The 71,533-nt window shown below is 42.6% G+C and overlaps 3 protein-coding genes across 3 annotated transcripts; 2 read left to right on the top strand and 1 right to left on the bottom strand.

The window, feature by feature from the left end:
- Positions 1-4,044: 4,044 nt before the first annotated feature.
- Positions 4,045-6,858, top strand: LOC148117248 (retinal homeobox protein Rx2-like). The gene is made up of 3 exons (XM_087903006.1): positions 4,045-4,658; positions 5,628-5,673; positions 6,623-6,858. Exons 1-3 carry the CDS (start codon positions 4,246-4,248, stop codon positions 6,677-6,679), a joined length of 516 nt encoding a protein of 171 aa, XP_087759132.1. The 5' UTR covers positions 4,045-4,245; the 3' UTR covers positions 6,680-6,858.
- A 12,664-nt stretch (positions 6,859-19,522) lies between these two features.
- Positions 19,523-22,159, bottom strand: LOC148117247 (pituitary homeobox 1-like). Its single transcript, XM_087902999.1, has 3 exons — positions 21,708-22,159; positions 20,703-20,748; positions 19,523-19,753 (listed from the first exon to the last, which is right to left on the bottom strand). Exons 1-3 carry the CDS (start codon positions 22,118-22,120, stop codon positions 19,697-19,699), a joined length of 516 nt encoding a protein of 171 aa, XP_087759125.1. The 5' UTR covers positions 22,121-22,159; the 3' UTR covers positions 19,523-19,696.
- Positions 22,160-37,878: 15,719 nt separating this feature from the next.
- Positions 37,879-40,729, top strand: LOC148117246 (retinal homeobox protein Rx2-like). The gene is made up of 3 exons (XM_087903002.1): positions 37,879-38,492; positions 39,504-39,549; positions 40,499-40,729. Exons 1-3 carry the CDS (start codon positions 38,080-38,082, stop codon positions 40,553-40,555), a joined length of 516 nt encoding a protein of 171 aa, XP_087759128.1. The 5' UTR covers positions 37,879-38,079; the 3' UTR covers positions 40,556-40,729.
- Positions 40,730-71,533: the final 30,804 nt, after the last annotated feature.

The following is a 71,533-nucleotide window of genomic DNA, read 5'->3' as shown; positions in this document are numbered from 1 at the left end:
ATGTGTTCTCACACTCAGGAGTCCCATAAAAACACTAAACTGAAAGCTATAGTTCATATGTAGAGGATTAGGGGAGACCCGTGCAGGCCCTGTGCTTGCTGTCACAGTCTCTGAGAATTCCTATGAGCTTTGCTCAGTCCACTTAGAGGGACTTGTTATCCTGGTGTCCTCCATCCCCTCTGGTTCTTACACTCCTCCTACCTCCTCTTCCACGGGGTTCCCTGAACTCTGATGTGAGGGATTTGGGGGAGACATCCCATTTAGTGCTGAGTACGAGGCACAATGAATTGTTAAAGTCACTTTAATTGGGCTATTTACAGTAATACAGAAGTCAGCAGCTTCCAGGCTGACAAAAGCTCTGAAAGTATTATCTTAGTGCTGAGACTGTCATTCAGCTAAGGTACTCTGATTCAGAGCAATGACTGCAACTCTGAAGTGCATGTGTGGACCCCAGCATGGTGTTTCATACATCCAGCAATACCCACACTGCATGAGCTCTGTGTCCAACACCATACGACCTGAGCTGTGTTCCATTAGGGCACTTCCGGTTGCAGGCTGACTCCCAAAACTCGGGTGTTACCTGAGCAGGGGTCCTGCAATGGAATTGACTGAGTTTCAATGCTTCCTCTGCCCCGTCCCTCGACCTGGCTGCACTAGGTATGAGCACTGCCAGGAACTATGCCAGGATGTCATCTCTTTGACACACTTGGTACAGTTGCTTTTGTGGCCTACTACATGTTTTATTATATATTGAAAATGAGGATGCCAAACTCAGTTGAAACTATTAAGTGCCTCTCCAGAGCACAACCCAAGGACAAACATCATAAGATGTAATAAGGTGCACCAACAGGGCTGAATCCGTAGGCCCACCCTCCACCACTTCTGAATGAAAGGAGGTTCAAGGAAGAAAAGGTCCAAGCCAGAAGACAGAAGCTAATATAAAATCTACCCCAGGTGGTGAGTTACTAGGCTCTGTGGAAGAAATCAAGAGGTTTGAGGATGTGCTTTCCAGGGGAAGGAAACCGTAGTTGCTGGTACACTGGTTTGTGAAGCCGAAGTAAAAGGATGCCAAAATTCTGCAAGTAATTAATGAACCTGGACAGTCTCCCTGTCCTGTGCCATTGATGTTATCCCCGTTCATGGTTATGGAAGCTGTGAATGAAGCATTTCATCCAGGGTCCCAAGATATGCACAGCTCAGGCTTTGGGATTTAGCTTCCTACTAGACAGAGCTGGCACTGCCCATCCCATTTTCTTTTTCTTATGCTGCATCTTTCTTAGCAGTCTACACTCTTCTTCCTCTGAAGTTATAATCCAGAGGTCTCCTAGAAAGTGCTTGGTAGTCAGTGAGAGGGGAAACTGTTCTGAAGCCCAAGTACAAATGTCAAGTATCATCCTTGACTCCTTGTCATCAGAAAGACCCCAACTTCTTGCACTGGCATTCTGCAGACTCGGAGTCTCTGTCTCTTCATCTATACTGCCAGACCAACAAACAGTCAAGCCATCAACTAATATAAACATCAAAATAAGGCATATGACACGTTTTCAGAAAAATAATCGGTGCCTGAATTAACCAGCATGGGAAATGGGGAAGGTTCAGTAGCCCTCTTCCTAACAAATTATCTAGGGTTTTCTCTGTCCTTGAAAGTTTTGCACCTCAGAATTAAAGATTAAGTTCATTTTGTAGATTTATTTTAGTTTTTATGTGTGTGTGTGTGTGTGTGTGTGTGTGTTTGAGTATTCATGTGTATGTATTTGTACATGTGTGTGGGTGTCTTCAGAGTCCAGGCAAGGACACTGGATTCCCGGAGCTAGAGCTAAAGGTGGTAGTGAGCTAGCATATATGGGCTCTGGGAACCGAAGTCTGGTCCTCTGCTAGAGCAGCAAGGGCTCTTGATCACGGAAGCACCTATCTATCCAGTCCCCCATTGTGTGTTTTTAGCAAAAGTTTTGTGTAAGCGATTTAAAGACTTCCATCTTTGCACTTACTCTAAAGAAAGCTTTTTCAAGAATCTAATGATTCACAGAGAATCACAAGATAAAATAAGATCAAATCATTCAAAGACATCGGCAGCTAAGCACTGGGCTGAGTTCTGGGAGTCCTCATGAAGAAGGGCGAGGGATTGTATGAGCCAGAGGGGTCAAGGTCATGACAGAAGAACCACAGGCACAGCTGATCTAAGCTCGTGGGACCACATGGGCTCTGGACCAACAGTTAGGGAGCTGGCATGGACCCGACCTAGGCCCTCTGCATGTGTGTGACAATTGTGTAGCTTTCTCTGTTTGTAAAGTCCTGGCTGTGAGATCAGGACCTGTCCCTGGTGCTTAGTTTACATTTTGGACCCTAGTCCCCATGCTGGATTACCTTAACCAGCCTTTATACAAGGGAAAGAGCTTGGTCCTCCCTCAACTTGATGTGTCCTGCTATGTTCAAGTCCATGGGAGGCCCGCCCCTTTCTGGATGGAGACCAAGGAGCAGTGGGTAGAAGGGAAGGGGGATAGATGGGAGTCGGGGAAAGGGAGAGGATGAGAGGAGGAGAAGGAAGGGTAACTGTGGGCTAGAGAAATGGCTCAGACGTTGAGATCACTGGCTGCTCTTCCAGAGGTCCTGAGTTCAATTCCCAGCAACCACATGGTGGCTCACAACCATCTATGATGAAATCTGGTGCCCTCTTCTGGTGTGCAGGCAGAATGCTATATAAATAATAAATCCTTTATAAAAAGAGGTTTTAGCCTCTTCCCCTGTATAAAGTACTGCATTATTCTACAATAAAGATATTAATGCTTAAAAAATAAAAAGAGAAAGAAAAATTAAATGATTCCTTATTCAATAACTGTAAACAGATTTAGCCATTCATTTTATTTCTATATTGTGTGTATTGTGTTAATGTATATAAGTACTGATTCCAAAAATTCCAAGAGCAAGGAAAATCCTAGAGAATCTGCCAGGACGAGGGTTACTTAACCTCCCCAACATCCAACCTTGGATAACTCAGACACCTATTCTTTTGCTGAAAATGTGTCACATGCTGTATGTTCTAGGCCAAATCTTATTCTAAATGTTGCCTGAATATTTATATATTTACCTTCAGTCCAACAGGAGTAAGGAACCACATCAACACCCTCAGAGATAAGATCTGATGCAAATGTTACACGTAAAATTTAACAGAAATTATTAAAAATCTGACATAATTATTATCAGTATTACTATTATTTTGGCTTTTTGAGACATGGTTTCTCTGTGTTACTGTCCTACAAGTCCTGGAACTAGCTCTTTTTTTCTTTGTTTGGTTTGTTCCAGACAGGTTTTCTCTGTGGCTTTGGAGCCTGTCCTGGAACTAGCTCTTTTAGACCAGGCTTGCCTAGAGCTCACAGAGATCTGCCTGCCTCAGGCTTCCGAGTGCTGGGATTAAAGGTGTGCCACTATTGCCCGTCAATGTAATTACTTCCTAAGCAGATCATTTTTCTTTGGGAGGAGCGTACCAATTGTTTGCTTTTTGAAAGTGTCATTAGCTAGCATTCTATTCAAACCCAGTCCTAAAATCTTGATGTTGTACTTGAAAAGCAATGGCAGGCTAGCATTCAGTATGCTAACAGGCGTTCCTGAACTAGTGGCCTCTAAAGCTGACCATGTCCACTTGGTTCTAAACCCATTCTCTGAGCTGCTAGTCCTGGGTGGTGGGTGGGGGTCACAGAAATTCTTACATGTTCACTCGAGGATCCTGGAGTCAAGTGTGTGCCTTTCTCCCATACTCCATTCCAAATTATCTAGCACTTCCACACAATCCACCTGTTAACTCCTCCTTACAAGCTAGAAGGAACGGGCACCATGCAGACAAGCATTAAAGCTCATTCTGGAAGAATGGCCTAGGAGAAAGATTTAACTCCATGCTACGTTTCCACATCCCCGTTCAGTCTCCCTCAGGTCCTCCTCGTTTGGGCCACACCCATCCTTTGTGCACTGAAACAGACAGCACCGACCTCAGCAAGTGGGCAGAAGGGCCAGCGCAACCAGTCAGGCAGCAGTGAGTGGAGGGTGCACAATTCAACAGCTCCTGCATGCAAGCAAGCGCCTGGACGTCGAGCATGAAGAACTGGGCAGCATGCTCGGACCTGAGCATTGACACATTGACGTCACCCTTTCCTCAGTCCTCTCATTGTTTTGTCTGTAGCAGTGCCGAGATTCTAGAACTCGAGGTCACTCATTTTCGGGACCCCAGTCTGCCTGTGGCTCACAGTTGGAGTCATGGCCAAGAAGCTTTATTATGAGTTTCAACTCAATACTATGCAAGATTATGGGGATGAAATAGTGTATGAGGACGGGGTTGTGGCCTCCTCCTCAGCCGCAGCCAAGGAAGCAGTTGGTGGCCATTGTGGATGCTGCATAGGTCTCCCATATATCAGACTCTATGACAGCATCCAGGGCCAGGATAGCGAGAGGGACTCTGAGGAAAGTGATGCCAACGTGGGAGAAAGCAGTGGCCACCCGGAATGTTCTTTGGAGCTTGACCCAGAAGATCTGAACACCTCAGCGGCTGGTGTGGCAAGGATTCCTCAGAGGCACCAGGGTCCTCAAAACCATTTCCGTTTCACAAGGCGCCAGATCCAGAAAATGGAACAAGTCTTTAAAAAATCCCAGTGCCCAGATTTGGCTGCCAGGTATGTGGCTTGGACCAAGAGCTCCCCACCCTCCCTGGCCTCTGGCTCATGTTGAGGTGTCCTTTTGCGCTTCAAGGCCCTGTATTCCCTATCGCCCATCTCCAAGTCACAGGGGTCTTCTCCTTTGGTGGTGGGTAGGGGAGGGTGCCCTGTGTGGGGGCTGAGCTCAGTGACAACATGTAGTGCTGGCGTGAAGCAAGGGTCCCTAGTTCAAACCTCTCATTACGAGTCATATTTTAATTTCTGTGAAATATAGAGACCAGAGTTTAGTGGACCCATACAACTTACTAGCATCAAGTTCACGAGTGCTAGGGGTTTATACTGTGTTTGGTGACCTCCCCACCAGTAGTCTCCTCATCTTTTCAGGGACTGTGTACATAACCATCAACTCCTTTTGGGTTCTCTTTCCCCTCCCCAGTGCTCTTTTCTTTTCTTTTCTTTTCTTTTCTTTTCTTTTCTTTTCTCTTCTCTTCTCTTCTCTTCTCTTCTTTTCGTTTGTTTTGTTTCTTTCTTTCTTTTTCCTTTCTTTCTTTCTTTCCTTTCTTGGTTTTTTCGAGACAGGGCTTCTCTTTAGCTTTTGGAGCCTATCCTGGAACTAGTTCTTGTAGACCAGCTGGCCTGGAACTCACAGACATCTGCCAGCCTCTGCCTCCTGAGTGCTGGGATTAAAGGCCTGTGCCACCACTGCCTGGCCCCAAGTGCTGTTTTTAAATTAGCATTCTTTGCTCAGCATAGACTTTGACATTTATTTTTAATTTTTGAAAGTTTGTTAAAATTATTTGTCTCTATCATTTAGAAACTTTTGCAGGAAATTAAGACATATCAAAAGTAAGACTGCCTCTGAGAATGAAAGTTAATACCGAGTGTGAGGGTAGAGGACGGTGATATTGTAAAAGGCATAGAATTCATATATTAAATTGTATTGCATGTAAAGCAGAATGATAAACATCCATGGTTGTCTTTACACAGGGAAGAACTTGCGAGAGCTCTGAACGTGCCTGAAGACAAACTGAAGGTCAGTGAATCCAAACACAGCAATTGGACAGACAATCTATGGCCTTCTTTAGGGTTAGCTAGCCTTAACCTAGGCACTTTTAAATGAATGGATTTCATTTTTCCCTCTTTGAATGTTTGATTTTTGGCATAGGGTTTGTCTATGTAACCCTTGCTGTCCTAGAACTCGGGGTTCTTTTGCCTCCAGTCCCCCAAGTGCTGAGATTACAGCACCTGACAAACTGAGCTGTATTAACTCTATTTTGGCATAAATTGAAACAACACTACATAAAAGGGCCATCCTCTCTAGGTGGACAACCTTCATAACATATGTTGTTCACTGTGATGCAATTCTTGGCCCTCAGCTGGCCAGACACTTGGCCTCCTACTGAAATACTCCTTGCCCCTCTAACTCTTTGATTCTTCCCGTCTTTCTGTTTTGTGTCTGGAATATCAGGATAAAGTACTACACTGCATAAAGATAAAAATGATCATATCTTAGGACGATGGTAATACATAGTGGCATCCCTTAATGTTAATTTTTCTGGCATTCTGTGTTGTGTCTAGTCAAACACATTATCAAAAGTTGTATTAGGATTGAGTGGAGGTAAGGACTGATAGGTATGGAAGAACAACACTTAAAACACAAAGATTAATATTGTGCAGGACAAGATTCTGGAAGTCTCACTGAAGCAGAGATAGTATTCTTCATCCTGATGCTGGAGAACTTTGTATAACATGAAAGAATATGCTGGTCAGGTTTACCACGGGTGGAAGTCCCTACTGAAGTGTTTATAGTGCAGGAAAAAGACAAAATTATGGCCCTATTTGCAGAGGTTGACACACAGCCAGCGCTTGTTTTTGTGAGCTGAGTAGGAAGTTCCATATTTGATGCCTTAAAGTGACTTTTTTCTTTTGGCTCTGAGGGTGGAAGCCAATGCTAAAACAATCTTGTCTCCCTCTGATTTTAGGTGTGGTTTGCCAACCGAAGAGCCAAAGAAAGGAAGAAGAAAACACTCGTCCGGTAGAAAACACACCTCCAGTTGAAGACATCATTATACTTAGAGACATAGAAGAAGATTCTTCCTAGAATGGCATCATCCTTCGTTCAGGAGCCAAATGGCTATTTGGTGACCCATGTGCCCATTGTTATGCTTAACTAATATTGAACACTCTTGTTAACAATAAATTTGTTTTTATCCTGGAATATTTTGTTTTCTCCGTTGATAGTGAACGATAGCTTGGCTTTGTGTAGTAGTCTGGGGTTGCATCATGGTCTCTTAGTGTCTGCAGTACCTCTATCCAGGACCTTCTGCCTTTCATGGTTTCCATAGAGAAGTCTGTTGCAAGTCTGAAAGGTTTACCTTTATAAGTTACTTGACCTTTTTCCTTTGCAGCTCTTAATATTCTTTCCTTAATCTGAATGTTTTGTGTTTTGATTATTTTATGGCGAGGGGATTTTTTTTAAACCAGTCTATTCGATATTCTGTATGCTTCTTGAACCTTGATAGGATTTTCGTTATTTTGGTTGGGAAAGTCTTCTTCTATAATTTTGTTGAATATATTTTCTGGGCCTTTGATCTGCAATTCTCCTTTTTCTACCCCTATTATTCTTAGATTTGTTCTTTTTAATGTGTTTCAGAATTCTTGAATGTTTTGTGATTAGAATTTGTTGGACTTGTTGTTTTCTTTGATCAGAGCATTTATTTTCTCTATGGTGTCTTCAGAATCTGAGATTCGTTCTTCTATCTCTTGTATTCAATTGGTTTTGCTTGTTTCTGTAGTCTCTGTTCATTTACCTAGATTTTCCAGCCTGTCCTAGGTTTATGTCTTCTTCATTGCCTCCATTTCAGTTTTCAATTCTTGAACTGTTTTCATTACCTGTTTGATTGTTTTTCTTGGTTTCCCATAGTGTCATTTACGTATTTACTGATTTCTTCAAACTTTTTGTTATACTTCTCTTCCATTTCTTTAAGGGATTTATTCATATCCTGTTTAAGGGACTCTATTGCTTTCATAATGACACTCTTTTCCACTTCTTCCAGAATATGGTGTTCAAGTCCTTCTGTTGTAAGATAACTGGGATCTGGTGGTTTCATGTTGTTTTTCAGATTGTTGGAGGAATTCTTGCCTTCTGGCCTGTCCATCTCTTCCTTCAAATGCTCTCCAATAGAACTTCTGGTACAGGGTCAGGTTTCCTTGTTGGCCAGGGAATTTGTCCTCTGATGGAACTTCTGCTACAGGATCAGTGCCCCTTGCTGGTCAGGAATCTCGCTGACTAAAGGTCTACCTTGCTGCAGGCAGGCCATTGAAACAAAGGAACTTCCTCCTGCCCGGTTGCACTCACCACCCCTTCCCAGCACCCAAACAGGCTGAGCTGGGGGACTTTATGGCCGCGAAGTAGGGAGAAAAGAAGGGAAGGGGTTCCTGGATGAGAGCTGGGATGGGATAGGAGGAGAGAGGGCTTAGCAGGGTGAAGCAGCCCCTTCATAATAACCAGGGAGATAAGGGTGTTGGGGAATGTCTGTGTTCCCTTTCCGGGCTTCTGCTGCATGTCAGGAGTACACTCACCCCTCCGATGGATCTTCTGCTACAGGATCAGTGCCCCTTGCTGGCCAGGAATCTCGCTGACTAAAGCCGCTTCCAATCTCTTAACCTGTGCTTTTTTATGGGTGAATTGAGTCCATTGATATAAAGTGATTTTATTGACCAATGGTTGTTAACTCTGGTTATTTTTTTTTAGTGGTAGAGTTTGTGTGTTTCCCTTCTTTCAGTTGTGCTGGTGAAGGGTTGTTAGATGTCTGAGTTATTGTGGGCATTGTTGAGATCCTTGGGTTGTGATTTTCCTTTTATTACTTTCTGTAAGGCTGGATTTGTGGCTATGTATTATTAAACTTGTTTTTTTCCTGGAATACCTTGATTTCTCTGTTGATGGTGAACAAAAGCTTGGTTGGGTATAGTAGTCTGGGCTTGCATCCATGGTCTCTCAATTTCTGCAGCACATGTATCCAAGACCTTCTGGCTTCCACGGTTTCCATAGAGAAGTCAGGTATAATTCTGATAGGTTTACCTTTATAAGTTACTTGACCGTTTTTCCTTTGCAGCTCTTAATATTCTTTCTTTATTCTGTATGTTTTGTGTTTTGATAATTATATGGGATGCTTTTGTTTTGTTTTGATTCAGTCTATTTGGTGTTCTGTATGCTTCTTGTACCTTCATAGGAATATCGTTCTGTAACATGAGGGCCTGGCTTGTTTGAATTTCTGTCCCACCCGGTACCCCACAGCTGGCAATTCCCAAAGAAAATAACACAGAGTCTACATTAGGTTATAAACTGATTGGCCCATTAGGTCAGGCTTCTTATTAGTCCTTGTTACTTATATTAATCCATTATCATTATCTATGTTAGCCACACGGCTCAGTACCTTTGTCAGCGTGGCAGCTCACATGTTGCCTCTTCAGTGATCTGGGCAGGAATGGCAAAGGGAGCTTCCTGCTTTCCAGAATATTCCTGTTCTCATCGCCCCGCCTCTACTTCCTTTCTGGTTGACCCACCTATACTTCCTGACTGGCCAATTATCATTTTATTAAAATATGATTGACAGAATACAGACAATTCTCCCGCATCATTTCCCTCTTTTTCTTTTTAAACAAAGGAAAATACCCATAGTCCATTTGTTGGGAATGTGGGCGTAGTATTTCAGGCTAATTCCTGCTGGTTGGGGGCGCTGATAATCTTATGGGGACCTAAAGAATATTTAGAGTTATAATCAAGTCCTGACTGTAGTATCCTGTGAGTCTCAATCATTTCAGGCAGCAGTCTTGAATCAGTTCTGGATGTAGAACTCTGACATCTGGGCCATCTGTTCCTACCAGAGATTTCTCAGGAGGTCTTCCTTGGTCAAACTGGATTTTTCTTAACTCCAAATGAATCCACAGTCTCTCATTTTCTGTAGAAATAAAAGCAAAATCTCTTCTCCAAAGTAACATCCCTTTTGACTTCAGTTTTGAAGTCAATGTATTTTCAAAATATCTATCTTGTGTTAGTTCAGCAGCATTTATAAGCAAAAGTCTTTTAGCAGCTGTTGCTCCTTCCTCAGCATTCAAACAATTCAAAGAGAGCATAAAAGCGTATAGTATCAAGATTCTCTGTGTATTTTCCACCTTTATGTGGCTTTACTTTAACCTCTATTTCTTATATTTTTACTTTTACTTTTAGAGACAGGTTCTCTGTATATCTTTGTCCTGGAATGATTCTGTAGACCAGGCTGCCTTGAACTCACAGAGATCCACTTGTCTCTGCCTCCCAAGGGCTGGGATTAAAGGTGTTTGCTACAGCACCTTGAACTCACAGAGATCTGTCTGTCTCTGCCTCCCAGGCATTGAGTTTAAAGGTGTGGACCACCACACCCAACTACTCTCTTTCTCTCTCTTTTTTTTACTTTAAGAACTTTAACTTTTAGCCTGCATATATTCTTAACACACTGTAAACCATTTAGAGGTTTTCTTCATCTTTGAATCTCTCTTTACTGTATATCTCTCTTTTTCTGACTACATGAGTCATTAAAGAGAATATTAGAGTCATGGCTTTGATAACTGAACCCAGCCCATTCCTTAGCTTTCCAGCCTCATGGCAGAGGTACCGGCTGCAGCCATTTTTCTTGCCACAACTCTACGGCGTTTCAAGGTCCTTGCCAGCAAGCAAGCTGTGGCATTCTGCTCACAGACCACACTCAGTTGGACTTCCTGCCTGAAAAAGTCAGAGTTTGCCCTGGCAGGACGGCCCAGAAAGCCAGCATTTTAAAACAGTGCAGCTTTTCATCAACACCATTTAAATTTTTCGTGGCAGGACCTCTTAATGAGCTGTAGGGTTTTGCAGCTAAAGCTGAGTCAGGAAGCCTCTCTTAGATGAGAGCCTTGCTTGCCTCTAGCAAGCAAAGCAGACCTGAGAAATTGCTGCTACCAAGAAAACGTGCTTTACTCTATTCTTTCCCAAACTTTCTCAGGCTTTCTGTGGATGCAGTTATCCATGTGGGCGCCATATGTAAAATGAGGGACTGGCTGGTTCGGGTTTCTTGTCCTGCCCGGTACCCCACAGCCGGCAAGTCCCAAAGAAAATCACACAGAAGACTCCATAAGATTATGAACTGATTGGCCCATTAGGTCAGGCTTCTTATTAGTCCTTGTAACTTATATTAATCCATTATTGTTATCTATGTTAGCCACACGGCTCAGTACCTTTGTCAGCGTGGCAGCTCACATGTTGCCTCTTCAGTGATCTGGGCAGGAATGGCAGAGGGAGCTTCCTGCTTTCCAGAATATTTCTGTTCTCATCGCCCCGCCTCTACTTCCTGTCTGGTTGACCCACCTATACTTCCTGCCTGGCCAATCAGCGTTCTATTAAAATATGATTGACAGAATATAGACAATTCTTCTGTATCATCCTACTTATGGTTGGGAAAGTTTTCTTCTATAGTTTTATTGAATATATTTTTTGGGCCTTTGAGCTGTAATTCCTCTCATTTTTCTACCCCTATTATTCTTAGGTTTGGTCGTTTTATGGTGTCCCAGATTTCCTGGATGTTTTGTGATGTTATTTTGTTGGATTTTTGTTTTCTTTGATCAGTGCGTTTATTGTCTCTATAGTGTCTTCAACATCTGAAATTCTTTCTACTGTCTCTTGAATACTGTTGATTATGCTTGTCTCTGTAGTCCCCGTTCGTTTACCCAGATTTTCCATATCCAGCCGGCCCTCGGTTTGTGTTTCCTTCATTGTCTCCATTTCAGTTTTTAATCTTGAACTGTTTCCATTACCTGTTTGATTGTTATTTCTTGGTTTCGTAGGGTATCTTTTAGGGACTTATTTATTTCTTCGAACTTTTTGTTATTCTTATCATCCATTTCTTTAAGGGAATTTTTCACGTCTTGTTTAAGGGACTCTATCACTTTCATAATGTCTATTTCAGATTGTTGGAGGAATTCTTGCATTGGTGCCTGCCCATTTCTTCCTTCAAATGCTCTCTGATGGATGTTCTGGTACAGGATCAGGACCAGTTGATGGCCAGGATCCTCTCTGATGGATCTTCTGGTACAGGATCAGGGCCACTTGCTGGCCAGGAACCTTGCAGATAAAAGAGCGGGCTCATAGAGTGCAGGCTCAGTGAAACAAAGGAACTCCTGCACCCTTGCACTCCCTACATTTTCCCCAGATCCTCAACTCCAAAGCAGGCTGAGTTGGGGGATCTTATGTCCCTGAAGAAGGGAAGGCATGCCTGGGAGTAAGCTGGGCTGGGATAGGAAGTGGGAGGCATTAGCTGGGGAGAGCAGCCCCTGCTGAATACCCAGATAGTTTAGGAGGTTGCAGGGTGTCTGTGCTTTATGTCCGGAGCATTTGTCAGCGGTTGGGAACACACTCACCTCTCCAATGGGTCTTCTGATACAGAATCAGGGTCACGTGCTGACCAGGAACCTCACAGACAAAAGGGCAGGCTTGCAGCGTGCAGGATCAGTGAAATCTGGTGAAGAATTCTTAACAGAAACATTTTTTGTTCTTTTTGTTTTTTTGAGATGGGTTTCTCTATGCAGCTGATCCTGCTCTGTAGACCAGGCTGGCCTCGAATTCACAGTGATCCTCCTGCCTCTGCCTCCTTAGTGCTGAGAGAGATTAAAGGCATACACTGCCAATCCTGGATAGCATAATCAGTTTTTATATGTACAAAATTTTTGCTCCCATGGTTCTAACAGGTCGAATCACTGTCATCTTCAGCCTTGAGTTTTATTAGAAACCGTGCCCCTTTACCTAAATGTTACTGTGTGTAACTGAGAATTTCCTAATCAAGTTTATTAGTTTATCCTTCGTAGCAGAGGTTCTCAATCTTCCTAATGCTGTGAACCTTTAATACAGTTCCTCATGTTGACATGATCCCCAATCATAAAATTACTTTATTGCTATTTCATAAGTATAATTCTCCTACTGTTATGATTTGTAATATAAATAACTGATATGTAGGATATCCGGGATGTGATCCCAAAGGAATTGTGACCCACAGATTCAGAACAATTACTTTATAATATCAATTTGTTCATGTTCTCTCTCCTTCTGCTCCTCATTTGGACCTTGGGAGCTCAGGCCAGTGCTCCAGGGTGGGTCTCTGTCTCTATCTCCATCCATCGTCAGATGAAGGTTCTATGGTGATATGGAAGATATTCATCAGTGTGGCTATGGGACAAGGCCAGTTCAGGCACCCTTTCCTCTGCTGCCCAAGGAACAATCTGGAGACCTCTCCTTGGACCTGGGAACCCCTCTATATTCAAGTCTCTTGCAAACCCTAAAATGGCTCCCTTAATTAAGATATTTACTTCCCTGCTTCTATATCTACCCATCCTCCATCCCACCCATCACATTCCCCTAAGCTCTCCCGAATCCCCCCTTCTCCCTTCCCTCTATCCATCTCCCCTTACATCCACCCCCCACCCTCATGCACCCAACTTTTGTCTGGCAATCTTCTCTACTTCCAATATCCAGGAGGATAGCTATGTGATTTTCTTTGGGTTCACCTTCTTATTTAGCTTCTCAAGGATCACGAATTATAGGCTCAATGTCCTTTAATTATGGCTAGGAATTCAGGGCCACGAGTGATGGGTCCACCCACTGAGATGGTGGGACTGATCTAATGGGAGCTTACCAAGGCCAGCTGGACTGGGAGTGATGGAGCATGTGATCAAACTGAACACTCTGAATGTGGCTGACAATGAAGGCTGACTGGGAAGCCAAGGACAATGACACTGGGTTTTGATTCTACTGCATGGACTGACTCTGTGGGAGCCTGGTTTGTTTGGATGCTCAAATATATAGACCTGGATAGACGGGGGAGGACCTTGGACTTCCCACAGGGCAGGGAACCCTGACTGCTCTTAGGACTAGAGAGGGAGGGGGAGGTGGGGAGGGGACGGATAAGGGAGGCGGGGAGGAGGTGGAAATTTTTAATAAATAAATAAATAAATAAGTGAAAAATGATGAAGATAGGACATAAAAAATAAAAAATAATATCGATTTGTCATTCCTGACTTCTATATTAGGGTAGCAATCATAAATGTATTGCAATGAACAGCACCATGCCAAGTCACATGTAACAATCTTACAAAATTGAAAAGAATGTAATTTTAGAATAGAAGTTTGGAATTTCAATTCTTACTTCAATAATACAATATCTATTAAGAAGATTGCAAAGAAGCAGACAAACCAAACAACATTATTAACCAAGCTGACCTAAGAGGTAGGTGTATACAAGAGTTCACTCACTGACAAAATGAGATATAGATATAGATATATGGTGTTTGAATGAGAATGGCCCCATAGGCTCATTTATTTGGATGCTTGATTGCCAGTTGGTGGAACTGTTTGGTAAGGAATAGAAGGTGTGGCCTTGTTGGAAGTGTATCCCAGGGGTCAACTACTGAGGTTTAAAAACCCACACCATTTTAGTTAGCTCTATTTTGCTTCATGCTTATGGATCAAGGTATAAGCTCTCAGAGACTGCTACAGTACCATGTCTGCCTGCCTGCAGCCATAGTCCCTGCCATGATGGTCATGAACTCTGACACTGTAAACACACAAATAAACCCCTTTTAAAGAAATTGCCTTTGTAGTAATATCTATGCCTTTCTGACTGAGGTAAGATGAGGTAAGTTGTTTTGATTTGCAATTGCTTAATTGTTAGGGATGATGAACATTTTAAAGACATTCCTTAGCTATTTCCTCTTCTTTTGAGATCTATCCGTTCATGTTTCAGACATGATCTGATTTTTTCATTGTTTTGGAGGGGTGTTTATTTCAACTTGCAGGTTACAGTCCATCTTGGAAAGTAGTCAGAGCACAAAACTAAGCAAAAATGTAAAACAAAAACCATGAAAGAATACTGCATGCTGACTCACTTACTCAGGCCCATGCTTAACTAAGAGAGACATACATGGATCTAATCTACATGGGAAGTAGAAAGAGACAAGATCTCCTGTGTAGACTGGGAGCATGGGAATCATGGGAGAGGTTAAAAAGGGAGGGGAGAGGAAGCAAGAGGAGTGGAGAAAAATATATAGCTCAACAAAAGCAATAAATATCTAGATTCTATATACATTCCATGATTGCCTGCCCAGGAAATGGTTCCATGAGTGTCCCACGGATTTAACAGCTATTTTCAGGGTTAACAGCAAACATATTTACACATCTTGTCATTTTGTTAGCCCTAAGCATTGGAGTATTTTGTGAAGCTTTACATGCATGAAATAAATACATCACCATTTTGAAACTAGATTAAACACAGTTCCCTTTCTTCCTCTTCCACTTACATTTTCCTGGTAACAGTGTATTGAGTGCTTCTTGTACATTACAATAGACCACACTGTCCTCTCCCTGACTGACAGCCGCCAAAACACAAAGAGGTATCTTTCTGATGTAATACAACTGTACCCTACTCAATGTACCCTATTTTTTTATGTATATCAGACATTTTACCTGGAGCCCCTAGTGGCCACACAGATCAGGAATGCAGAAAAATTTCCTACAAGAAAACAGAGATCCACCTCATTCTCCTAAGAACCAGAGAGGGCAACAGAAATCAAGGAATAAAATACCCACTCAAGAAAAATAAGACCACATACCAGGACCTAGCATTACAGTCTCAGGAGCCTAGACATCAGTGTTAAAATGCAGTAACAACAAGAACGAAATATATCTCCTCTAGAACTGAAAAATCTTAACTGAGCAGGCCCTGAGTATTCAGCAACATAGCTGAAGCACACGGACTGAGATTGATATGTCAAATGAAAGAGATTGTTTTTAATAATATGAAAATGCACTTAAAATATGAAAAGCATATTTAAAAAATTCTGGCACAAAAGAAAACCCTGGAAATCTGGAATAGTATGAAAAGACCAAATCTAAGAATAATAGGAATAGAGGAAGGAAAAGAAACCCATGTCAAAGGCTCAGAAAATATTCTCAATAAAATCATAGAAGAAAAATTTCCCAACCTAAAGAAGGAGATGCCTATAAAGGTACAAGAAGCATACAGAACACCAAATAGACTGGACCAGAAAAGACCACAAAAGAGAAACCCCTCAGCACACATAACAATCAACTGAAAGAGCTTACAAACCAAAAGTACAATATAAAATGCTACAAAGGGAAAAGACTAAGTAACATTTAAGAGCAAACCTATGAGAATTATACCCGACTTCTCAATGGAGATTCTAGAACCCGAAAGGGCATGGACAGATGTGCTACAAACTCTGAGAGACCACACATGCCAGACTACCATACTCAGTAAAATTTTAAATTACAAAAGATAGAAAGATATTGAATGTAGAAAACAAAATTAAGTTTTCTTATACATAATCTATGCCCACAGAAGGACCTAGAAGGAAAAGTCCAACCACAAGGAGTTAAGCCACACACAAGAAAACACAGGGAATCTCAGGAAAGCAAATCAATACAGTGTAAACACACATACTCCACCACCACCAACATTGCCGCCATCACCATCACCACCACCAAAAAAATAAGAGGACTGCTCACATGTATTTCTCAATATCGATGGTCTCAAGTCCTCAATAAAAAGACACGGACTAACAAAACAAATGTGAAAACAGGATTTGTCCTCATGACACATCTGAGAAACATATCTCAACATCAAGGATGACAATCAAAACTAATCAGAGGACACAAAGAAGAACACTAAATACTCATTAAAAGATAAATTCATCTATAGGACATTGAATTCTCAACAACCAAGTACCAAACACAAAGACATCCACGTTGGTCAAAGAAACACTACTACAGCTTAAATCACTTATTTATCCTCACACCCTGACAGTGGGAGACTTTGATATCTCAGTCTCATCAATAGACAGATCATACAGACAAAAACTAAATGGAGAAATGCTGGTGCTAACTGACACCATAATCCAAATGGACTTTATAGATATTTACAGAACATTTCACCCAAACACCAAAGGATGTACTTTATTTTGTGAGGATATACCTTCTTTGGGGAGAACCTAGTGGAACTGTCTCAGATACTAATCACATATTTGAACACAGAGTATCAACAGATACAAGGAACTTGAAATTACTCCCTGGATTTTATCTGAACTCCCGGATTAAATATGGATACCAACAACAGAAACAACAGAAAGCTTACAAACTCATGAAAACTGAAAAGCTCACTACTGATAGAAGAATGGATGAAGACAGAAATAATAAAGCATTTTTCTGTGTATATGTGTTCACCGATGTGTATGGGTTTTATACATTCATGCGAAAGCAGAGGTCAGCCTCTGGGGTAAAATCTCACAAGCCAGCTGCCATTTATTTATCTATTTAGTCATTAAATTACTCTTTATTTATGTAAGACCTAATTCCTGGTGTGTCTCTAGAGTTTTGACTAAATTTCCTGTCTCTAAATCCACACACCTATTGTTTTTGATAAAGAGGCCAGAAATACAGTCTGGATAAATGATAGCCTCTTCAACAAACGGTGTTGGTCAAATTGGATGTCTGCACGTAGGGAAATCAAAATAGGAAATCACTGGTCCACTGCAGTTGTAGATTGACTCCTGGGTGCCTGCAGAAGTGAGGCCCTTTGGGGGAACCCATACCCTCGTGGTGATGGGAGAGATGAAGGGAAGATCCAGCAAGGAAGGACTATCCCTGAGGTTACTGCCACAGGAGATGATGCCCTACCTGTCTGCCCTGGCTACCTTGATAACCAGGTCTCCCTCTGGCTACTGGATTCCATTTACAGGGATCTGAATATTGTTAAGATATTAATAATACTGGAATATTATTTTATGCTGGTCTACTTTTCTAAAAAGCCCCCTCTGGATTTGACTTATGACTCTAGACCTAATCATGCTTTAAAAAATGAACAAAAATTCCTCTCCATCTAGTGTTTGGTGATCTGCCTGACTTTATGACAGGGAAAGGAAGGCAAAGCAGAACAGTCAAGAAACTGAGCGATTGGCTTCATTCAACTCCCTAAGATTTTGCAACTGCAAGACATACATGTTACAATTAGACCCTGTCTACTTGCAGTACAATATATTGTAATCTTGTATTTTTGTCTCTATAAGCCTTGGATCACTCGGTCCAGGGACCAAATCTAGGGAGAGCTCTCAGTTTAAGTCCTGGAGTCATGAGCATACAGCACTGTTATTTATTTGATCAAGCCTCTTCTTATTAAAATTGATTCATGGTCAGGGTGAATCTCTGAGTGATCCCAGACCCACAACATTGTGTTCAATTTTAATGTGTTAGCTTCTATTTTCCTTATTATATTTTCTTTTATTATTACTCCTTAGAAGACTATACGGTTGTATACATTCTACATATAATATATGATATATGCAATTGCTTTATTGATTCTTTGGGAACTTCACAACATGCATCCCATTTCTCCTCATTTCCCAGTCCCTCTATATCCTCACTTTTCCCCTGTGGTGTCCCTCCCGGAAAAGAAAATTTAAAAAAACACCAAACCAAGCAACAAAACAAACAAACAAACAAAAATCCCCACTTCACTCCTCTGTCTTTCGTGCTGCTCCAATTATTTTAGTGGCCTTGGGACCCGTGGTCTGACATGCAGTATACCGTTTTGTCCAATCAGATCCGCCTGAAAACGTTCACTTTGATGAGTCGTCGGTCTGGTTAAAGGTCTCTGGTATCTGGATCCTGACAGAAACTCCTCTCCACTATCCCGCAGCTGCCCCAAGTCGGGGAGATCCTGCAGAACCAGTCCCTTCACATGTGCCAGCAGGTCCTAGATGGGTAGATGCTATAGTGGGCCAACTCAAAGCCCTGATATTGCCCTGGGAGGTAGGTAACCTGGTCAGTATTGGTCCTCAAGCCGCCCCCTCAGGTGATCAGTGGGCCAGCTCTCCTACACCAATTCCATCAGGGCCAGCGGTTGCATGTCTGTGTTGAGGGGTGGGGCCATCTCTCCTGAGTGCAGGGACCAGTCCTCTATGTCTGGGCCACTGGGACCAGCTCGGCCGTGAGTGTCAGGGTCAGTTCTCTTGCCACAGTGTCTAGCATGATTCAGGGCCAACTTTGCCAAGGCTAGTGAAGGGCAGGACTGGCTCAGCACGACCCTTGGCTTTCATCATGCATGACCTTCTATGGTAACATAGACCAGAGACATCAGCACAAATCTCAGCTGCACCAGGACCATAGATCCAGACATGGCCTTGTGCATCGTCTCTGGCTCAGATGTCACCATGACAGCTGTGGCAGCCTAGGTCATCCAGATCTGTATGGCCCCAGCAGCAGCATGGCTCTCCACCACACATTTGCTCATCACAGTGACCCTCTCTGCCCATTAATGTCTTCAGCCGGTCCAGGCTGGCCTGTGGGCGTTGTCCACCCACCTGTGCTTTTTCTTTTTCGAAGAGGGACAGAAAGGGGAATGTATCCAGATGGGAGGGTAAGTGGGGAGGAACTGGGAGGAGTAGTGGGAAGGGAAACCATAATCAGGATATGACAAAAAAAAATCTATTTTCATTATGAGGAAAAAAAAGGTACAATCTCCCAAGTAAAATGCATTCAAACCATCAATATCATCTGTGCCAGCTTCTCCTTAGATTTCTTGTTTACAGGATTACTTCTGAATCTCTTGCTCAAAGGATGAAGTGAGCCTGAATCAAGAAGGCTTATGTGACCCATTGTCTCCCAATCACCACATATTGGGAATAATCATCTATGCAAGCAACACTCATGACTTAGAAATGATACCCCATGAAACTAGACTTTGTCATTCTGTTTAAATGGAATTTCCTGAAAAGTGTACCTCATAGCCTACAAAATACCAGAAAGCATGTGGAGGTTATGTTTTTATTGTTAACAAGAGTGTTCAATATTAGTTAAGCTTAACAATGGGCACATGTGTCACCAATTAGCCATTTGGCTCCTGAACGAAGGATGATGCCTTTCTAGGAAGAATCTTCTTCTATGTCTCTAAGTATAATGATGTCTTCAACTGGAGGTGTGTTTTCTACCGGACGAGTGTTTTCTTCTTCCTTTCTTTGGCTCTTTGGTTGGTAAACCACACCTAAAATCAGAGGGAGACAAGATTGTTTTAGCATTGGCTTCCACCCTCAGAGCCAAGAGAAAAAAGTCACTTTAAGGCATCTAACATGGAACTTCCTACTCAGCTCACAAAAGCAAGCCCCGGCTGTGTGTCAACCTCTGCAAATAGGGCCATGATTTTGTCTTTTTCCTGCACTATAAACACTTCAGTAGGGACTTCCACCCATGGTAAATCTGACCAGCTTATTCTTTCATGTTATACAAAGTTCTTTAGCATCAGGATGAAGAGTACTATCCATGCTTCAGCGAGACTTCCAGAATCCTGCCATGCACAATATTAATCTTTGTGTTTTAAGTGTTGTTCTTCCATACCTTTCAGTCCTTACCTCCACTCAATCCTTATATAACTGTTGGTAATGTGTTTGACTAGACACAACACAGAATGCCAGAAAAATTAACATTAAGGGATGCCACTATGTATTACCATCGTCCCAAGATATGATCATTTCTTTCTTTATGCAGTGTAGTACTTTAACCTGATATTCCAGACACCAAACAGAAAGACATGAACAATCAAAGAGTTAGAGGGGCAAGGAGTATTTCAGTAGGAGGCCAAGTGTCTGGCCAGCTGAGGGTCAAGAATTGCATCACAGTGAACAACATATGTTATGAAGGTTGTCCACCTAGAGAGGATGGCCCTTTTATGTAGTGTTGTTTCAATTTATGCCAAAATAGAGTTAATACAGCTCAGTTTGTCAGGTGCTGTAATCTCAGCACTTGGGGGACTGGAGGCAAAAGAACCCCGAGTTCTAGGACAGCAAGGGTTACATAGAGAAAGCCTGTGCCAAAAATCAATCATTCAAAGAGGGAAAAATGAAATCCATTCATTTAAATGTGCCTAGGTTAAGGCTAGCTAACCCTAAAGAAGGCCATAAATTGTCTGTCCAATTGCTGTTTTTGGATTCACTGACCTTCAGTTTGTCTTCAGGCACGTTCAGAGCTCTCGCAAGTTCTTCCCTGTGTAAAGACAACCACGGATGTTTATCATTCTGCTTTACATGCAATACAATGTCATATATGAATTTTATGCCTTTTACAATATCACCATCCTTTACCCTCACACTCGGTATTAACTTTCATTCTCAGAGGCAGTCTTACTTTTGATATGTCTTAATTTCCTGCAAAAGTTTCTAAATGATAGAGACAAATAATTTTAACAAGCTTTCAAAAATTAAAAATAAATGTCAAACTCTTGCAGAGCAAAGAATGCTAATTTAAAAACAGCACTTGGGGCCGGGCAGTGGTGGCACAGGCCTTTAATCCCAGCACTCAGGAGGCAGAGGCAGGCAGATGTCTGTGAGTTCCAGGCCAGCTGGTCTTCAAGAACTAGTTCCAGGATAGGCTCCAAAAGGTAAAGAGAAACCCTGTCTCGAAAAAACCAAAAAAGGAAAGAAAGAAAGAAAGGAAAAAGAAAGAAAGAAACAAAACAAACGAAATGAAGAGAAAAGAAAAGAAAAGAAAAAAAGAAAAGAAAAGAAAAGAAAAGAAAAGAAAAGATCACTGGCGAGGGGAAAGAGAACCCAAAAGGAATTGATGGTTAGGTACACAGTCCCTGAAGATGAGGAGACTACTGGTGGGGAGGTCACCAAACACAGTATAAACCCCTAGCACTCATGAACTTGATGCTAATAGATTGTTTGGGCCCATTAAACTCTGGTCTCTATATTTCACAGAAATTAAAATATGACTCGGAATGAGAGGTGTGGACTAGGGACACTTGCTTCACGCCAACACTACATGTTGTTACTGAGCTCAGCCCCCACACAGGGCGCCCTCCGGTACCCACCACCAAAGGAGAAGACCCCTGTGACTTGGAGATGGGCGATAGGGAATATAGGGCCTTGAAGCGAAAAAGGACACCTCAACATGAGCCAGAGGCCAGGGATGGTGAGGAGCTCTTGGTCCAAGCCACGTACCTGGCAGCCAAATCTGGGCACTGGGATTTTTTAAAGACTTGTTCCATTTTCTGGATCTGGCGCCCTGTGAAATGGAAATGGTTTTGAGGACCCTGGTGCCTCTGAGGAATCCTTGCCACACCAGCCACTGAGGTGTTCAGATCTTCTGGGTCAAGCTCCAAAGAACATTCCGGGTGGCCACTGCTTTCTCCCACGTTGGCATCACTTTCCTCAGAGTCCCTCTCGCTATCCTGGCCCTGGATGCTGTCATAGAGTCTGATATATGGGAGACCTATGCGACATCCAAAATGGCCACCAACTGCTTCCTTGGCTGCGGCTGAGGAGGAGGCCACAACCCCGTCCTCATACACTATTTCATCCCCATAATCTTGCGTAGTATTAAGTTGAAACTCATAATAAAGCTTCTTGGCCATGACTCCAACTGTGAGCCACAGACAGACTGGGGTCCCGAAAATGAGTGACCTCGAGTTCTAGAATCTCGGCACTGCTACAGACAAAACAATGAGAGGACTGAGGAAAGGGTGACGTCAATGTGTCAATGCTCAGGTCCGAGCATGCTGCCCAGTTCTTCATGCTCGACGTCCAGGCGCTTGCTTGCATGCAGGAGCTGTTGAATTGTGCACCCTCCACTCACTGCTGCCTGACTGGTTGCGCTGGCCCTTCTGCCCACTTGCTGAGGTCGGTGCTGTCTGTTTCGGTGCACAAAGGATGGGTGTGGCCCAAACGAGGAGGACCTGAGGGAGACTGAACGGGGATGTGGAAACGTAGCATGGAGTTAAATCTTTCTCCTAGGCCATTCTTCCAGAATGAGCTTTAATGCTTGTCTGCATGGTGCCCGTTCCTTCTAGCTTGTAAGGAGGAGTTAACAGGTGGATTGTGTGGAAGTGCTAGATAATTTGGAATGGAGTATGGGAGAAAGGCACACACTTGACTCCAGGATCCTCGAGTGAACATGTAAGAATTTCTGTGACCCCCACCCTCCACCCAGGACTAGCAGCTCAGAGAATGGGTTTAGAACCAAGTGGACATGGTCAGCTTTAGAGGCCACTAGTTCAGGAACGCCTGTTAGCATACTGAATGCTAGCCTGCCATTGCTTTTCAAGTACAACATCAAGATTTTAGGACTGGGTTTGAATAGAATGCTAGCTAATGACACTTTCGAAAAGCAAACAAATGGTATGCTCCTCCTAAAGAAAAATGATCTGCTTAGGAAGTAATTACATTGACGGGCAATAGTGGCACACCTTTAATCCCAGCACTCGGAAGCCTGAGGCAGGCAGATCTCTGTGAGCTCTAGGCAAGCCTGGTCTAAAAGAGCTAGTTCCAGGACAGGCTCCAAAGCCACAGAGAAAACCTGTCTGGAACAAACCAAACAAAGAAAAAAAGAGCTAGTTCCAGGACTTGTAGGACAGTAACACAGAGAAACCATGTCTCAAAAAGCCAAAATAATAGTAATACTGATAATAATTATGTCAGATTTTTAATAATTTCTGTTAAATTTTACGTGTAACATTTGCATCAGATCTTATCTCTGAGGGTGTTGATGTGGTTCCTTACTCCTGTTGGACTGAAGGTAAATATATAAATATTCAGGCAACATTTAGAATAAGATTTGGCCTAGATCATACAGCATGTGACACATTATCAGCAAAAGAGTAGGTGTCTGAGTTATCCAAGGTTGGATGTTGGGGAGGTTAAGTAACCCTCGTCCTGACAGATTCTTTAGGGTTTTCCTTGCTCTTGGAATTTTTGGAATCAGCACTTATATACATTAACACCATACACACAATATAGAAATAAAATGAATGACTAAATCTGTTTACAGTTATTGAATAAGGAATCATTTAATTTTTTTCTCTTTTTATTTTTTAAGCAATAATATCTTTATTGTAGAATAATGCAGTACTTTATACAGGGGAAGAGGCTAAAACCTCTTTTTATAAAGGATTTATTATTTATATAGCATTCTGCCTGCACACCAGAAGAGGGCACCAGATTTCATCATAGATGGTTGTGAGCCACCATGTGGTTGCTGGGAATTGAACTCAGGACCTCTGGAAGAGCAGCCAGTGATCTCAACGTCTGAGCCATTTCTCTAGCCCACAGTTACCCTTCCTTCTCCTCCTCTCATCCTCTCCCTTTCCCCGACTCCCATCTATCCCCCTTCCCTTCTACCCACTGCTCCTTGGTCTCCATCCAGAAAGGGGCAGGCCTACCATGGACTTGAACATAGCAGGACACATCAAGTTGAGGGAGGACCAAGCTCGTTCCCTTGTATAAAGGCTGGTTAAGGTAATCCAGCATGGGGACTAGGGTCCAAAATGTAAACTAAGCACCAGGGACAGGTCCTGATCTCACAGCCAGGACTTTACAAACAGAGAAAGCTACACAATTGTCACACACATGCAGAGGGCCTAGGTCGGGTCCATGCCAGCTCCCTAACTGTTGGTCCAGAGCCCATGTGGTCCCACGAGCTTAGATCAGCTGTGCCTGTGGTTCTTCTGTCATGACCTTGACCCCTCTGGCTCATACAATCCCTCGCCCTTCTTCATGAGGACTCCCAGAACTCAGCCCAGTGCTTAGCTGCCGATGTCTTTGAATGATTTGATCTTATTTTATCTTGTGATTCTCTGTGAATCATTAGAGTCTTGAAAAAGCTTGCTTTAGAGTAAGTGCAAAGATGGAAGTCTTTAAATCGCTTACACAAAACTTTTGCTAAAAACACACAATGGGGGACTGGATAGATAGGTGCTTCCGTGATCAAGAGCCCTTGCTGCTCTAGCAGAGGACCAGACTTCGGTTCCCAGAGCCCATATATGCTAGCTCACTACCACCTTTAGCTCTAGCTCCGGGAATCCAGTGTCCTTGCCTGGACTCTGAAGACACCCACACACATGTACAAATACATACACATGAATACTCAAACACACACACACACACACACACACACACACACACATAAAAACTAAAATAAATCTACAAAATGAACTTAATCTTTAATTCTGAGGTGCAAAACTTTCAAGGACAGAGAAAACCCTAGATAATTTGTTAGGAAGAGGGCTACTGAACCTTCCCCATTTCCCATGCTGGTTAATTCAGGCACCGATTATTTTTCTGAAAACGTGTCATATGCCTTATTTTGATGTTTATATTAGTTGATGGCTTGACTGTTTGTTGGTCTGGCAGTATAGATGAAGAGACAGAGACTCCGAGTCTGCAGAATGCCAGTGCAAGAAGTTGGGGTCTTTCTGATGACAAGGAGTCAAGGATGATACTTGACATTTGTACTTGGGCTTCAGAACAGTTTCCCCTCTCACTGACTACCAAGCACTTTCTAGGAGACCTCTGGATTATAACTTCAGAGGAAGAAGAGTGTAGACTGCTAAGAAAGAAGCAGCATAAGAAAAAGAAAATGGGATGGGCAGTGCCAGCTCTGTCTAGTAGGAAGCTAAATCCCAAAGCCTGAGCTGTGCATATCTTGGGACCCTGGATGAAATGCTTCATTCACAGCTTCCATAACCATGAACGGGGATAACATCAATGGCACAGGACAGGGAGACTGTCCAGGTTCATTAATTACTTGCAGAATTTTGGCATCCTTTTACTTCGGCTTCACAAACCAGTGTACCAGCAACTACGGTTTCCTTCCCCTGGAAAGCACATCCTCAAACCTCTTGATTTCTTCCACAGAGCCTAGTAACTCACCACCTGGGGTAGATTTTATATTAGCTTCTGTCTTCTGGCTTGGACCTTTTCTTCCTTGAACCTCCTTTCATTCAGAAGTGGTGGAGGGTGGGCCTACGGATTCAGCCCTGTTGGTGCACCTTATTACACCTTATGATGTTTGTCCTTGGGTTGTGCTCTGGAGAGGCACTTAATAGTTTCAACTGAGTTTGGCATCCTCATTTTCAATATATAATAAAACATGTAGTAGGCCACAAAAGCAACTGTACCAAGTGTGTCAAAGAGATGACATCCTGGCATAGTTCCTGGCAGTGCTCATACCTAGTGCAGCCAGGTAGAGGGACGGGGCAGAGGAAGCATTGAAACTCAGTCAATTCCATTGCAGGACCCCTGCTCAGGTAACACCCGAGTTTTCGGAGTCAGCCTGCAACCGGAAGTGCCCTAATGGAACACAGCTCAGGTCGTATGGTGTTGGACACAGAGCTCATGCAGTGTGGGTATTGCTGGATGTATGAAACACCATGCTGGGGTCCACACATGCACTTCAGAGTTGCAGTCATTGCTCTGAATCAGAGTACCTTACCTGAATGACAGTCTCAGCACTAAGATAATACTTTCAGAGCTTTTGTCAGCCTGGAAGCTGCTGACTTCTGTATTACTGTAAATAGCCCAATTAAAGTGACTTTAACAATTCATTGTGCCTCGTACTCAGCACTAAATGGGATGTCTCCCCCAAATCCCTCACATCAGAGTTCAGGGAACCCCGTGGAAGAGGAGGTAGGAGGAGTGTAAGAACCAGAGGGGATGGAGGACACCAGGATAACAAGTCCCTCTAAGTGGACTGAGCAAAGCTCATAGGAATTCTCAGAGACTGTGACAGCAAGCACAGGGCCTGCACGGGTCTCCCCTAATCCTCTACATATGAACTATAGCTTTCAGTTTAGTGTTTTTATGGGACTCCTGAGTGTGAGAACACATGTGTCTCTGATTCCTAGGCTCTTTTCCTTCTGTTAACTTGCCTTGTCCAACTTGGATGTGATAAATTTCTAGCATATTTTATTTTGTTAAAAAAGAAAGAAAATACACTATAGGTCAATCTGGTGGCAGTACTGTCTCAGTTCAAGTTTCCTTTTCCAAAATGACCCTAGCTTGTGCCAAGCTGACATAAAACCAGCCAGCACAGCAGTCAAGACTGTAGCTTATCTGTATGGAAATCATTTGTATTCCACATAGATTTTTAAATTCTGTTTGTCTGTTTGTTTGTTTGTTTGAGAAAAGATAAGATCTCATTATGGAGTCTTTTCTGACCTGGAATTTACTACATTGTCCTGGAGAGCCTCAAATATGTGGTGATATTGTTGCAATCGCTTTCTTCATGCTGGGATTTTAGGTATGTGACATCATTCCTCACATTGTTGACTATTTCTTATAGAAGTATCAAATATTAGGCTTGACTTTATCTATGAAAATTAGAATTGCACTTAAATTCCGTATACAGTTGGATTGGTCAGAGACCAGATCCCTCTCAGTCTTCACTGAACAGCATTGTTAGATTACATAGGCTTTCTTCTCGCCCATGGAAGCATCAAGTCCTCGTCACAGAAAGGCAGTCCCTTCATCTAGTCCCTTCATCTAGTGATAGTAAATATATTTGGTGCCTGTAACAGACATGCTGCCACCAGAATCAGACATGTCAAGAGGGGCAGACCCTACTAAGGCCAAACCCCTAGACCCACATGACAATTGCTGAGGACCAAAGGACATGCTTTGCAGAGGCAAACGCTTTGTTCTCCACATGCAAACCATGCAGTCAGCACAGGTTAAGTGACAGTTGACACTTGGATGTCAGTCTGAGCATGAAAGAGGACATGGAGGTACTTTGTGGTCATAGCCAGGATGATGGCAGATGCCCCAATGAACTCCCAGATATTACATTTCTCTGGGGATAGCCCAATGTTCTTTCCTTTTTTAAATCTGCAGCTTTTGGCTTCCCATCACCCACTCTGGGACCATGGGCGTCATTACCTCCCCGTGCCAGTGGGTGTGCTCATTTTCTGTTTTCTTTCTCTTTCTTTTTGGATTTTTGAGACAGGCTTTCTATGTAGCTTTTGGTGCCTGTCATAGAACTAGGTCTTGTGGACCAGGTTGGCCTCGAACTCACAGAGACCCACCTTCTTCTCCCTCCTGAGTGCTCTGATTAAAGGCATGCACCACCCGTGCCCGGCAATGTGTTGACTTTCTGTATGATGAACTGTTCGTGGATGACCGGAAAGAGCATGAGAACAAACACTCTTAGGAAGAGAGGCCCCTTTCACAGTAGCAGTAGCTATGGAACATAAGGGAAAGTGGAAGCAGCCAGGAGCACAGGAAACCTGCGGTCAGTCCAGAAGCCCCGGGACTTCATGCTTTCACCGTGTGACTCCAGAGCTGGGAGAATATTTCCCTAATACTTCTAATGGTCCTAGTCCTTATGTATGTGGGTTATGCACATGCTCATGGCCTGAGCTAGGGCTGTACGCAGACCTCATTCCCCACTCCTTGGCTCATTTCATGCTTCTGACATCACACTTCTGAGTCTTGATATTTGTCTTCTGCCTGCCCCCTTTCGGCTCTCCATACCTCCCTTCACTCCGTCAAGGTGCAGTCCCTTCTCCACCCTACTCCTGAACATTCTCAGCTTCCTCTCTCTCTCACGATGTGTCCTGCTCCCTCTGCTCTCCCTCACGGTCCCGTCAATGCAGCCATGGCTAGCTCCTCAGACTCACTGGAATATCCCTCCATTTTTGCTGCATAGTGTGGTTTTGTCTCAGTGCCATCTATCTTGAGGTCATGGAGGGGAGAAGCCTGTCATTCAATCTCTCCTGAGTTCTTTGAGACTGGGTGTGGACTCTGAGCTTATGAGTTTGTGTCTGCCTGTCGCAGGTTTAGCAAAGCTCACACTCAGTCAGTTGACCTGCACCGCATAGCCTAGCACTGCCCATGTCTGCTCTGCATCCACATCCTTGTGCACACCCAGCAGAAGTCTGGACAGCCTGGCCTGACTTAGGCAAAGTCTTATTATCTCTAGTCAGCCAGAATTCTTCCTTCCATGAAAGGATTTCTGTGAATAGGGTTTCCACCTATTCCACTACTCCACCCTACTCTTGATCTGTGAATTCCCACATTCCCAGGTTCCCATTTTCCTTAGATTCATTTCTTTTAGTTTATGTGTGTGACTGTTTTGCCTGCCTGTATGCATGTGTACTATGTTCCTTTCTAATGTCCGTAGAGGTCAGAAGAAGGTATCGGATACCCTGGAAATGAGTCTCTAGACAGCTGTGAGCCACCATGTTGTTAAAGATAAGTGGACCTGGGTCCTCTGCAAGAGCACCAAGTGCTCTTAACCACTGAGTCATCTCTCTAGTCCCAACCAGGTTTCGTTATAGTGACAGTGACCTCAGTTACAGAGCCCTAAATGCATGACATACGTGTAGAAGAAGCTAAACTTCTCTTTCTCCTCCACAGTCAGAGTCAGAGCACTGATACTTGCTATTTATGCCAAAGAGGACAATTGGCTACAAGCTGTGTTGACTTTTGCCCACCCTGAACCTGATGTCGGCTCCTTTCCCTATTTCTGTCTCTATGCTCCCCCTGAACAGCCTCTCTTTCCACCGCTGGAGAATTCAGTAAATGTTTTCCTTTCTTAGTTGGGATGTTGTAACTTTGACATCCCTGAGCTCCTGGGCCTCTCCTCTGGCACCCCAGATACTTACACATCAATGCTGACCCTTCACTCCTGACCTATATACTTGACAGCGACTCATGAATCATATTCCAGACTCGTTGCTTCAGGCAGCTCCTGTGAAGCTGGTCAGGGTGGACTTAACTCCGAAGACTTAAGCCTCCTGGGAGGCTGGATCTTGGAGAATGGGTTGGAGTGCTAAGCTTCTTTTGAAAGACTCCTCCTGGGTGCAAACTCTTTCCTCTTTTAGCTTTACCTTGTGTGTGCATCAGTACCAGTTTCCTTGTTCTTGGAAGTCTCTTTTGCTGACAAAGGGGTCTTTTTGTTCTATGACAGTGTATGAGAGATCTTTTCTAAATGGAACCCTATTCTTGAGGCCCTACTGACACTGACATATTTTCTGGCAGGATTTGGTGAAGGTCACTTGAACATTCATTGCAGTTTTGAGATACAGAAGTCTCCTCAACGGATATACCAGGTTCTGTTCTCTGTTTCTGTCCCGCTTCCCCGTCTGGTCATCCTCAATCCTTTTTCATTTCTGGTCTTGAACCCGTTAATGCTCCTTGTAAACCCTTCCCTTCTCCATCTGCCCGACCCTGGCATACTATTTCCTTCTCTCATCAGATCCTGTGCTGTCTACAGTCACTGGCTATGTAGGCCCTCTTTTCCCTAGGATTCATATTGTTCACAGAACTAGCATAAACCTCTAATGGAAGAAATCCCACTGGCCAAATTCAGAGTATTTCATACATTCAGAGGCCTTCGAAGACACTGAAAGGCAGCCTTGATTTCTCACCTAATATACAGTCTACAATTACAGAAAATTTCATATTGGCATCCTCAGAAATCTGATTTGGTTTTTCCACAGATATTCATGGTGTGTGTGTGTGTGTGTGTGTGTGTGTGTGTGTCTGTGTGTGTGTGTCTGTGTATACAGAAGTGCTAGCGTCCCATCGGCTTTTGTTTATATATTTATGTATGACTTAACACTTAAAATGACACGTATACGATCTGTCTCTACATTTAAATGCTTGTATATTAGCAGATACATAATACATACTAGATAGTTCTTATATCTGGTTGCAAGTACTTATTGAGAGCACCAACTCTCTTAAAGGATTTCCACTTATATTGGCTTAGAAATAAATAAGTCCTTATAAATTAAATATTCACACATATCACAGGAACAAGGAAAGAAAACTCTATTTTTCTCAAGTACACATTTCCCCTGTGTCTTGCAATGAGAACTGAAGGGTAGTTAACTAGGTGGGTATTAGAAAACATTTGAACTGGAGACCGTTGGCAGTACCCAGAAAACTACTGTCTTCTTCTGAAACAACAATTGTGTTTCTGGCTCCTAAAACTTGATTTGAATGCACCATGTGCACAAATAGGCAGCAACAAATATGTATTTGATTAGGGTGTGGAAGTTTGAAGAGGACTGTGGTTTCGTAGGTGCCAGATGCACCCAAATTCCCTGAGCTTAGCTTGAAGAAAACCAGGTACCTACAACTCAGATGAAAGCCACCTTTGCTTAGAATAGTGATTCTCAACAAGTTGTGACCCACTGGGGGTTGCATCTCAGATATCCGGCATGTCAGACATTTACATTATAATTCATAACAATAACAGATTACACTTATGAAGTACCAAATAAGAATTTTATGGTTGCAGGTCACCACCATATAGGAAACTGTATAAAAGGGTTGAAGCATTAGGAAGGTTGAGAACCACTGCTTTAGAATCAGCTCTCTCTGCGCCAGGTCCAATGGACACAGTGGCATTGCAGTCACCCTCTACCACAATTCTGTCCACAAATTCCTCAAATTAAGTCCGTGGGAATTCTGGATCATTGGCCACTATTGGCCGCTCCACCCGCTTAGGTGTTCTGTGGCCGGGGTTCCTTTTGTGACCCGGGGAAGTGTATCCCTACCCCTGTGCTTTCTTCTGCTCCACAACTCTCTTGTTTTTAAATATGACCTGATTTGTTGTTCAGGAGCAACAACAAACTGTGTTATATCCAAAATGAGTCAGAAACACGTATGTTTAACAAAGATAACAGGATTTCTTTTGTGGCCTGCTCTACTCTGTCCCCAGGTATGTGAAAGTTAGAAGGCCCTATGAATTTCCAGGTGTCATGTGCCTTCTCTGGGAGGGTGTCATGAGCAGCCTGACAGTCTCAAGTGCACATTTCTGTCATTGATTCCTGTTACTGCTCTTCCTTAGCAGTGTCCCCCTGGGTTAAAGCATTCAGTCCAATTCAAAATAAGTTCAGGAAGAGCCCCAACCTGATTGGATTCGGTAGGCTCCGCCCTCCCAAGAGTCGATAAATAGTAAAGACTGCTGAGAGTCAATCTCAGACCAGCAGGGCAGCCTGGAAGAGACCAGTGGATCATCTCAGCAGGAGCAGAGACCAGGTGAGCTGCCTGGAAGAGGCTCAGAGGGGCTGACCCATCTGGAAAGACTGCAGCCCACTCTCCTGTCTGTGGACTGCACAGTGTGGCTCGGGTTTCCAGATGTGGTGAGCCATCAGTCATACTGAGGTAGGCTTTGGTGACAAAACTGACTTGGAGTCATTTCTCTGCTGTAAGCAACCCCTCACCTATATTCCTGTAAGTAACTCTGGTAAAAGCGACTTGTTCACCAGGTGGACTCTGGTATTGTTCCTTCTGTCTGTGGCAGGATTCCTTTCTCTAGGAGTAAACGTGTGTTGTTTCCTTAGAAAAAGTGTGTTTCGCAACAGCAACCGAGAGTAAAATGTTGCTAGAGGCAAGAGGAGTAGGTGAAGCTGCAATCCAGGAGGCCAATGTAAGTGATAATCAGACAGCAGCCTAGGGTCCTAAGACACAAAGCTCGGACTTTGGAGCTGGGCACCCATGTGCCACCTCCCACGGTCAGTCATCTCCATGCTTCACAGGAGCCTGCCCTTTCCACTCCTTTTGTGCTCATTCTTCTGTCTTTTCCTGCTCTCTTCCTTCTCAAAGTTTAGAATCCAAGATGTCCTAGCAGTGAGTGAAAAGGGAAGGTGAGTGTGTCTTGTTCTACTGATGCTCACAGGATGCAAATATTAGGGGCTTTTCTGAGTTAGGCATCACCCTTGAAGACCTCTGCTTCAGGCATTAGCAGGATGCAGCCTCAGAGGCTCTATTTTTTAATTTTATGGCTCAAATCTTAAAAAGAGCTATTTTCTATAAAAACACACAGTATATTAAAAAGTGTGTAATACAACCCCATAATACTTCAGCAAGGATAGTATTCTCTTCAGAGTAGATATTCTTCCCTATCTCCTGATAGTGTGTTTAGGAGGAATTTGATGGAATATACTTAGGTCAAGAATTCTTGGGGGATGCTGTTATGATTTAGGAACCCCTGTAGTTTATGTAGGGCTCAATGTTTGGTAAGCTGAATATTCAAAAGATTTATTTTTTTGTTTTTCGCGACAGGGTTTCTCTGTAGTTTTTGGCGCTTTCTCTGGGACTAGCTCTTGCAAACTAGGCTGGCCTTTAATTCACAGAGATTCACCTGCCTCTCTCTATCTCCCAAGCGCTGGGATTATAGGTGTGTGCTACCCTATCCAGCTAAAAGTACTCTTAATGTTGTTTAATGATTTTCATCAAGCATATTCTTATGTGATCCTGACTGTACCTCTCTCCTTGTACATAAAACTGAAGCCATAGTGTGGTTTTTGGCAGTGATTCCATTGGTAAGGACGCTTGCTGGCCACCCTGATTGTTACAAGAGTGGATACTTGTTCGTCCAGGCCACCTAGCTAGCTTAGCCCCAATAGAACTACAAGAAACTGTATTAATTAAATCACTGCTTGGCCCATGAGCTCTAACTTCTCATTGACTAACTCTCACATAATAATTTAACCCATTTCTATTCATCTGTGTATCACCATGAGGTCGTGGCCTACCAGCAAAGTTACAGCACATCTACCTCTGGTGGCAAATCCATGATGTCTCTCTCACTCTGCTTTCTTCTTCTCAGCATTCAGTTCTGTCTTCCCTGCCTATCTATGTTCTGCTCTATCAAAATGCCAAGGCAGTTTCTTTATTTATTAACCCATGAAAGCAACACATAAACAGAAGGACTTCCTATACCATGTCACCTTCTCTGTTTAAACAAAAAGGAATGCTTTAACTTTAACATCGTAAACTTACATATAACGAAGCAGTTATCAAGCAAGAATTACAGTTATTATATTTTCATCTACTTTATCTTTTATCATAACTAAGGTAAACTATAACTATCATTATAAATTCTTCAACTCCATCAAAGACTCCAGAAGGATATAATATTACTGAAGTAAACAGGAAGTCCATTGTAAGCAACTTTCTGAATTCTTCAATTTGCAGAGACATCTCAATACCAGGATAGTTACCCAAAGTTTTTCTGTACCATTGGGGTATCCATCTTCTGCCTACAGGCCCATAGTATTTGGCAGACTTTTCCATGAAGCAGAAATTTCAAAAACAATTCAGTCTCTTTTTTCTCTATCCTGCAGAATGTCTCACAGGTTCTTTCATGAAGCAGGATCATCTCATCTTTAGGCAAGTTCAGCAGTCATTTCTCTGCAGGTACTACATGTTCAGTTAATCAGTCCGGGCAAGAGCAGTTTCTTGCCCAAATGGCTAACCAACTCCCTAAGGAGCCTCTTTGATGTCTGTCTTCCTCTTGAAGTAGCATGGTGCTGCCAGAAACAGATGTGTCTCACTGTCACGAAAAATCATAACTTCTTAAGACATTGTAAATACCATATTCTGAAGGTCTCTGAAATATTTGAAGAATACCTCGCTAACTGAAATATATCTCTATATATCTAGAAAATCTAAATGACATGACTACAAACTCGACTATTATAAATGATTATCTATTAACCTATATTTCTCAATTATACATTACATTTTTTAAGAGACCTACACAATCACAATACCTTAATCAAGATCAGAAATACATAGACATATAACAAAATTGACCTTAAATTTGTATCAATAAACCAAGATCCATACCAATGCAAATTATTCATATCTATAGTATATCCCCCTTTAAGTGTAAAAGAACATACATAAACAGTATTTGGGAATAAGGGCATAGTTTTGTCTATACTGCTTTCTGCTGTTTGGGGGTGCTGTTTATCAGGTATTTTATCGTGTATCCTATGTGCTAGGTTTATCTCAGTCAGCAGTTGGGTGAAGTAATCTTTTGAGGGTGTCCACGGCAACCTTTCAGGGAAGGTGTGGTCTATCAAACCATATTGGGATAGAAGCAATCCACAGGTTCTCATCTTCTGTGAAAACAAAAGAACCTCTTTTCCAAAGCACCATATCTTTAGACTTAAATTTTGAAGTCAAGATATCATTATAATATAAATGCTGGTTTAGTTTAGCAGCCCATACAATGAAATGTCTCTCTGTACTTAGCTCCTTCACAGTCAAAAAGTTCAAAGAAAACATAATACTGTACATAATCCAGACTCTCTGTGAATTTTCCATTTTCACATGACTTATTTTCCTTTACTCTATTGAATCTATGACTCTCTGTACTCTGTCTCTTTAAAGGCTTTACCCCTCCCCTTTTAAAAGCGTTAATGTTATTTTATGACTCTCTATATTCAATTGTTTTTCTCTTCCAAGCCTATGTACATTTATCCAACACTGTGACACATTTAGAAGACTTTTTTGTCTGAATCTGTCCTACTGTGTATCTGTACTTCTTTTCTGATCAGAAGCATTTCTTAAAATGCTAAGCAGCTTGGTCTCAGTGGCTCTGGGTGCTGACTCCACCCCTCTCGGGCTTTAAATATGGTGGAGATAGTTCACCTCAGCTCTAGGACTGCTGGGTGGGAGCCATCCTCACCACCTAGACTCTGGGTAGCACCATGCAGCACATAAACCCCTTTTTCCCTGAGTAAAAATTAAATCCGCCATGCAGTGCACTGCATGGCCTTGAAATATCTCTGTGTAGGGCAGCAGGAATCCGCCATGCTCTCCCGCCTGTGCAAGCCTAGTATATCTGATCCAGCTGCCTGCCCAGGCGGGGAACGCTAAGCAGTGGGTACAGTCTCAGCGACATTCCTCCAGACACCACGTGGGCACACAAACACCTGGGCCCACAAATGCCATTGAAATGCTCCATGGCCAGAGTTTGTGCTTGTGACACGGACTAGGAAGCCGTGTTTTAAAATGGCATGGCTCTTCTTCTGTTGCTGCTGCTGGGTCAGGAAAATCTCTATTAAAGGAGCTGTGGCACACCGCCAGCAAACACAAAGAAGTTGTGTTAAACTCAATATTTTTTTAGTCTAGAATTCCGTTTTCAAGCCCTCTCAGGTTTTACATGGATTTAGTTGACAATGTTGGAGCGCCGATGCTTTCAGAGAAGGCATGCTCAATCTTCCCAGCCGGCAAGCTAGCTTAGTCCTAAAATACAACATAGAAACTGTATTAGAGAAATCACTACTTGGCCTATTAGGTCTAACTTCTTATTCGCTAACTTTTTTTTTTTTGGTTTTTCGAGACAGGGTTTCTCTGTAGCTTTGGAGCCTTTCCTGGAACTAGCTCTTGTAGACCAGGCTCGCCACGAACTCACAGGGATCTGCCTGCCTCTGGCTCCCGAGTGCTGGGATTAAAGCCGTGTTCCTCCACCACCCGGCATTATTGGCTAACTCTTACATATTAAATTAACCCATTTCTATTAATCTGTGTAACACCACGAAGTCATGACTTACAAGCAAAGTTCCAGGACGTTTTTCTCTGGCAGCAGATCCATGGCGTCTTTTTCACTCATCTTTCTTCCTCCCAGCATTCTGTTCTGTCTTCCATGCCTACCTAAGCACTGCCCTATCAAAAGGCCAAGGGACTTTCTTTATTCATTAACCAATGAAAGCAGCACATAAACAGGAGGATCTCTTACACCCCCAGATGACCTGAACCTGATCTGTGGGATCTGCATGATGGAAAGAGAGAACTGATTTTCCAAGTTGTCTTCTGACATCTAAACAGGTGCTGTGACATGCACAACATGGTCCAGGTCCATACACACATGACAAATAAATTCAACAATTAGAAGGAATCCTCATTTACTTAGCTACTAACTATGTAGGTATTTGACAATGTTTTTGTGTTTATGGATGTTGATGTTCACATTTATAAGTAAAAATATTTGCAGTAAGATATCCTTAGTAATCTTGCTAGCTTCCCTAATATCACAGTGCTCTAGGATTCTACAATTAAAAGGAAGAAAGAAAAAGTTTGCATTTGTGCGAGGGGACTGGAGAGATGGCTAAATGGTTAAAAGATTTTGTTCTTCTTTAAGAGGACCAGAGTACAGTTCCCAGGATCCACCTCGGTAACCACCTATCTATAAGCTGAGCTTCAGGAGATCCAGTGATCCATGTAGGCATCCATAAGTATGGTCATACCCACTAATAATGACTTTTTATTAAAAAGGATCTTTAAAAAAATCTAAAAATCACAATTTTTTGATTTCTTAATCTGTAACTTTAATTCCTTGTGGTTGGACTTTTCCTTCTAGGGCCTTGGATGGGCATAGATTATATATAAGCAAACGTAATTTTGTTTTCATCATTCAATATCTTTCTATCTTTTGTAATTTATAATTTTGCTGAGTATAGTAGTCTGGCATGTGTGGTCTCTCAGAGTTTGTAGCACATCTGTCCATGCCCTTTCGGGTTCTAGAATCTCCAGTGAGAAGTCGGGTATAATTCTCATAGGTTTGCTCTTAAATGTTACTTAGTCTTTTCCCTTTGTAGCATTTTATATTGTGCTTTTTTTGTAAGCTCTTTCATTTGATTGTTATGTGTGCTGAGGGATTTTTCTTTTGTGATCTTTTCTGGTCCAGTCTATTTGGTGTTCTGTATGCTTCTTGCACCTTTATAGGCATCTCCTTCTTTAGGTTGGGAATTTTTTTCCTCTATGATTTTGTTGAGAATATTTTCTGTGTCTTTGACCTGGATTTCTTCTCCTTCCTCTGTTCTTATTATTCTTAGATTTGGTCTCTTCATACTATCCTAAATTTCCTGGATTTCTTTGTGTCAGAATTTTTTAAATGTGCTTTTCATATTTTTTAAAAGCATTTTTCATATTTTTTTAAAAAAATCTCTTTCATTTGACGCATCAATCTCAGTTCATGTGCTTCAGTTATGTAGCAATACTCAGGGCCTGCTCAGTTAAGATTTCTCAGTTGTAGAGGAGACATATTTTCTTCTGGTTGTTACTGCATTTATACACTGATGTCTAGGCACCTGGGTGTGGGGAAGATTGTAATACTAGGTGCTAGAATGTGGTCTTGATTTGCTTTTTTTCCTGAACTAGTGGCCTCTAAAGCTGACCATGTCCACTTGGTTCTAAACCCATTCTCTGAGCTTCTAGTCCTGGGTGGTGGGTGGGGGTCACAGAAATTCTTACATGTTCACTCGAGGATCCTGGAGTCAAGTGTGTGCCTTTCTCCCATACGCCATTCCAAATTATCTAGCACTTCCACACAATCCACCTGTTAACTCCTCCTTACAAGCTAGAAGGAACGGGCACCATGCAGACAAGCATTAAAGCTCATTCTGGAAGAATGGCCTAGGAGAAAGATTTAACTCCATGCTACGTTTCCACATCCCTGTTCAGTCTCCCTCAGGTCCTCCTCGTTTGGGCCACACCCATCCTTTGTGCACTGAAACAGACAGCACCAACCTCAGCAAGTGGGCAGAAGGGCCAGCGCAGCCAGTCAGGCAGCAGTGAGTGGAGGGTGCACAATTCAACAGCTCCTGCATGCAAGCAAGCGCCTGGACGTCGAGCATGAAGAACTGGGCAGCATGCTCGGACCTGAGCATTGACACATTGACGTCACCCTTTCCTCAGTCCTCTCATTGTTTTGTCTGTAGCAGTGCCGAGATTCTAGAACTCGAGGTCACTCATTTTCGGGACCCCAGTCTGCCTGTGGCTCACAGTTGGAGTCATGGCCAAGAAGCTTTATTATGAGTTTCAACTCAATACTACGCAAGATTATGGGCATGAAATAGTGTATGAGGACGGGGTTGTGGCCTCCTCCTCAGCCGCAGCCAAGGAAGCAGTTGGTGGCCTTTGTGGATGCTGCATAGGTCTCCCATATATCAGACTCTATGACAGCATCCAGGGCCAGGATAGCGAGAGGGACTCTGAGGAATGTGATGCCAATGTGGGAGAAAACAGTGGCCACCCGGAATGTTCTTTGGAGCTTGACCCAGAAGATCTGAACACCTCAGCGGCTGGTGTGGCAAGGATTCCTCAGAGGCACCAGGGTCCTCAAAACCATTTCCGTTTCACAAGGTGCCAGATCCAGAAAATGGAACAAGTCTTTAAAAAATCCCAGTGCCCAGATTTGGCTGCCAGGTATGTGGTTTGGACTAAGAGCTCCCCACCCTCCCTGGCCTCTGGCTCATGTTGAGGTGTCCTTTTTCGCTTCAAGGCCCTATATTCCCTATCGCCCATCTCCAAGTCACAGGGGTCTTCTCCTTTGGTGGTGGGTACGGGAGGGAGCCCTGTGTGGGGGCTGAGCTCAGTAACAACATGTAGTGTTGGCGTGAAGCAAGTGTCCCTAGTCCACACCTCTCATTACGAGTCATATTTTAATTTCTGTGAAATATAGAGACCAGAGCTTAGTGGGCCCAAACAACTTATTAGAATCAAGTTCACGAGTGCTAGGGCTTTATACTGTGTTTGGTGACCTCCCCACCAGTAGTCTCCTCATCTTTTCAGGGACTGTGTACATAACCATCAACTCCTTTTGGGTTCTTTTTCCCCTCCTCAGTGCTCTTTTCTTTTCTTTTTCTTTTCTTTCCTTTTCTCTTCTTTTCTTTTCTTTTTCTTTTTCTTTTCTTTTCTTTTCTTTTCTCTTCTTTTCGTTTGTTTTGTTTCTTTCTTTCTTTTTCCTTTCTTTCTTTCTTTCTTTCTTTCTTTCTTTCTTTCTTTCCTTTTTTGATATTTTCGAGAGAGGGTTTCTCTTTACCTTTTGGAGCCTATCCTGGAACTAGTTCTTGAAGACCAGTTAGCCTGAAACTCACAGACAGCTGCCTGCCTCTGCCTCCTGAGGGCTGGGATTAAAGGCCTGTGCCACCACTGCCCGGCCCCAAGTGCTGTTTTTAAATTAGCATTCTTTGCTCAGAATAGACTTTGACATTTATTTTTAATTTTTGAAAGTTTGTTAAAATTATTTGTCTCTATCATTTAGAAACTTTTGCAGGAAATTAAGACATATCAAAAGTAAGACTGCCTCTGAGAATGAAAGTTAATACCGAGTGTGAGGGTAGAGGATGGTGATATTGTAAAAGGCATAGAATTCATATATGACATTGTATTGCATGTAAAGCAGAATGATAAACATCCGTGGTTGTCTTTACACAGGGAAGAACTTGCGAGAGCTCTGAACGTGCCTAAAGACAAACTGAAGGTCAGTGAATACAAACACAGCAATTGGACAGACAATCTATGGCCTTCTTTAGGGTTAGCTAGCCTTAACCTAGGCACTTTTAAATGAATGGAATTCATTTTTCCCTCTTTGAATGTTTGATTTTTGGCACAGGGTTTGTCTATGTAACCCTTGCTGTCCTAGAACTCGGGGTTCTTTTGCCTCCAGTCCCCCAAGTGCTGAGATTACAGCACCTGACAAACTGAGCTGTATTAACTCTATTTTGACATTAATTGAAACAACACTACATAAAAGGATCATCATATCTAGGTGGAAAACTCTCATAGCATTTGTTGTTCACTGTGATGCAATTCTTGACCCTCAGCTGGCCAGACACTTGGCCTCCTACTGAAATACTCCTTGCCCCTCTAACTCTTTGATTCTTCCCGTCTTTCTGTTTTGTGTCTGGAATATCAGGTTAAAGTACTACACTGCATAAAGATAAAAATGATCATATCTTGGGACGATGGTAATACATAGTGGCATCCCTTAATGTTAATTTTTCTGGCATTCTGTGTTGTGTCTAGTCAAACACATTACCAACAGTTATATAAGGATTGAGTGGAGGTAAGGACTGATAGGTATGGAAGAACAACACTTAAAACACAAAGATTAATATTGGGCAGGACAGGATTCTGGAAGTCTCACTGAAGCAGAGATAGTATTCTTCATCCTGATGCTGGAGAACTTTGTATAACATGAAAGAATATGCTGGTCAGGTTTACCATGGGTGGAAGTCCCTACTGAAGTGTTTATAGTGCGGGAAAAAGACAAAATCATGGCCCTATTTGCAGAGGTTGACACACAGCCGGGGCTTGCTTTTGTGAGCTGAGTAGGAAGTTCCATGTTAGATGCCTTAAAGTGAATTTTTTTTCTTGGCTCTGAGGTTGGAAGCCAATGCTAAAACACTCTTCTCTCCCTCTGATTTTAGGTGTGGTTTGCCAACCGAAGAGCCAAAGAAAGGAAGAAGAAAACACTCGTCCGGTAGAAAACACACCTCCAGTTGAAGACATCATTATACTTAGAGACATAGAAGAAGATTCTTCCTAGAATGGCATCATCCTTTGTTCAGGAGCCAAATGACTAATTGGTGACCCATGTGCCCATTGTTAAGCTTAACTAATATTGAACACTCTTGTTAACAATAAAAACATAACCTCCACATACTTTCTGGTATTTTGTAGGCTATGAGGTACACTCTTCAGGAAATTCCATTTAAACAGAATGACAAAGTCTAGTTTCATGGGGTATCATTTCTAAGTCATGAGTGTTGCTTGCAAAGATGAATATTCCCAATATGTGGTGATTGGGAGACAGTGGGTCACATAAGCCTTCTAGATTCAGGCTCACTTCATCCTTTGAGCAAGAGATTCAGAAGTAATCTTGCAAACAAGAAATCTCAGGAGAAGCTGGCACAGATGATATTGATGGTTTGAATGCATTTTACTTGGGGGATTGTACCATTTTTTCCTCATAATGAAAATAGATTTTTTTTTGTCATATCCTGGTTATGGTTTCCCTTCCCCCTACTCCTCCCAGTTCCTCCCCACTTACCCTCCCATCTGGATACATTCCCCTTGTATCCCATCTGGATACATTCGAAAAAGAAAAAGCCCAGGTGGGTGGACAACGCCCACAGGCCAGCCTGGACCGGCTGAAGACATTCATGGGCAGAGAGGGTCACTGTGATGAGCAAATGTGTGGTGGAGAGCCATGCTGCTGCTGGGGCCATACAGATCTGGATGACCTAGGCTGCCACAACTGCCATGATGACATCTGAGCCAGAGACGATGCACAAGGCCATGTCTGGATCTGTGGTCCTGGTGCAGCTGAGATTTGTGATGATGTCTCTGGTCTATGTTTCCATAGAAGGTCATGCATGATGAAAGCCAAGGGCCGTGCTGAGCCAGCCCTGCCCTTCACTAGCCCTGGCAAAGTTGTCCCTGAACCATGCTAGACACTGTGGCAAGAGAACTGACCCTGACACTCACGGCCGAGCTGGTCCCAGTGGCCCAGACATGGAGGCCTGGTCCCTGCACTCAGGAGAGATGACCCCACCCCTCAACACAGACATGCAACAGCTGGCCCTGATGGAATTGGCGTAGGAGAGCTGGCTCCACTGATGACCTGAGGGGGCGGCTTGAGGACCAATACTGACCAGGTTACCTACCTCCCAGGGCAATATCAGGGCTTTGAGTTGGCCCACTATAGCATCTACCCATCTAGGACCTGCTGGCACATGTGAAGGGACTGGTTCTGCAGGATCTCCCCGACTTGGGGCAGCTGCGGGATAGTGGAGAGGAGTTTCAGTCAGGGTCCAGATACCAGAGACCTTTAACCAGACCGATGACTCATCAAAGTGCACGTTTTCAGGCGGATCTGATTGGACAAAACGGTATACTGCATGTCAGACCACGGGTCCCAAGGCCACTAAAATAATTGGAGCAGCACGAAAGACAGAGGAGTGAAGTGGGGATTTTTGTTTGTTTGTTTGTTTTGTTGCTTGGTTTGGTGTTTTTTTAAATTTTCTTTTCCGGGAGGGACACCACAGGGGAAAAGTGAGGATATAGAGGGACTGGGAAATGAGCAGAATTGGGATGCATGTTGTGAAATTCCCAAAGAATCAATAAAGCAATTGCATATATCATATATTATATGTAGAATGTATACAACCGTATAGTCTTCTAAGGAGTAATAATAAAAGAAAATATAATAAGGAAAATAGAAGCTAACACGTTAAAATTGAACACAATGTTGTGGGTCTGGGATCACTCAGAGATTCACCCTGACCATGAATCAATTTTAATAAGAAGAGGCTTGATCAAATAAATAACAGTGCTGTATGCTCATGACTCCAGGACTTAAACTGAGAGCTCTCCCTAGATTTGGTCCCTGGACCGAGTGATCCAAGGCTTATAGAGACAAAAATACAAGATTACAATATATTGTACTGCAAGTAGACAGGGTCTAATTGTAACATGTATGTCTTGCAGTTGCAAAATCTTAGGGAGTTGAATGAAGCCAATCGCTCAGTTTCTTGACTGTTCTGCTTTGCCTTCCTTTCCCTGTCATAAAGTCAGGCAGATCACCAAACACTAGATGGAGAGGAATTTTTGTTCATTTTTTAAAGCATGATTAGGTCTAGAGTCATAAGTCAAATCCAGAGGGGGCTTTTTAGAAAAGTAGACCAGCATAAAATAATATTCCAGTATTATTAATATCTTAACAATATTCAGATCCCTGTAAATGGAATCCAGTAGCCAGAAGGAGACCTGGTTATCAAGGTAGCCAGGGCAGACAGGTAGGGCATCATCTCCTGTGGCAGTAACCTCAGGGATAGTCCTTCCTTGCTGGATCTTCCCTTCATCTCTTCCATCACCACGAGGGTCTGGGTTCCCCCAAAGGGCCTCACTTCTGCAGGCACCCAGTAGTCAATCTACAACTGCAGTGGACCAGTGATTTCCTATTTTGACTTCCCTACGTGCAGACATCCAATTTGACCAACACCGTTTGTAGAAGAGGCTATCTTTTATCCAGACTGTATTTCTGGCCTCTTTATCAAAAACAATAGGTGTGTGGATTTAGAGACAGGAAATTTAGTCAAAACTCTAGAGACACACCAGGGATTCGGTCTTACATAAAGACACACCAGGGATTCGGTCTTACATAAATAAAGAGTAATTTAATGACTAAATAGATAAATAAATGGCAGCTGGCTTGTGAGATTTTACCCCAGAGGCTGACCTCTGCTTTCGCATGAATGTATAAAACCCATACACATCGGTGAACACATATACACAGAAAAATGCTTTATTATTTCTGTCTTCATCCATTCTTCTATCAGTAGTGAGCTTTTCAGTTTTCATGAGTTTGTAAGCTTTCTGTTGTTTCTGTTGTTGGTATCCATATTTAATCCGGGAGTTCAGATAAAATCCAGGGAGTAATTTCAAGTTCCTTGTATCTGTTGATACTCTGTGTTCAAATATGTGATTAGTATCTGAGACAGTTCCACTAGGTTCTCCCCAAAGAAGGTATATCCTCACAAAATAAAGTACATCCTTTGGTGTTTGGGTGAAATGTTCTGTAAATATCTATAAAGTCCATTTGGATTATGGTGTCAGTTAGCACCAGCGTTTCTCCATTTAGTTTTTGTCTGTATGACCTGTCTATTGACGAGACTGAGATATCAAAGTCTCCCACTGTCAGGGTGTGAGGATAAATAAGTGATTTAAGCTGTAGTAGTGTTTCTTTGACCAACGTGGATGTCTTTGTGTTTGGTACTTGGTTGTTGAGAATTCAATGTCCTATAGATGAATTTATCTTTTAATGAGTATTTAGTGTTCTTCTTTGTGTCCTCTGATTAGTTTTGATTGTCATCCTTGATGTTGAGATATGTTTCTCAGATGCGTCAGGAGGACAAATCCTGCTTTCACATTAATTTTGTTAGTCCGTGTCTTTTTATTGAGGACTTGAGACCATCGATATTGAGAAATACATGTGAGCAGTCCTCTTATTTTTTTGGTGGTGGTGATGGTGATGGTGGCGATGTTGGTGGCGGTGGGGTTTATGTGTTTACACTGTATTGATTTGCTTTCCTGAGATTCCCTGTGTTTTCTTGTGTGTGGCTTAACTCCTTGTGGTTGGACTTTTCCTTCTAGGTCCTTCTGTGGGCATAGATTATATATAAGAAAACTTAATTTTTTTTCATCATTCAATATCTTTCTATCTTTTGTAATTTAAAATTTTACTGAGTATGGTAGTCTGGCATGTGTGGTCTCTCAGAGTTTGTAGCACATCTGTCCATGCCCTTTCGGGTTCTAGAATCTCCATTGAGAAGTCGGGTATAATTCTAATAGGTTTGCTCTTAAACGTTACTTAGTCTTTTCCCTTTGTAGCATTTTATATTGTGCTTTTGGTTTGTAAGCTCTTTCATTTGATTGTTATGTGTGCTGAGGGGTTTCTCTTTTGTGGTCTTTTCTGGTCCAGTCTATTTGGTGTTCTGTATGCTTCTTGTACCTTTATAGGCATCTCCTTATTTAGGTTGGGAAATTTTTCTTCTATGATTTTATTGAGAATATTTTCTGAGCCTTTGACATGGGTTTCTTTTCCTTCCTCTATTCCTATTATTCTTAGATTTGGTCTTTTCATACTATTCCAGATTTCCAGGGTTTTCTTTTGTGCCAGAATTTTTTAAATGTGCTTTTCATATTTTTAAGTACATTTTCATATTATTAAAAACAATCTCTTTCATTTGACATATCAATCTCAGTCCGTGTGCTTCAGCTATGCTGCAATACTCAGGGCCTGCTCAGTTAAGATTTTTCAGTTCTAGAGGAGATATATTTCGTTCTGGTTGTTACTGCATTTTAACACTGATGTCTAGGCACCTGAGACTGTAATGCTAGGTCCTGGTATGTGGTCTTATTTTTCTTGAGTGGGTATTTTATTCCTTGATTTCTGTTGCCCTCTCTGGTTCTTAGGAGAATGAGGTGGATCTCTGTTTTCTTGTAGGAAATTTTTCTGAATTCCTAATTGGTGTGGCCACTAGGGGCTCCAGGTAAAATGTCTGATATACATAAAAAAATAGGGTACATTGAGTAGGGTACAGTTGTATTACATCAGAAAGATGCCTCTTTGTGTTTTGGCGGCTGTCAGTCAGGGAGAGGACAGTGTGGTCTACTGTAATGTACAAGAAGCACTCAATACACTTTTATGAGGAAAATGTAAGTGGAATAGGAAGAAAGGGAACTGCTGTTTAATCTAGTTTCAAAATGATGATGTATTTATTTCATGCATGTAAAGCTTCACAAAATACTCCAATGCTTAGGGCTAACAAAATGACAAGATGTGTAAATATGTTTGCTGTTAACCCTGAAAATAGCTGTTAAATCCGTGGGACACTCATGGAACCATTTCCTGGGCAGGCAATCATGGAATGTATATAGAATCTAGATATAGATTGCTTTTATTGAGCTATATATTTTTCTCCACTCCTCTTGCTTCCTCTCCCCTCCCTTTTTAACCTCTCCCATGATTCCCATGCTCCCAATCTACACAGGAGATCTTGTCTCTTTCTACTTCCCATGTAGATTAGATCCATGTATGTCTCTCTTAGTTAAGCATGGGCCTGAGTAAGTGAGTCAGCATGCAGTATTCTTTCATGGTTTTTGTTTTACATTTTTGCTTAGTTTTGTGCTCTGACTACTTTCCAAGATGGACTGTAACCTGCAAGTTGAAATAAACACCCCTCCAAAACAATGAAAAAATCGGATCATGTCTGAAACATGAACGGATAGATCTCAAAAGAAGAGGAAATAGCTAAGGAATGTCTTTAAAATGTTCATCATCCCTAACAATTAAGCAATTGCAAATCAAAACAACTTACCTCATCTTACCTCAGTCAGAAAGGCATAGATATTACTACAAAGGCAATTTCTTTAAAAAGGGTTTATTTGTGTGCTTACAGTGTCAGAGTTCATGACCATCATGGCAGGGACTATGGCTGCAGGCAGGCAGACATGGTACTGTAGCAGTCTCTGAGAGCTTATACCTTGATCCATAAGCATGAAGCAAAATAGAGCTAACTAAAATGGTGTGGGTTTTTAAACCTCAGTAGTTGACCCCTGGGATACACTTCCAACAAGGCCACACCTTCTATTCCTTACCAAACAGTTCCACCAATTGGCAATCAAGCATCCAAATAAATGAGCCTATGGGGCCATTCTCATTCAAACACCATATATCTATATCTATATCTCATTTTGTCAGTGAGTGAACTCTTGTATACACCTACCTCTTAGGTCAGCTTGGTTAATAATGTTGTTTGGTTTGTCTGCTTCTTTGCAATCGTCTTAATCGATATTGTATTATTGAAGTAAGAATTGAAACTCCAAACTTCTATTCTAAAATTACATTCTTTTCAATTTTGTAAGATTGTTACATGTGACTTGGCATGGTGCTGTTCATTGCAATACATTTATGATTGCTACCCTAATATAGAAGAAGTCAGGAATGACAAATCGATATTATTTTTTATTTTTTATGTCCTATCTTCATCATTTTTCACTTATTTATTTATTTATTTATTAAAAATTTCGACCTCCTCCCCGCCTCCCTTATCCGTCCCCTCCCCACCTCCCCCTCCCTCTCTAGTCCTAAGAGCAGTCAGGGTTCCCTGCCCTGTGGGAAGTCCAAGGTCCTCCCCCGTCTATCCAGGTCTATATATTTTAGCATCCAAACAAACCAGGCTCCCACAGAGTCAGTCCATGCAGTAGAATCAAAACCCAGTGTCATTGTCCTTGGCTTCTCAGTCAGCCTTCATTGTCAGCCACATTCAGAGTGTTCAGTTTGATCACATGCTCCATCACTCACAGTCCAGCTGGCCTTGCTAAGCTCCCATTAGATCAGTCCCACCATCTCAGTGGGTGGACCCATCACTCGTGGCCCTGAATTCCTAGCCATAATTAAAGGACATTGAGCCTATAATTCGTGATCCTTGAGAAGCTAAATAAGAAGGTGAACCCAAAGAAAATCACATAGCTATCCTCCTGGATATTGGAAGTAGAGAAGATTGCCAGACAAAAGTTGGGTGCATGAGGGTGGGGGGTGGATGTAAGGGGAGATGGATAGAGGGAAGGGAGAAGGGGGGATTCGGGAGAGCTTAGGGGAATGTGATGGGTGGGATGGAGGATGGGTAGATATAGAAGCAGGGAAGTAAATATCTTAATTAAGGGAGCCATTTTAGGGTTTGCAAGAGACTTGAATATAGAGGGGTTCCCAGGTCCAAGGAGAGGTCTCCAGATTGTTCCTTGGGCAGCAGAGGAAAGGGTGCCTGAACTGGCCTTGTCCCATAGCCACACTGATGAATATCTTCCATATCACCATAGAACCTTCATCTGACGATGGATGGAGATAGAGACAGAGACCCACCCTGGAGCACTGGCCTGAGCTCCCAAGGTCCAAATGAGGAGCAGAAGGAGAGAGAACATGAACAAATTGATATTATAAAGTAATTGTTCTGAATCTGTGGGTCACAATTCCTTTGGGATCACATCCCGGATATCCTACATATCAGTTATTTATATTACAAATCATAACAGTAGGAGAATTATACTTATGAAATAGCAATAAAGTAATTTTATGATTGGGGATCATGTCAACATGAGGAACTGTATTAAAGGTTCACAGCATTAGGAAGATTGAGAACCTCTGCTACGAAGGATAAACTAATAAACTTGATTAGGAAATTCTCAGTTACACACAGTAACATTTAGGTAAAGGGGCACGGTTTCTAATAAAACTCAAGGCTGAAGATGACAGTGATTAGACCTGTTAGAACCATGGGAGCAAAAATTTTGTACATATAAAAACTGATTATGCTATCCAGGATTGGCAGTGTATGCCTTTAATCTCTCTCAGCACTAAGGAGGCAGAGGCAGGAGGATCACTGTGAATTCGAGGCCAGCCTGGTCTACAGAGCAGGATCAGCTGCATAGAGAAACCCATCACAAAAAAACAAAAAGAACAAAAAATGTTTCTGTTAAGAATTCTTCACCAGATTTCACTGATCCTGCACGCTGCAAGCCTGCCCTTTTGTCTGTGAGGTTCCTGATCAGCACGTGACCCTGATTCTGTATCAGAAGACCCATTGGAGAGGTGAGTGTGTTCCCAACCGCTGACAAATGCTCCGGACATAAAGCACAGACACCCTGCAACCTCCTAAACTATCTGGGTATTCAGCAGGGACTGCTCTCCCCAGCTAATGCCTCCCACTTCCTATCCCAGCCCAGCTTACTCCCAGGCATGCCTTCCCTTCTTCAGGGACATAAGATCCCCCAACTCAGCCTGCTTTGGAGTTGAGGATCTGGGGAAAATGTAGGGAGTGCAAGGGTGCAGGAGTTCCTTTGTTTCACTGAGCCTGCACTCTATGAGCCCGCTCTTTTATCTGCAAGGTTCCTGGCCAGCAAGTGGCCCTGATCCTGTACCAGAAGATCCATCAGAGAGGATCCTGGCCATCAACTGGTCCTGATCCTGTACCAGAACATCCATCAGAGAGCATTTGAAGGAAGAAATGGGCAGGCACCAATGCAAGAATTCCTCCAACAATCTGAAATAGACATTATGAAAGTGATAGAGTCCCTTAAACAAGACGTGAAAAATTCCCTTAAAGAAATGGATGATAAGAATAACAAAAAGTTCGAAGAAATAAATAAGTCCCTAAAAGATACCCTACAAAACCAAGAAATAACAATCAAACAGGTAATGGAAACAGTTCAAGATTAAAAACTGAAATGGAGACAATGAAGGAAACAAAAACCGAGGGCCGGCTGGATATGGAAAATCTGGGTAAACGAACGGGGACTACAGAGACAAGCATAATCAACAGTATTCAAGAGACAGTAGAAAGAATTTCAGATGTTGAAGACACTATAGAGACAATAAACGCACTGATCAAAGAAAACAAAAATCCAACAAAATAACATCACAAAACATCCAGGAAATCTGGGACACCATAAAACGACCAAACCTAAGAATAATAGGGGTAGAAAAATGAGAGGAATTACAGCTCAAAGGCCCAAAAAATATATTCAATAAAACTATAGAAGAAAACTTTCCCAACCATAAGTAGGATGATACAGAAGAATTGTCTATATTCTGTCTATCATATTTTAATAGAACGCTGATTGGCCAGGCAGGAAGTATAGGTGGGTCAACCAGACAGGAAGTAGAGGCGGGGCGATGAGAACAGAAATATTCTGGAAAGCAGGAAGCTCCCTTTGCCATTCCTGCCCAGATCACTGAAGAGGCAACATGTGAGCTGCCACGCTGACAAAGGTACTGAGCCGTGTGGCTAACATAGATAACAATAATGGATTAATATAAGTTACAAGGACTAATAAGAAGCCTGACCTAATGGGCCAATCAGTTCATAATCTTATGGAGTCTTCTGTGTGATTTTCTTTGGGACTTGCCGGCTGTGGGGTACTGGGCAGGACAAGAAACCCGAACCAGCCAGCCCCTCATTTTACATATGGCGCCCACGTGGATAACTGCATCCACAGAAAGCCTGAGAAAGTTTGGGAAAGAATAGAGTAAAGCACGTTTTCTTGGTAGCAGCAATTTCTCAGGTCTGCTTTGCTTGCTAGAGGCAAGCAAGGCTCTCATCTAAGAGAGGCTTCCTGACTCAGCTTTAGCTGCAAAACCCTACAGCTCATTAAGAGGTCCTGCCACGAAAAATTTAAATGGTGTTGATGAAAAGCTGCACTGTTTTAAAATGCTGGCTTTCTGGGCTGTCCTGCCAGGGCAAACTCTGACTTTTTCAGGCAGGAAGTCCAACTGAGTGTGGTCTGTGAACAGAATGCCACAGCTTGCTTGCTGGCAAGGACCTTGAAACGCCGTAGAGTTGTGGCAAGAAAAATGGCTGCAGCCGGTACCTCTGCCATGAGGCTGGAAAGCTAAGGAATGGGCTGGGTTCAGTTATCAAAGCCATGACTCTAATATTCTCTTTAATGACTCATGTAGTCAGAAAAAGAGAGATATACAGTAAAGAGAGATTCAAAGATGAAGAAAACCTCTAAATGGTTTACAGTGTGTTAAGAATATATGCAGGCTAAAAGTTAAAGTTCTTAAAGTAAAAAAAAGAGAGAGAAAGAGAGTAGTTGGGTGTGGTGGTCCACACCTTTAAACTCAATGCCTGGGAGGCAGAGACAGACAGATCTCTGTGAGTTCAAGGTGCTGTAGCAAACACCTTTAATCCCAGCCCTTGGGAGGCAGAGACAAGTGGATCTCTGTGAGTTCAAGGCAGCCTGGTCTACAGAATCATTCCAGGACAAAGATATACAGAGAACCTGTCTCTAAAAGTAAAAGTAAAAATATAAGAAATAGAGGTTAAAGTAAAGCCACATAAAGGTGGAAAATACACAGAGAATCTTGATACTATACGCTTTTATGCTCTCTTTGAATTGTTTGAATGCTGAGGAAGGAGCAACAGCTGCTAAAAGACTTTTGCTTATAAATGCTGCTGAACTAACACAAGATAGATATTTTGAAAATACATTGACTTCAAAACTGAAGTCAAAAGGGACGTTACTTTGGAGAAGAGATTTTGCTTTTATTTCTACAGAAAATGAGAGACTGTGGATTCATTTGGAGTTAAGAAAAATCCAGTTTGACCAAGGAAGACCTCCTGAGAAATCTCTGGTAGGAACAGATGGCCCAGATGTCAGAGTTCTACATCCAGAACTGATTCAAGACTGCTGCCTGAAATGATTGAGACTCACAGGATACTACAGTCAGGACTTGATTATAACTCTAAATATTCTTTAGGTCCCCATAAGATTATCAGCGCCCCCAACCAGCAGGAATTAGCCTGAAATACTACACCCACATTCCCAACAAATGGACTATGGGTATTTTCCTTTGTTTAAAAAGAAAAAGAGGGAAATGATGCGGGAGAATTGTCTGTATTCTGTCAATCATATTTTAATAAAATGATAATTGGCCAGTCAGGAAGTATAGGTGGGTCAACCAGAAAGGAAGTAGAGGCGGGGCAATGAGAACAGGAATATTCTGGAAAGCAGGAAGCTCCCTTTGCCATTCCTGCCCAGACCACTGAAGAGGCAACATGTGAGCTGCCACGCTGACAAAGGTACTGAGCCGTGTGGCTAACATAGATAATGATAATGGATTAATATAAGTAACAAGGACTAATAAGAAGCCTGACCTAATGGGCCAATCAGTTTATAACCTAATGTAGACTCTATGTTATTTTCTTTGGGAATTGCCAGCTGTGGGGTACCGGGTGGGACAGAAATTCAAACAAGCCGGGCCCTCATGTTACAGAACGATATTCCTATGAAGGTACAAGAAGCATGCAGAACACCAAATAGACTGAATCAAAACAAAACAAAAGCATCCCATATAATTATCAAAACACAAAACATACAGAATAAAGAAAGAATATTAAGAGCTGCAAAGGAAAAACGGTCAAGTAACTTATAAAGGTAAACCTATCAGAATTATACCTGACTTCTCTATGGAAACCGTGGAAGCCAGAAGGTCTTGGATACATGTGCTGCAGAAATTGAGAGACCATGGATGCAAGCCCAGACTACTATACCCAACCAAGCTTTTGTTCACCATCAACAGAGAAATCAAGGTATTCCAGGATAAAAACAAGTTTAATAATACATAGCCACAAATCCAGCCTTACAGAAAGTAATAAAAGGAAAATCACAACCCAAGGATCTCAACAATGCCCACAATAACTCAGACATCTAACAACCCTTCACCAGCACAACTGAAAGAAGGGAAACACACAAACTCTACCACTAAAAAAAATAACCAGAGTTAACAACCATTGGTCAATAAAATCACTTTATATCAATGGACTCAATTCACCCATAAAAAAGCACAGGTTAAGAGATTGGAAGCGGCTTTAGTCAGCGAGATTCCTGGCCAGCAAGTGGCACTGATCCTGTAGCAGAAGATCCATCGGAGGGGTGAGTGTACTCCTGACATGCAGCAGAAGCCCGGAAAGGGAACACAGACATTCCCCAACACCCTTATCTCCCTGGTTATTATGAAGGGGCTGCTTCACCCTGCTAAGCCCTCTCTCCTCCTATCCCATCCCAGCTCTCATCCAGGAACCCCTTCCCTTCTTTTCTCCCTACTTCGCGGCCATAAAGTCCCCCAGCTCAGCCTGTTTGGGTGCTGGGAAGGGGTGGTGAGTGCAACCGGGCAGGAGGAAGTTCCTTTGTTTCAATGGCCTGCCTGCAGCAAGGTAGACCTTTAGTCAGCGAGATTCCTGACCAGCAAGGGGCACTGATCCTGTAGCAGAAGTTCCATCAGAGGACAAATTCCCTGGCCAACAAGGAAACCTGACCCTGTACCAGAAGTTCTATTGGAGAGCATTTGAAGGAAGAGATGGACAGGCCAGAAGGCAAGAATTCCTCCAACAATCTGAAAAACAACATGAAACCACCAGATCCCAGTTATCTTACAACAGAAGGACTTGAACACCATATTCTGGAAGAAGTGGAAAAGAGTGTCATTATGAAAGCAATAGAGTCCCTTAAACAGGATATGAATAAATCCCTTAAAGAAATGGAAGAGAAGTATAACAAAAAGTTTGAAGAAATCAGTAAATACGTAAATGACACTATGGGAAACCAAGAAAAACAATCAAACAGGTAATGAAAACAGTTCAAGAATTGAAAACTGAAATGGAGGCAATGAAGAAGACATAAACCTAGGACAGGCTGGAAAATCTAGGTAAATGAACAGAGACTACAGAAACAAGCAAAACCAATTGAATACAAGAGATAGAAGAACGAATCTCAGATTCTGAAGACACCATAGAGAAAATAAATGCTCTGATCAAAGAAAACAACAAGTCCAACAAATTCTAATCACAAAACATTCAAGAAATCTGAAACACATTAAAAAGAACAAATCTAAGAATAATAGGGGTAGAAAAAGAAGAATTGCAGATCAAAGGCCCAGAAAATATATTCAACAAAATTATAGAAGAAGACTTTCCCAACTAAAATAACGAAAATCCTATCAAGGTTCAAGAAGCATACAGAATATCGAATAGACTGGTTTAAAAAAAATCCCCTCGCCATAAAATAATCAAAACACAAAACATTCAGATTAAGGAAAGAATATTAAGAGCTGCAAAGGAAAAAGGTCAAGTAACTTATAAAGGTAAACCTTTCAGACTTGCAACAGACTTCTCTATGGAAACCATGAAAGGCAGAAGGTCCTGGATAGAGGTACTGCAGACACTAAGAGACCATGATGCAACCCCAGACTACTACACAAAGCCAAGCTATCGTTCACTATCAACGGAGAAAACAAAATATTCCAGGATAAAAACAAATTTATTGTTAACAAGAGTGTTCAATATTAGTTAAGCATAACAATGGGCACATGGGTCACCAAATAGCCATTTGGCTCCTGAACGAAGGATGATGCCATTCTAGGAAGAATCTTCTTCTATGTCTCTAAGTATAATGATGTCTTCAACTGGAGGTGTGTTTTCTACCGGACGAGTGTTTTCTTCTTCCTTTCTTTGGCTCTTCGGTTGGCAAACCACACCTAAAATCAGAGGGAGACAAGATTGTTTTAGCATTGGCTTCCACCCTCAGAGCCAAGAGAAAAAAGTCACTTTAAGGCATCTAACATGGAACTTCCTACACAGCTCACAAAAGCAAGCCCTGGCTGTGTGTCAACCTCTGCAAATAGGGCCATGATTTGGTCTTTTTCCTGCACTATAAACACTTCAGTAGGGACTTCCACCCGTGGTAAACCTGACCAGCATATTCTTTCATGTTATACAAAGTTCTCCAGCATCAGGATGAAGAATACTATCTCTGCTTCAGTGAGACTTCCAGAATCCTGTCCTGCCCAATATTAATCTTTGTGTTTTAAGTGTTGTTCTTCCATACCTATCAGTACTTACCTCCACTCAATCCTAATACAAATTTGATAATGTGTTTGACTAGACACAACACAGAATGCCAGAAAAATTAACATTAAGGGATGCCACTATGTATTACCATCGTCCCAAGATATGATCATTTTTATCTTTATGCAGTGTAGTACTTTAACCTGATATTCCAGACACAAAACAGAAAGACGGGAACAATCAAAGAGTTAGAGGGGCAAGGAGTATTTCAGTAGGAGGCCAAGTGTCTGGCCAGCTGAGGGTCAAGAATTGCATCACAGTGAACATCATATGTTATGAAGTTTGTCCACCTAGAGAGGATGGCCCTTTTATGTAGTGTTGTTTCAATTTATGCCAAAATAGAGTTAATACAGCTCAGTTTGTCAGGTGCTGAAATCTCAGCACTTGGGGGACTGGAGGCAAAAGAACCCCGAGTTCTAGGACAGCAAGGGTTACATAGACAAACCCTGTGCCAAAAATCAAACATTCAAAGAGGGAAAAATGAAATCCATTCACTTAAAAGTGCCTAGGTTAAAGAAGGGAATAGATTGTCTGTCCAATTGCTGTGTTTGGATTCACTGACCTTCAGTTTGTCTTCAGGCACGATTGGAGCTCTCGCAAGTTCTTCCCTGTGTAAAGACAACCATGGATGTTTATCATTCTGCTTTACATGCAATACAATTTCATATATGAATTCTATGCCTTTTACAATATCACCATCCTCTACCCTCACACTCGGTATTAACTTTCATTCTCAGAGGCAGTCTTACTTTTGATATGTCTTAATTTCCTGCAAAAGTTTCTAAATGATAGAGACAAATAATTTTAACAAACTTTAAAAAATAAAAAATAAATGTCAAAGTTTATGCTGAGCAAAGTATGCTAATTTAAAAACAGCACTTGGGGCCGGGCAGTGGTGGCACAGGCCTTTAATCCCAGCACTCAGGAGGCAGAGGCAGGCAGTTGTCTGTGAGTTCCAGGCCAGCTGGTCTACAAGAACTAGTTCCAGGATAGGCTCCAAAAGGTAAAGAGAAACCCTGTCTCGAAAAAACCAAAAAAGGAAAGAAAGAAAGAAAGAAAGAAAGAAAGAAAGAAAGAAAGAAAAAAAGAAAGAAAGAAAGAAAGAAAGAAAGAAAGGAAAAAGAAAGAAAGAAACAAAACAAACGAAAAGAAGATAAGAGAAAAGAAAAGAAAAGAAAAGAGCACTGGGGAGGGGAAAGAGAAAGCAAAAGGAGTTGATGGTTATGTACACAGTCCCTGAAAAGATGAGGAGACTACTGGTGGGGAGGTCACCAAACACAGTATAAAACCCTAGCACTCGTGAACTTGATGCTAGTAAGTTGTTTGGGTCCACTAAACTCTGGTCTCTATATTTCACAGAAATTAAAATATGACTCGTAATGAGAGGTGTGGACTAGGGACACTTGCTTCACGCCAGCACTACATGTTGTTACTGAGCTCAGCCCCCACACAGGGCACCCTCCAGTACCAACCACCAAAGGAGAAGACCCCTGTGACTTGGAGATGGGCGATAGGGAATATAGGGCCTTGAAGCGCAAAAGGACACCTCAACATGAGCCAGAGGCCAGGGAGGGTGGGGAGCTCTTAGTCCAAGCCACATACCTGGCAGCCAAATCTGGGCACTGGGATTTTTTAAAGTCTTGTTCCATTTTCTGGATCTGGCACCTTGTGAAACGGAAATGGTTTTGAGGACCCTGGTGCCTCTGAGGAATCCTTGCCACATCAGCCGCTGAGGTGTTCAGATCTTCTGGGTCAAGCTCCAAAGAACATTCCGGGTGGCCACTGCTTTCTCCCACGTTGGCATCACATTCCTCAGAGTCCCTCTCGCTATCCTGGCCCTGGATGCTGTCATAGAGTCTGATATATGGGAGACCTATGCAGCATCCACAAAGGCCACCAACTGCTTCCTTGGCTGCGGCTGAGGAGGAGGCCACAACCCCGTCTTCATACACTATTTCATGCCCATAATCTTGCGTAGTATTGAGTTGAAACTCATAATAAAGTTTCTTGGCCATGACTCCAACTGTGAGCCACAGGCAGACTGGGGTCCCGAAAATGATTGACCTCGAGTTCTAGAATCTCGGCACTGCTACAGACAAAACAATGAGAGGACTGAGGAAAGGGTGACGTCAATGTGTCAATGCTCAGGTCCGAGCATGCTGCCCAGTTCTTCATGCTCGACGTCCAGGCGCTTGCTTGCATGCAGGAGCTGTTGAATTGTGCACCCTCCACTCACTGCTGCCTGACTGGCTGCGCTGGCCCTTCTGCCCACTTGCTGAGGTTGGTGCTGTCTGTTTCAGTGCACAAAGGATGGGTGTGGCCCAAACGAGGAGGACCTGAGGGAGACTGAACGGGGATGTGGAAACGTAGCATGGAGTTAAATCTTTCTCCTAGGCCATTCTTCCAGAATGAGCTTTAATGCTTGTCTGCATGGTGCCCGTTCCTTCTAGCTTGTAAGGAGGAGTTAACAGGTGGATTGTGTGGAAGTGCTAGATAATTTGGAATGGAGTATGGGAGAAAGGCACACACTTGACTCCAGGATCCTCGAGTGAACATGTAAGAATTTCTGTGACCCCCCCACCCACCACCCACGACTAACAGCTCAGAGAATGGGTTTAGAACCAAGTGGACATGGTCAGCTTTAGAGGCCACTAGTTCAGGAACGCCTGTTAGCATACTGAATGCTAGCCAGACATTGCTTTTCAAGTACAACATCAAGATTTTAGGACTGGGTTTGAATAGAATGCTAGCTAATGACACTTTCGAAAAGCAAACAAATGGTACGCTCCTCCCAAAGAAAAATGATCTGCTTAGGAAGTAATTACATTGACGGGCAATAGTGGCACACCTTTAATCCCAGCACTCGGAAGCCTGAGGCAGGCAGATCTCTGTGAGATCTAGGCAAGCCTGGTCTAAAAGAGCTAGTTCCAGGACAGGCTCCAAAGCCACAGAGAAAACCTGTCTGGAACAAACCAAACAAAGAAAAAAAGAGCTAGTTCCAGGACTTGTAGGACAGTAACACAGAGAAACCATGTCTCAAAGAGCCAAAATAATAGTAATAATGATAATAATTATGTCAGATTTTTAATAATTTCTGTTAAATTTTACGTGTAACATTTGCATCAGATCTTATCTCTGAGGGTATTGATGTGGTTACTTACTCCTGTTGGACTGAAGGTAAATATATAAATATTCAGGCAACATTTAGAATAAGATTTGGCCTAGAACATACAGCATGTGACACATTTTCAGCAAAAGAATAGGTGTCTGAGTTATCCAAGGTTGGATGTTGGGGAGGTTAAGTAACCCTCGTCCTGGCAGATTCTCTAGGGTTTTCCTTGCTCTTGGAATTTTTGGAATCAGCACTTATATACATTAACACCATACACACAATATAGAAATAAAATGAATGGCTAAATCTGTTTACAATTATTGAATAAGGAATCATTTAATTTTTCTTTCTCTTTTTATTTTTTAAGCATTAATATCTTTATTGTAGAATAATGCAGTACTTTATACAGGGGAAGAGGCTAAAACCTCTTTTTTTTAAAAGATTTATTATTTATATAGCATTCTGCCTGCACACCAGAAGAGGGCACCAGATTTCATCATAGATGGTTGTGAGCCACCATGTGGTTGCTGGGAATTGAACTCAGGACCTCTGGAAGAGCAGCCAGTGATCTCAACGTCTGAGCCATTTCTCTAGACCACAGTTACCCTTTCTTCTTCTCCTCTCATCCTCTCCCTTTCCCCGACTCCCATCTATCCCCCTTCCCTTCTACCCACTGCTCCTTGGTCTCCATCCAGAAAGGGGCGGGCCTCCCATGGACTTGAACATAGCAGGGCACATCAAGTTTGTGGAGGACCAAGCTCTCTCCCTTGTATAAAGGCTGGTTAAGGTAATCCAGCATGGGGACTAGGGTCCAAAATGTAAACTAAGCACCAAGGACAGGTCCTGATCTCACAGCCAGGACCTTACAAACAGAGAAAGCTACACAATTGTCACACACATGCAGAGGGCCTAGGTCGGGTCCATGCCAGCTCCCTAACTGTTGGTCCAGAGCCCATGTGGTCCCACGAGCTTAGATCAGCTGTGCCTGTGGTTCTTCTGTCCTGATCTTGACCCCTCTGGCTCATACAATCCCTCCCCCTTCCTCATGAGGACTCCCAGAACTCAGCCCAGTGCTTTGCTGCAGATGTCTTTGAATGATTTGATCTTATTTTATCTTGTGATTCTCTGTGAATCATTAGATTTTTGAAAAGCTTTCTTCAGAGTAAGTACAAAGATGGAAGTCTTTAAATCGCTTACACAAAACTTTTGCTAAAAACACACAATGGGGGACTGGATAGATAGGTGCTTCCGTGATCAAGAGCCCTTGCTTCTCTAGCAGAGGACCAGACTTCGGCTCCCGGAGCCCATATATGCTAGCTCACTACCACCTATAGCTCTAGCTCAGGGCATCCAGTGTCCTTGCCTGGACACGGAAGACACCCACGCAGATGTACAAATATATACATATGAATACTCACACACATACACAAATAAAAACAAAAATAAATCTACAAAATGAACTTAATCTTTAATTCTGAGGTGCAAAACTTTCAAGGACAGAGAAAACCCTAGATCATTTGTTAGGAAAAGGGCTACTGACCCTTCCCCATTTCCCATGCTGGTTAACTCAGGCACCGATTATTTTTCTGAAAACGTGTCATATGCCTTATTTTGATGTTTATATTAGTTGATGACTTGACTGTTTGTTGGTCTGGCAGTGTAGATGAAGAGACAGAGACCCCGAGTCTGCAGAATGCCAGTGCAGGAAGCTGGGGTCTTTCTGATGACAAGGAGTCAAGGATGATACTTGACATTTGTACTTGGGCCTCAGAACAGTTTCCCCTCTCACTGACTACCAAGCACTTTCTAGGAGACCTCTGGATTATAACTTCAGAGGAAGAAGAGAGTAGGCTGCTAAGAAAGAAGCAGCATAAGAAAAAGAAAATGGGATGGGCAGTGCCAGGTCTGTCTAGTAGGAAGCTAAATCCCAAAGCCTGAGCTGTGCATATCTTGGGACCCTGGATGAAATGCTTCATTCACAGCTTCCATAACCATGAACGGGGATAACATCAATGGCACAGGACAGGGATACCGTCCAGGTTCATTAATTACTTGCAGAATTTTGGCATCCTTTTACTTCGGCTTCACAAACCAGTGTACCAGCAACTACGGTTTCCTTCTCCTGGAAAGCACATCCTCAAACCTCTTGATTTCTTCCACAGAGCCTAGTAACTCACCACCTGGGGTAGATTTTATATTAGCTTCTGTCTTCTGGCTTGGACCTTTTCTTCCTTGAACCTCCTTTCATTCAGAAGTGGTGGAGGGTGGGCCTACGGATTCAGCCCTGTTGGTGCACCTTATTACACCTTATGATGTTTGTCCTTGGGTTGTGCTCTGGAGAGGCACTTAACAGTTTCAACTGAGTTTGGCGTCCTCATTTTCAATATATAATAAAACATGTAGTAGGCCACAAAAACAACTGTACCAAGTGTGTCAAAGAGATGACATCCTGGCATAGTTCCTGGCAGTGCTCATACCTAGTGCAGCCAGGTAGAGGGACGGGGCAGAGGAAGCATTGAAACTCAGTCAATTCCATTGCAGGACCCCTGCTCAGGTAACACCTGTGCTTTGGGAGTCAGCCTGCAACCAGAAGTGCCCTAATGGAACACAGCTCAGGTCGTATGGTGTTGGACACAGAGCTCATGCAGTGTGGGTATTGCTGGATGTATGAAGCACCATGCTGGGGTCCACACATGCACTTCAGAGTTGCAGTCATTGCTCTGAATCAGAGTACCTTAGCTGAATGACAGTCTCAGCACTAAGATAATACTTTCAGAGCTTTTGTCAGCCTGGAAGCTGCTGACTTCTGTATTACTGTAAATAGCCCAATTAAAGTGACTTTAACAATTCATTGTGCCTCGTACTCAGCACTAAATGGGATGTCTCTCCCAAATCCCTCACGTCAGAGTTCAGGGAACCCCGTGGAAGAGGAGGTAGGAGGAGTGTAAGAACCAGAGGGGATGGAGGACACCAGGATAACAAGTCCCTCTAAGTGGACTGAGCAAAGCTCATAGGAATTCTCAGAGACTGTGACAGCAAGCACAGGGCCTCCACGGGTCTCCCCTAGTCCTCTACCTATGAACTATAGCTTTCAGTTTAGAGTTTTTATGGGACTCCTGAGTGTGAGAACACATGGGTCTCTGATTCCTAGGCTCTTTTCCTTCTGTTAACTTGCCTTGTCCAACTTGGATATGATAAATTTTTAGCATATTTTATTTTGTTAAAAAAGAAAGAAAATATACTATAGGTCAATCTGGTGGCAGTACTGTCTCAGTTCAAGTTTCCTTTTCCAAAATGACTCTGATTTATGTCAAGCTGACATAAAACCAGCCAGCACAGCAGTCAAGACTGTAGTTTATCTGTATGGAATTCATTTGTATTCCACATAGATTTTTAAATTCTTTGTTTGTTTGTTTGTTTGTTTGAAAAAAGATCTCATTATGGAGTCTTTTCTGACCTGGAATTTACTACATTGTCCTGGAGAGCCTCAAATATGTGGTGATATTGTTGCAATCGCTTTCTTCATGCTGGGATTTTAGGTATGTGACATCATTCCTCACATTGTTGACTATTTCTTATAGAAGTATCAAATATTAGGCTTGACTTTAACTATGAAAATTAGAATTGCACTTAAATTCCGTATACAGTTGGATTGGTCAGAGACCAGATCCCTCTCAGTCTTCACTGAACAGCATTGTTAGATTACATAGGCTTTCTTCTCGCCCATGGAAGCATCAAGTCCTCGTCACAGAAAGGCAGTCCCTTCATCTAGTCCCTTCATCTAGTGATAGTAAATATATTTGGTGCCTGTAACAGACATGCTGCCACCAGAATCAGACATGTCAAGAGGGGCAGACCCTACTAAGGCCAAACCCCTAGACCCACATGACAATTGCTGAGGACCAAAGGACATGCTTTGCGGAGGCAAACGCTTTGTTCTCCACATGCAAACCATGCAGTCAGCACAGGTTAAGTGACAGTTGACACTTGGATGTCAGTCTGAGCATGAAAGAGGACATGGAGGTACTTTGTGGTCATAGCCAGGATGATGGCAGATGCCCCAATGAACTCCCAGATATTACATTTCTCTGGGGATAGCCCAATGTTCTTTCCTTTTTTAAATCTGCAGCTTTTGGCTTCCCATCACCCACTCTGGGACCATGGGCGTCATTACCTCCCCGTGCCAGTGGGTGTGCTCATTTTCTGTTTTCTTTCTCTTTCTTTTTGGATTTTTGAGACAGGCTTTCTATGTAGCTTTTGGTGCCTGTCATAGAACTAGGTCTTGTGGACCAGGTTGGCCTCGAACTCACAGAGACCCACCTTCTTCTCCCTCCTGAGTGCTCTGATTAAAGGCATGCACCACCCGTGCCCGGCAATGTGTTGACTTTCTGTATGATGAACTGTTCGTGGATGACCGGAAAGAGCATGAGAACAAACACTCTTAGGAAGAGAGGCCCCTTTCACAGTAGCAGTAGCTATGGAACATAAGGGAAAGTGGAAGCAGCCAGGAGCACAGGAAACCTGCGGTCAGTCCAGAAGCCCCGGGACTTCATGCTTTCACCGTGTGACTCCAGAGCTGGGAGAATATTTCCCTAATACTTCTAATGGTCCTAGTCCTTATGTATGTGGGTTATGCACATGCTCATGGCCTGAGCTAGGGCTGTACGCAGACCTCATTCCCCACTCCTTGGCTCATTTCATGCTTCTGACATCACACTTCTGAGTCTTGATATTTGTCTTCTGCCTGCCCCCTTTCGGCTTTCCATACCTCCCTTCACTCCGTCAAGGTGCAGTCCCTTCTCCACCCTACTCCTGAACATTCTCAGCTTCCTCTCTCTCTCACGATGTGTCCTGCTCCCTCTGCTCTCCCTCACAGTCCCGTCAATGCAGCCATGGCTAGCTCCTCAGACTCACTGGAATATCCCTCCATTTTTGCTGCATAGTGTGGTTTTGTCTCAGTGCCATCTATCTTGAGGTCATGGAGGGGAGAAGCCTGTCATTCAATCTCTCCTGAGTTCTTTGAGACTGGGTGTGGACTCTGAGCTTATGAGTTTGTGTCTGCCTGTCGCAGGTTTAGCAAAGCTCACACTCAGTCAGTTGACCTGCACTGCATAGCCTAGCACTGCCCATGTCTGCTCTGCATCCACATCCTTGTGCACACCCAGCAGAAGTCTGGACAGCCTGGCCTGACTTAGGCAAAGTCTTATTATCTCTAGTCAGCCAGAATTCTTCCTTCCATGAAAGGATTTCTGTGAATAGGGTTTCCACCTATTCCACTACTCCACCCTACTCTTGATCTGTGAATTCCCACATTCCCAGGTTCCCATTTTCCTTAGATTCATTTCTTTAAGTTTATGTGTGTGACTGTTTTGCCTGCCTGAATGCATGTGTACTATGTTCCTTTCTAATGTCCGTAGAGGTCCGAAGAAGGCATCGGATACCCTGGAAATGAGTCTCTAGACAGCTGTGAGCCACCATGTTGTTAAAGATAAGTGAACCTGGGTCCTCTGCAAGAGCACCAAGTGCTCTTAACCACTGAGTCATCTCTCTAGTCCCAACCAGGTTTCGTTATAGTGACAGTGACCTCAGTTACAGAGCCCTAAATGCATGACATACGTGTAGAAGAAGCTAAACTTCTCTTTCTCCTCCACAGTCAGAGTCAGAGCACTGATACTTGCTATTTATGCCAAAGAGGACAATTGGCTACAAGCTGTGTTGACTTTTGCCCACCCTGAACCTGATGTCAGCTCCTTTCCCTATTTCTGTCTCTATGCTCCCCCTGAACAGCCTCTCTTTCCACCGCTGGAGAATTCAGTAAATGTTTTCCTTTCTTAGTTGGGATGTTGTAACTTTGACATCCCTGAGCTCCTGGGCCTCTCCTCTGGCACCCCAGATACTTACACTTCAACGCAGACCCTTCACTCCTGACCTATATACTTGACAGCGACTCATGAATCATATTCCAGACTCGTTGCTTCAGGCAGCTCCTGTGAAGCTGGTCAGGGTGGACTTAACTCCGAAGACTTAAGCCTCCTGGGAGGCTGGATCTTGGAGAATGGGTTGGAGTGCTAAGCTTCTTTTGAAAGACTCCTCCTGGGTGCAAACTCTTTCCTCTTTTAGCTTTACCTTGTGTGTGCATCAGTACCAGTTTCCTTGTTCTTGGAAGTCTCTTTTGCTGACAAAGGGGTCTTTTTGTTCTATGACAGTGTATGAGAGATCTTTTCTAAATGGAACCCTATTCTTGAGGCCCTACTGACACTGACATATTTTCTGGCAGGATTTGGTGAAGGTCACTTGAACATTCATTGCAGTTTTGAGATACAGAAGTCTCCTCAATGAATATACCAGGTTCTGTTCTCTGTTTCAGTCCCGCTTCCCTGTCTGGTCATTCTCAATCCTTTTTCATTTCTGGTCTTGAACCCGTTAATGCTCCTTGTAAACCCTTCCCTTCTCCATCTGCCCGACCCTGGCATACTATTTCCTTCTCTCATCAGATCCTGTGCTGTCTACAGTCACTGGCTATGTAGGCCCTCTTTTCCCTAGGATTCATATTGTTCACAGCACTAGCATAAACCTCTAATGGAAGAAATCCAACTGGCCAAATTCAGAGTATTTCATACATTCAGAGGCCTTCGAAGACACTGAAAGCAGCCTTGATTTCTCACCTAATATACAGTCTACAGATTACAGAAAATTTCATATTGGCATCCTCGGAAATCTGAATTGGTTTTTCCACAGATATTCATGGTGTGTGTGTGTGTGTGTGTGTGTGTGTGTGTGTGTGTGTGTGTGTGTGTGTCTGTGTATACAGAAGTGCTAGCATCCCATTGGCTTTTGTTTATGTATTTATGTATGACTTAACACTTAAAATGACACGTATATGATCTGTCTCTACATTTAAATGCTTGTATATTAGCAGATACATAATACATACTAGATAGTTCTTATATCTGGTTGCAAGTACTTATTGAGAGCACCAACTCTCTTAAAGGATTTCCACTTATATTGGCTTAGAAATAAATAAGTCCTTATGAATTAAATATTCACACATGTCACAGGAACAAGGAAAGGAAACTCTATTTTTCTCAAGTACACATTTCCCCTGTGTCTTGCAATGAGAACTGAAGGGTAGTTAACTAGGTGGGTATTAGAAAACATTTGAACTGGAGACCGTTGGCAGTACCCAGAAAACTACTGTCTTCTTCTGAAACAACAATTGTGTTTCTGGCTCCTAAAACTTGATTTGAATGCACCATGTGCACAAATAGGCAGCAACAAATATGTATTTGATTAGGGTGTGGAAGTTTGAAGTGGACTGTGGTTTCGTAGGTGCCAGATGCACCCAAATTCCCTGAGCTTAGCTTGAGGAAAACCAGGTACCTACAACTCAGATGAAAGCCACCTTTGCTTAGAATAGTGATTCTCAACAAGTTGTGACCCACTGGGGGTTGCATCTCAGATATCCGGCATGTCAGACATTTACATTATAATTCATAACAATAACAGATTACACTTATGAAGTACCAAAAAACAATTTTATGGTTGCAGGTCACCACCATATAGGGAACTGTATAAAAGGGTTGAAGCATTAGGAAGGTTGAGAACCACTGCTTTAGAATCAGCTCTCTCTGTGCCAGGTCCGATGGACTCAGTGGCATTGCAGTCACCCTCTACCACAATTCTGTCCACAAATTCCTCAAATTAAGTCCGTGGGAATTCTGGATCATTGGCCACTATTGGCCGCTCCACCCGCTTAGGTGTTCTGTGGCCGGGGTTCCTTTTGTGACCCGGGGAAGTGTATCCCTACCCCTGTGCTTTCTTCTGCTCCACAACTCTCTTGTTTTTAAATATGACCTGATTTGTTGTTCAGGAGCAACAACAAACTGTGTTATATCCAAAATGAGTCAGAAACACGTATGTTTAACAAAGATAACAGGATTTCTTTTGTGGCCTGCTCTACTCTGTCCCCAGGTACGTGAAAGTTAGAAGGCCCTATGAATTTCCAGGTTTCATGTACCTTCTCTGGGAGGGTGTCATGAGCAGCCTGACAGTCTCAAGTGCACATTTCTGTCATTGATTCCTGTTACTGCTCTTCCTTAGCAGTGTCCCCCTGGGTTAAAGCATTCAGTCCAATTCAAAATAAGTTCAGGAAGAGCCCCAACCTGATTGAATTCGGTAGACTCCGCCCTCCCAAGAGTAGATAAATAGTAAAGACTGCTGAGAGTCAATCTCAGACCAGCAGGGCAGCCTGGAAGAGACCAGTGGATCATCTCAGCAGGAGCAGAGACCAGGTGAGCTGCCTGGAAGAGGCTCAGAGGGGCTGACCCATCTGGAAAGACTGCAGCCCACTCTCCTGTCTGTGGACTGCACAGTGTGGCTCGGGTTTCCAGATGTGGTGAGCCATCAGTCATACTGAGGTAGGCTTTGGTGACAAAACTGACTTGGAGTCATTTCTCTGCTGTAAGCAACCCCTCACCTATATTCCTGTAAGTAACTCTGGTAAAAGCGACTTGTTCACCAGGTGGACTCTGGTATTGTTCCTTCTGTCTGTGGCAGGATTCCTTTCTCTAGGAGTAAACGTGTGTTGTTTCCTTAGAAAAAGTGTGTTTCGCAACAGCAACCGAGAGTAAAATGTTGCTAGAGGCAAGAGGAGTAGGTGAAGCTGCAATCCAGGAGGCCAATGTAAGTGATAATCAGACAGCAGCCTAGGGTCCTAAGACACAAAGCTCAGACTTTGGAGCTGGGCACCCATGTGCCACCTCCCACGGTCAGTCATCTCCATGCTTCACAGGAGCCTGCCCTTTCCACTCCTTTTGTGCTCATTCTTCTGTCTTTTCCTGCTCTCTTCCTTCTCAAAGTTTAGAATCCAAGATGTCCTAGCAGTGAGTGAAAAGGGAAGGTGAGTGTGTCTTGTTCTACTGATGCTCACAGGATGCAAATATTAGGGGCTTTTCTGAGTTAGGCATCACCCTTGAAGACCTCTGCTTCAGGCATTAGCAGGATGCAGCCTCAGAGGCTCTATTTTTTAATTTTATGGCTCAAATCTTAAAAAGAGCTATTTTCTATAAAAACACACAGTATATTAAAAAAGTGTGTAATACAACCCCATAATACTTCAGCAAGGATAGTATTCTCTTCAGAGTAGATATTCTTCCCTATCTCCTGATAGTGTGTTTAGGAGGAATTTGATGGAATATACTTAGGTCAAGAATTCTTGGGGGATGCTGTTATGATTTAGGAACCCCTGTAGTTTATGTAGGGCTCAATGTTTGGTAAGCTGAATATTCAAAAGATTTATTTTTTGTTTTTCGTGACAGGGTTTCTCTGTAGTTTTTGGCGCTTTCTCTGGGACTAGCTCTTGCAAACTAGGCTGGCCTTTAATTCACAGAGATTCACCTGCCTCTCTCTATCTCCCAAGTGCTGGGATTATAGGTGTGTGCTACCCTATCCAGCTAAAAGTACTCTTAATGTTGTTTAATGATTTTCATCAAGCATATTCTTATGTGATCCTGACTGTACCTCTCTCCTTGTACATAAAATTGAAGCCATGATGTGGTTTTTGGCAGTGATTCCATTGGTAAGGACGCTTGCTGGCCACCCTGATTGTTACAAGAGTGGATACTTGTTCGTCCAGGCCACCTAGCTAGCTTAGCCCCAATAGAACTACAAGAAACTGTATTAATTAAATCACTGCTTGGCCCATGAGCTCTAACTTCTCATTGACTAACTCTCACATAATAATTTAACCCATTTCTATTCATCTGTGTATCACCATGAGGTCGTGGCCTACCAGCAAAGTTACAGCACATCTACCTCTGGTGGCAAATCCATGATGTCTCTCTCACTCTGCTTTCTTCTTCTCAGCATTCAGTTCTGTCTTCCCTGCCTATCTGTGTTCTGCTCTATCAAAATGCCAAGGCAGTTTCTTTATTTATTAACCCATGAAAGCAACACATAAACAGAAGGACTTCCTATACCATGTCACCTTCTCTGTTTAAACAAAAAGGAATGCTTTAACTTTAACATCGTAAACTTACATATAACTAAACAGTTATCAAGCAAGAATTACAGTTATTATATTTTCATCTACTTTATCTTTTATCATAACTAAGGTAAACTATAACTATCATTATAAATTCTTCAACTCCATCAAAGACTCCAGAAGGATATAATGTTACTGAAGTAAACAGGAAGTCCATTGTAAGCAACTTTCTGAATTCTTCAATTTGCAGAGACATCTCAATACCAGGATAGTTACCCAAAGTTTTTCTGTACCATTGGGGTATCCATCTTCTGCCTACAGGCCCATAGTATTTGGCAGACTTTTCCATGAAGCAGAAATTTCAAAAACAATTCAGTCTCTTTTTTCTCTATCCTGCAGAATGTCTCACAGGTTCTTTCATGAAGCAGGATCATCTCATCTTTAGGCAAGTTCAGCAGTCATTTCTCTGCAGGTACTACATGTTCAGTTAATCAGTCCGGGCAAGAGCAGTTTCTTGCCCAAATGGCTAACCAACTCCCTAAGGAGCCTCTTTGATGTCTGTCTTCCTCTTGAAGTAGCATGGTGCTGCCAGAAACAGATGTGTCTCACTGTCACGAAAAATCATAACTTCTTAAGACATTGTAAATACCATATTCTGAAGGTCTCTGAAATATTTGAAGAATATCTCGCTAACTGAAATATATCTCTATATATCTAGAAAATCTAAATGACATGACTACAAACTCGACTATTATAAATGATTATCTATTAACCTATATTTCTCAATTATACATTACATTTTTTAAGAGACCTACACAATCACAATACCTTAATCAAGATCAGAAATACATAGACATATAACAAAATTGACCTTAAATTTGTATCAATAAACCAAGATCCATACCAATGCAAATTATTCATATCTATAGTATATCCCCCTTTAAGTGTAAAAGAACATACATAAACAGTATTTGGGAATAAGGGCATAGTTTTGTCTATACTGCTTTCTGCTGTTTGGGGGTGCTGTTTATCAGGTATTTTATCGTGTATCCTATGTGCTAGGTTTATCTCAGTCAGCAGTTGGGTGAAGTAATCTTTTGAGGGTGTCCACGGCAACCTTTCAGGGAAGGTGTGGTCTATCAAACCATATTGGGATAGAAGCAATCCACAGGTTCTCATCTTCTGTGAAAACAAAAGAACCTCTTTTCCAAAGCACCATATCTTTAGACTTAAATTTTGAAGTCAAGATATCATTATAATATAAATGCTGGTTTAGTTTAGCAGCCCATACAATGAAATGTCTCTCTGTACTTAGCTCCTTCACAGTCAAAAAGTTCAAAGAAAACATAATACTGTACATAATCCAGACTCTCTGTGAATTTTCCATTTTCACATGACTTATTTTCCTTTACTCTATTGAATCTATGACTCTCTGTACTCTGTCTCTTTAAAGGCTTTACCCCTCCCCTTTTAAAAGCGTTAATGTTATTTTATGACTCTCTATATTCAATTGTTTTTCTCTTCCAAGCCTATGTACATTTATCCAACACTGTGACACATTTAGAAGACTTTTTTGTCTGAATCTGTCCTACTGTGTATCTGTACTTCTTTTCTGATCAGAAGCATTTCTTAAAATGCTAAGCAGCTTGGTCTCAGTGGCTCTGGGTGCTGACTCCACCCCTCTCGGGCTTTAAATATGGTGGAGATAGTTCACCTCAGCTCTAGGACTGCTGGGTGGGAGCCATCCTCACCACCTAGACTCTGGGTAGCACCATGCAGCACATAAACCCCTTTTTCCCTGAGTAAAAATTAAATCCGCCATGCAGTGCACTGCATGGCCTTGAAATATCTCTGTGTAGGGCAGCAGGAATCCGCCATGCTCTCCCGCCTGTGCAAGCCTAGTATATCTGATCCAGCTGCCTGCCCAGGCGGGGAACGCTAAGCAGTGGGTACAGTCTCAGCGACATTCCTCCAGACACCACGTGGGCACACAAACACCTGGGCCCACAAATGCCATTGAAATGCTCCATGGCCAGAGTTTGTGCTTGTGACACGGACTAGGAAGCCGTGTTTTAAAATGGCATGGCTCTTCTTCTGTTGCTGCTGCTGGGTCAGGAAAATCTCTATTAAAGGAGCTGTGGCACACCGCCAGCAAACACAAAGAAGTTGTGTTAAACTCAATATTTTTTTAGTCTAGAATTCCGTTTTCAAGCCCTCTCAGGTTTTACATGGATTTAGTTGACAATGTTGGAGCGCCGATGCTTTCAGAGAAGGCATGCTCAATCTTCCCAGCCGGCAAGCTAGCTTAGTCCTAAAATACAACATAGAAACTGTATTAGAGAAATCACTACTTGGCCTATTAGGTCTAACTTCTTATTCGCTAACTTTTTTTTTTTTGGTTTTTCGAGACAGGGTTTCTCTGTAGCTTTGGAGCCTTTCCTGGAACTAGCTCTTGTAGACCAGGCTCGCCACGAACTCACAGGGATCTGCCTGCCTCTGGCTCCCGAGTGCTGGGATTAAAGCCGTGTTCCTCCACCACCCGGCATTATTGGCTAACTCTTACATATTAAATTAACCCATTTCTATTAATCTGTGTAACACCACGAAGTCATGACTTACAAGCAAAGTTCCAGGACGTTTTTCTCTGGCAGCAGATCCATGGCGTCTTTTTCACTCATCTTTCTTCCTCCCAGCATTCTGTTCTGTCTTCCATGCCTACCTAAGCACTGCCCTATCAAAAGGCCAAGGGACTTTCTTTATTCATTAACCAATGAAAGCAGCACATAAACAGGAGGATCTCTTACACCCCCAGATGACCTGAACCTGATCTGTGGGATCTGCATGATGGAAAGAGAGAACTGATTTTCCAAGTTGTCTTCTGACATCTAAACAGGTGCTGTGACATGCACAACATGGTCCAGGTCCATACACACATGACAAATAAATTCAACAATTAGAAGGAATCCTCATTTACTTAGCTACTAACTATGTAGGTATTTGACAATGTTTTTGTGTTTATGGATGTTGATGTTCACATTTATAAGTAAAAATATTTGCAGTAAGATATCCTTAGTAATCTTGCTAGCCGCCCTAATATCAAAGTGCTCTAGGATTCTACTATTCAAAGGAAGAAAAAAAAGTTTGCATTTGTGTGAGGGGACTGGAGAGATGGCTAAATGGCTAAGAGATTTTTGTTGTTCTTTCAGGGGACCAGAGTACAGTTCCCAGAATAAACGCAGTAACTACCTATCTATAAGCTGAGCTTCAGGAGATCCAGTGTTCCCTTTAGGCTTCCCTAAGTATGGGCACACAAACTAATAATGATCTTTTATTTAAAAAAGGATTTTAAAAATTCTAAATATCACATTTTTTACATTTCTTAATCTGTATCATTAATAAATTTAATATTAATTTTTAGATTTATTTATTTATCATGTGTGTAGTGTTCTACCTGCATGCACGCCTTCATGACAGAAGAGGGCACCAGATCTCATAATAGATGGCTGTGAGCCACCATGAGGTTCATGGGAATTGAACTCAGGACCTCTAGAAGAACAGGCAGTTTCCTTAACCTTTAAGTCATCCTCTTAATACTAATTTTTAAAAGCAACGTTAAATTCTTTATTAAATTATTTTCCAGATCACATTTCCTCACCATTCTTTCTCTCTTCCCAGACCCTTCTACTACACTGCCTCTTCCTCCCATCCACTTCTTCTTTTTTTCAGAAAAGAGCAGGCCTCCCATGTATATCAGTCATCTGTGGCATGTCAAGTTGGAGTAAGACTAGGCACCTCATCTCATATGAAGGTTGGGTAAGGCAATCCAGTAGGAGGAAAAGGTGCCAAAAGCAGATGACAGGGTCAGAGACATTCCCACTGTTAGGAGCCCCACCAAAAGACCAAAACCATAACTTACACAGCTATAAAATATGGGTAGAGGGCCTAAGTGAGTCCCTTTAGAGCCCTCTGGTTGGCAGCTCAGTCTCTGTGAGCACTTACAAGCCCAGGTTAGTAAATTCTGTGGTTTTTCTTTTGGTGCCCTTGGCCTCTCTGGTTCCCACAACTCTTTCTCCACCTCTTCCACAGGATTCTCTGAGGGTCACCTAGTGTTTGTAGGCCTGCATCTGTTTCCATCAGTCGCTGGGTGAAGGATTACATTTTCTTAACGAGACCCTGTTGATATTTTCCAACATCTCAGCACCCTGAGAAAATTTCTTTGCGAATATTAATATTTTGAATGGAAGCTAGCCCGAAGTTATCTCACTTTTGTGCACTTACTGTATATATGGTGCTTTCTCTGCTCAAGGACTGCTCCAGAGCACTCTCAAGCTTAAGGAGTTTACTGACACTGTGAAAAGGGCAGAGACCCACGCAGTGTCAGCGTTGTCAGACATGAGAAGCA

This window comes from Myodes glareolus, chromosome X, assembly GCF_982192425.1.
Source record: "Myodes glareolus chromosome X, mMyoGla1.1, whole genome shotgun sequence".
In the NCBI taxonomy this organism is placed as follows: Eukaryota; Metazoa; Chordata; class Mammalia; order Rodentia; family Cricetidae; genus Myodes; species Myodes glareolus.
The sequence above is the reverse complement of the archived record's forward strand: the minus strand, read 5'-3'. Positions and strand labels throughout refer to the sequence as shown.

What these genes read in the sequence shown, in the direction of transcription:
- LOC148117248 (XM_087903006.1), top strand. Translation starts at nt 4,246, where the DNA reads ATGGCCAAGAAGCTTTATTATGAGTTTCAACTCAATACTATGCAAGAT. An exon ending in TGCCCAGATTTGGCTGCCAG is followed by an intron (nt 4,659 to 5,627) that starts GTATGTGGCTTG and finishes GTCTTTACACAG; the next exon opens with GGAAGAACTTGCGAGAGCTC. An exon ending in TGCCTGAAGACAAACTGAAG is followed by an intron (nt 5,674 to 6,622) that starts GTCAGTGAATCC and finishes CTCTGATTTTAG; the next exon opens with GTGTGGTTTGCCAACCGAAG.
- LOC148117246 (XM_087903002.1), top strand. Translation starts at nt 38,080, where the DNA reads ATGGCCAAGAAGCTTTATTATGAGTTTCAACTCAATACTACGCAAGAT. An exon ending in TGCCCAGATTTGGCTGCCAG is followed by an intron (nt 38,493 to 39,503) that starts GTATGTGGTTTG and finishes GTCTTTACACAG; the next exon opens with GGAAGAACTTGCGAGAGCTC. An exon ending in TGCCTAAAGACAAACTGAAG is followed by an intron (nt 39,550 to 40,498) that starts GTCAGTGAATAC and finishes CTCTGATTTTAG; the next exon opens with GTGTGGTTTGCCAACCGAAG.
- LOC148117247 (XM_087902999.1), bottom strand. Translation starts at nt 22,120, where the DNA reads ATGGCCAAGAAGCTTTATTATGAGTTTCAACTTAATACTACGCAAGAT. An exon ending in TGCCCAGATTTGGCTGCCAG is followed by an intron (nt 20,749 to 21,707) that starts GTACGTGGCTTG and finishes GTCTTTACACAG; the next exon opens with GGAAGAACTTGCGAGAGCTC. An exon ending in TGCCTGAAGACAAACTGAAG is followed by an intron (nt 19,754 to 20,702) that starts GTCAGTGAATCC and finishes CTCTGATTTTAG; the next exon opens with GTGTGGTTTACCAACCAAAG.